General features: G+C 36.4%; 3 protein-coding genes and 2 long non-coding RNA genes across 5 annotated transcripts; 3 read left to right on the forward strand and 2 right to left on the reverse strand.

Moving 5' to 3' along the window:
* The first annotated feature begins 14,745 nt into the window (after nt 1–14,745).
* LOC135148452 (uncharacterized) lies at nt 14,746–16,797 on the forward strand. Its single transcript, XM_064083676.1, has 3 exons — nt 14,746–14,883; nt 15,937–16,191; nt 16,408–16,797. Exons 1-3 carry the CDS (start codon nt 14,746–14,748, stop codon nt 16,795–16,797), a joined length of 783 nt encoding a protein of 260 aa, XP_063939746.1.
* A 12,519-nt stretch (nt 16,798–29,316) lies between these two features.
* Nucleotides 29,317–35,682, forward strand: LOC135148288 (uncharacterized). Its single transcript, XR_010286281.1, has 3 exons — nt 29,317–29,370; nt 35,007–35,231; nt 35,628–35,682. It is a non-coding gene; the product is annotated as an uncharacterized LOC135148288 (long non-coding RNA).
* A 98-nt stretch (nt 35,683–35,780) lies between these two features.
* LOC135148381 (uncharacterized) lies at nt 35,781–52,033 on the forward strand. Its single transcript, XR_010286547.1, has 5 exons — nt 35,781–35,987; nt 50,154–50,298; nt 50,539–50,832; nt 50,919–51,124; nt 51,867–52,033. It is a non-coding gene; the product is annotated as an uncharacterized LOC135148381 (long non-coding RNA).
* Nucleotides 52,034–54,335: 2,302 nt separating this feature from the next.
* Nucleotides 54,336–54,953, reverse strand: LOC108198099 (uncharacterized). The gene has a single exon (XM_017365873.1). The coding sequence runs from the start codon at nt 54,951–54,953 to the stop codon at nt 54,336–54,338; it is 618 nt and encodes a 205-aa protein (XP_017221362.1).
* A 3,414-nt stretch (nt 54,954–58,367) lies between these two features.
* Nucleotides 58,368–60,307, reverse strand: LOC108197070 (protein TIFY 10A). Its single transcript, XM_017364558.2, has 3 exons — nt 60,001–60,307; nt 59,447–59,746; nt 58,368–58,782 (listed from the first exon to the last, which is right to left on the reverse strand). The coding sequence occupies exons 1-3, from the start codon at nt 60,158–60,160 to the stop codon at nt 58,616–58,618; spliced, it is 627 nt and encodes a 208-aa protein (XP_017220047.1). The 5' UTR covers nt 60,161–60,307; the 3' UTR covers nt 58,368–58,615.
* Between the last annotated feature and the right edge of the window lie 6,804 nt (nt 60,308–67,111).

The raw sequence follows: 67,111 nt of genomic DNA on the forward strand, positions 1-67,111 counted from the left end.
AAGGAGTTTTAATTTAAATTCTGAATTTAAATTAAATGATTAAGTTCGAAATAAATTATTTAATTGAGCCAGTCTTAATTAAGTAATTAGAATTTCGAATTTAATATTAAAACCAAAATCGGATTAGGTTTGGAGAAGCCCAAATCCGATTAGGGTTTGGCCCATCTATCTCTCTTCCCTTTAAATACATAATGATGTATTGTTTTAGGGTTAAGGAACATAAAATTCGTTTTATTATAAAACCCTAGCAGCTCTACATCAAGAGAGGCTAGAGAGAGAGAGAGAGAGGCTGCATTCGGCTAGTACCGGCTCCGGTGATCTTTGGCGATCAGACGTTCATGTGGACTGCTTAGAGACGCGATCCTTAGACGAGGGCTGCGTGGTGATTGCTTGTTCCGGACCTCCATCTTTCGCTAACGTAAAGCTTCAACAAGGTATTATCTCGTATCTCCATGATCAGCCGTTCTTTATAGATGGATCCTCGGGTTAGGGTTTCGGATTTTTTTTTATTTTACGTCGATTATCCGCTGCGTTTGTTTCCCCGAAACCCAACAGGTATATCAACAGAGCTGGCTCTGATACCACTTGTTAGGCCGAATAAAATCACTATATTAATGTATATAGTGAACACAATCAAGACAAAACACACGAATAAGAGAATGAATTAACTAAACCCTTATTCACACAAAACACAGTAGCTTACAAATACTCTCTTAGTGATTTATAACTTATTACTAAGAGCTGCTGGGTTACAAGAATAATGTACTCGATATTCAACTAATCCAGGGTAAACCCTAAGCTGTGTTTATAAACACAGTTACATGATATCTACTGATTGATTTACTAATAATCTGCTTCCTAAAATAATCCAATCAATAGCTATCCTTCTGCTGTCCTGATCTGCACAATCTTCCTTGATCTTTATCTTCCTTGCTTATCCAGATCTTCTCCTAGAAATCAGCCGCCTGTAAATTCTAATCATAGCTAAACTCTGATCCAACTGGTAGTCGATAAACCCTGATTTCTGGTTAAACTCTGATCTTCATTTCTGCACACTAAACAAGTTAGATACCTGTGACATCATCAAATATGTAACATATGCCCTAGAAAGCTCTATCTCTGTAGTCTGGCGAATTGTCCCTTTCGGGGAGTAGAGAAGCGCTCATGCATTTGGGGTACAAGAGAGTCTTACGGCCCGAGACTAGGTCTCATTGTATTAGGCCCGTTTGAGGAGGAAGACTGCATAAGGGGAAGTCTAATCCAACTAGGTTTCTTAGGCAATAAGAACTACGTAACGGCTTTATCCCCTAGAAATAGGGGTACGTAGGCCCATTGTAGGCATCGACCACTCTTGAGAGCTAGACGCTAGTGAATAAGCCCAAGTTTTCTTTGTAATCACGAACTCTTTGCCTACAATCTCAGCCACATCCAAAAACACATTATCACCACCCCATATTTTGGCGAACAACCGCCGTGACTAGGGCTGAGCATTCGGCCGGTTCGGTTTAAAACCGAACTGAACGGAAAAAACTGAAAACCGAAATGCCATTTTTTTTGAAACGGAACCAAACCGAATTAGCATTTTAAACCGAACAGACCGAACCGAATTTTTCGGTTGGGTTTCGGTTTTGGTTTGGAAAAACCGAATTCTATAAAAAGATCATGTATTATTTGTAAATTACAATTTGAAATCAAAACATCAATCCAAGCACGTAATCACGTAACACTGAACTAATCCAAATTTGGAAAATTATTAGATGAAATCCAAGCTAATTAATCTTAAAGCCAGGCATCCAACTATCTAAAATCAGTAAAGAAATACAAACGTGGATAGTGGAGATTGGAGAGAAGAGTTATTGGAGATTGTAATTCAAGCTAATAAATCTCTTGTTGATGAACTGATTGGATTCGTGGTAGCAGACTAGCAGGGCAGGAGAGGCGTGATGCGCCGCTTCAGTGTTTAGGGTTAGAGTCTAGACACTGTGTTATGTTTAGGCGCGATTTATGTAATAAGTAATAACTGATATATAATAATATATATAAAAAATATATTCTTTTATATATTTAATAAAAGTTCGGTTATTTCGGTTTAAACCGAAATACTATTTCAAAAACCGAACTGAACCAATATAAATTTCGGGTCAAACCGAAAAACCGAATTAACCGAAATTTTGAAAATTTTGAAACCGAACCGAAATTATACGGTTTGGTTAGGTTTTTCGGTTTCGGTTCGATTTTGCTCACCCCTAGCCGCGACAGATTTTGATTCACGCCAAGAAGCTCATCTCTGTCAATAACCAGATTTCTCCGTTAACAAGATCAATCAAGCACAAATATAAGTAGAATGCATTTTCTTACGTTGAAACAAATACCAAAATATTATCTTAGGGAAATGGGTATCAAGTTTAAAATGATTATCAAAATTATATTCAAATATAATAGATATATTGTAAAATTAATGGAATTAATGTAGTTTGCTGGAAACAAGCAATGGTGCGTCATACGGAACAAACTAACAACAGTTCGTTCAAATTGTTTTCTGGTTGATATTAAATAGATCTAGTTATAATAGTGATGACATACCAAAAATAAAAAATATAGTCAATCTCTTCAAAAAATCACCATCCAACCATACCCACCTCTTGTGTATAATTATAGTCAACCCCTTCTAGATGGCTATATATGTCGATCTACTACAGGCCTGTAAGAAATCTGTAGTAAGGTTACACGTCACTTATTACCATATTAAAGTGATATATTCTATTTATAATAATTTAAAATATTAATAATATGCTATTTGTAAATTATAGTCAACAAATATAGTCAATACCATCGAAACAAAATTTCTTACAGGTTCAGCAAATTTTACATAACGTGGTTCAATTTAGCCAACCATTATAGTCAACCACATTCGAGATTCTCTAAGAGGAGATGAATTTTAATGTCCCAACTTCAACCATTATACCATGATATAAGTTTGGTTTATATATTTATAACTAATATTTTTATAATCAACAGAATTAACAATATTTGTCACTAGAAAATATTTTGTGCAACATATGACTCGTTTGAATTATACTATAATTTAATTTTATTATTAGTTAATTTTTAGCTTAAAGATGAATATATGTTCTAAAAATTACGTACATAATAACATATATATAGTATATCGTATAATGTCTGGTATATAAAACAATATATAAGTATATTATATATAATTTAATATAATATGTAATATATAAAATTATATATAAATTTTTTAAAATTCATATATTTATAATATTACATATATATATACTATATTATATATTCGGATTTTTTTCGGGTTTCGGGTTTGAATCGGGCTTCCGATTTCAGATGGGGTCTCAGATCGGTATACCTAATATCCAAATTCAAATCAAAAAATATTCGGGTTTAAAAAATTAAATCCATATCCAAAAAAATCGGGTTCGGTAAATCCAAAATTTCGGGTATCCATCGGATCATTTTGCCATAACCACGGCTCTAACCGCTACTTTTTCACTTTCCGAATTTTCATGCCCTCATCAATTAAGTCCTTTCGCTCTCCCATCCTCTCTTTTATTTACCAGTTTTTCAATAAAATTCAAATCTAATATTTTTTGGATTAGATTTTGTTGAGTACTCTCTTATCAGATTTTTAGTTGTGCTCAGCCTTTTGCAATGTTATTATGTTATATTTTGATATTTTGTATGTCTTGATGAGGGTTTCAATAGTTTTACTGAGAAAGATTGATACGATATTTGGAAAGATCTATAAGACTTGTATAGATTCTGAGATGGTTGTGGATATTACTTGATATAACTGATAATTCTGAATATTGGACTATATATGGTGTTTATATGGATGTCAATTGTAATGCTACTAGTCTCATGGCTGATGTAGGTTGAATTGCTCGAAATGTCAATGTAATACTTTATATATTAAAAAATATGGATATTCAATGTGTTAAGCGATATGAAAACAAAACGAATATTTATTTAGCTTGTTCTTCGATCAGGTTGTAGTTGACAATCCGGAGTTTGTCCTAGCTGTATTCCACTGCTTGTTTTGTTGAGTATTATGTCATAATAAAATCATTTATTTGTCAAAGACGTCAAATTTGGTATCAAAAAAATATATCTAAATGATGTAATGTTGATGATATATGAATTTAAAATATTATTTTCTATAATATAATTATAACTATATTAATATATTAAAAATATATATTTCATTAAAATTATTATAAATTTAAATTCTTACCACAACATAATATTATTTTTAAATATATTATTATTATAACAAAATATTTTACTTATATATTATTAATCCGCTTATTGACCCGTTTAAAATTCCGCTTAAGCGCCCGCTTTACCGCTTAAGCGCAAGAAGATCCTTCCACCGCTTAAAATCGATTTGCGCTTTTCACAACATTGCTAATTTATATTCCGCTTAGAACCGATTTGCGCTTTTCACAACATTGCTCATTTATATTCAATGCATTTTTTAGATGCATTTTTTAGTCTTCTATTTTAACGATATAAGTTACTCCCTCCGTCCCAATGGGATGTATACGTTCACTGCTTGTATTTATTTTGAGATTCTAATAAAATATACTTTCATAATGTTTTTTAAATTTTTTATTTTTTTAAATAAAATCTTAAACATCAAATTTTTATTCAGAGAAAAAAACTAAAAAATATATTATGAAATTATACTTTTAAAAAAATCTTAAAAAACATACTACAAAATAACGTATACAATTAACTTAAAAAAAATAACGTATACAATTTATTGGGACAGAGGGAATAATACTTAATACCAAACAAAATTTACTAGGCAGAAGCAGTCCTGGCCTAAACAAGACTTTGACAAATTTATCTTTCAAAATTATAAGTTCAATTAAATATCAGCAATGTACCATCTTCTATCTTAGTCCATGTTAATTATTCAGTTTTGACTTTAAATGATTAAAAGTCAAAATTGAAAAATTAAAAAAAAACGAAAAAGAGTATAATTTTAGTTCCCGTTGTTTTACACTTCTATACGATCATAAGCAAACAAGATTACGCAAAAGAATATAGTTAGAGCGATTCCAATCGACCCAACTTTATACAAATCTGTAATAGATTGAACGTCTTCTTCCTTCAACTTTTTATCTCCCCACCACTTTTTCTAATCTACTCTTATATATAAAAAGAGAACCGAGAGCAAAAATTGTCAAGAAATTGGGTGTGAATTTACATGTAAAGCCCTCAGACACCCAAAATTACAAACCTACCATGCTTTAATCTTGAGGTATTCAATTACAAACATGTAAAGTATTTTTTTGCATTCTTGAAATTCGAGGGTATTCGATTGAGATTGTTTGAAATCCATTAAAATCTTGAGGTATTCAATTGGGATTTTAAATTATGCTACAAAATACTCAATTGGGATTTTAAATTATGCTTTAAAATCCGATAGTATTCAATTGGGATTATTTAAAATCCATCAAAATCTGATGGTATTTAAATGCTGATGGATTTTTTTGGATTTCATAAAATGATGGATTTTGTGGCATTCATTAGTGTATTTTAAGTTTTTTAAAATCCCACCAAAATCAAAGGGATTTTGAAGCATTGTGCTTAAATCCTATCAATTTTGCGACATTTGATCAAGAATCCGCACAAAATCAAAATCACATACAATCCATTAAAATGCATAGACTAAAAACAATCTATTAAAATCCCAATCGAATACACCGTCAGTATTTTACTATTTTTAACCCTTATTGCAAATCACAAAACCTGATCAAAATATCACCATCGAGGAGCCATATGCGTGATTAACAGGCAAATAAGTTTGAAAGGCATATGTTCAGCCTATTTGTATTTAAAGAGGTACAACTCAACTCAGATAAGAAAGCTCAGTAAATAGCAAGTCAACGGAATCCGTACGAAGAACGTCAAATGATTTATGGGAATTATATGTCAGATAAATTCCAGGATGCTGCTGCACACCACTGAAAGAAGTTCATTAATATGTTCAAGCCTCAGTGCACAAATAATCTTTTGTGGCACGTCCAGGAGTTCAGAAGATATAAAGTTTCTATACTTTATTTTATCAGAAGATTCCAGTTAATGAAGAAGTACTTACAAGACGAAGACTCGACGAACAAATCAATCTCTTAATGTTTATTTGACAAAGAGTATTTGATTTAACTAGATACAGATGAACCAGACAGTACATCTGTGTATCAGTTATTCAAATTGAATATTTGAAGTCAAGCAGAGTTGGTGATTCGTTCGTTCGACTGATCAAGACGGAGTTATTAATGTTTAAAGAAGACGAGAAGCAATTCTACTGAAGAAGGGGTGATTTAATATTTAATAGATTATTATTTCACTTCTCAAATAATTAAATTAATTATGTAATTTATTTGTTAAATTAATTCACTCTCGAATTAATTTAATTTATGAATTTATATGATTAAATTAATTAAGTGGATAATTTTCTATTTAAATATAATCTACAATTACATTTCAATCACCTACACTTTGGCATCCAGACAATCTGTTTTGTCTTGTTAAAATTCGGCAAGACAATCTCAATAGAATTGTCTTACCGAAATGTTCCTGGATCAACTGCCAAGACAATACAAGTTGTCTTACCGAAGCTAAGCTTACAAGACAATTCTCAATTGTCTGACCGATTGATTATCAGCAAGACAATCTTTGATTGTCTGCCCGAGAATGCTCTGCCAAGACAATAAGATTGTCTGACCGACTGGTTGCTTACAAGACAATCTTAAATTGTCTGGCCGAATGCATTCTGTCAAGACAATCCTTGATTGTCTGACCGAATGAAGTTCAGCAAGACAATCCTTGATTGTCTGACCGAATTGAGATTGTCTGACCGAGCTCTCAATTGTCTTGCTAGGCTTAAAATTGTCTTTCTGCTATGTCTTGTGCTTGCAAGGCAATCTGAAATTGTCTTGCCCTTGCTACTTTGTCTTTGCTACTTACAATTGTCTTGTCTTTCAATTGTCTTACAAGTACAAATGCTTTGCCTATAAATATGGCATTGCATCCTTCATTTTCTAGTGTTCATTCACTTTGTAAATCAAAGCATTTGTAAAGCTTTCAAGTTGTTCGTAACTTGCTTGATCGTTATATCCACAGTTTTCTGTGCTTTGATAACCCGGTTGTTTTAATCACTAAATCTAGAATATACCCTGTCAAATTTATTCTACGAACTTTAGTGGACATTAAAACTGAACCATTTTAATTATATAACGACGTCAAACATTGTTATATTAATTAATTATAATCTGATTAACAAATCATATTCAATCAGATTCACTTCCGCGACGATTTGGTACTGATTGTATTCAACCCCCCCCTTCTACAATCATATCTGGACCTAACAATTGGCATCAGAGCGGTTGATACCATTTTTCCGTATCAGATCCTATACACACTCTGTAACGTCCAAATATTTTTTATTCGAATTAATTTTATTCCAAAAATTAATTTTGATTAAAAATATTTTTCTTTCAAAAATCTAAATCTCTCCAAACACTATTCATTTCAAATCCTTAAACATGAGTACACAAAAGATCAGTAGCATCAAAATCCCACCGTTCAGCCAGGAACACTTTGGCCTATGGAAGAGGCACATGTTCCTATTCCTCCGCACTGCGAACAGAAAATACATCGGGATTTTGGACAAAGGTGTTACTACTCCGATGAAGGTCATATTAGCACACGAAGAGGATGGTGTGTTGATACCTCATCAGGTCATTCCGAAAGAACTTTCTGAGTACACAGACGAAGAGAGTGATCAGATGAACTTAGATGATGCTCTTCAACTAATCTTGGTTGAATCTCTAAATCCAGTGATGTACAATGCTGTTGTAAATTGTACGAACGCCAAGCAAATCTGGGATACATTAGAGATTATCAATGAAGGCTCAGAGGAAGTTAGGGAAAACAAGAAAGAGATACTGATGGCTCAGTATGAACAGTTTGGTTCCCATCCTGGTGAAGGGATTTCAGAAGTATTTATCAGACTTAATAATTTGATAAATAATTTAAATCTGAATGGGAAATTCTACGACAAGAAAGAGGTCAACATGAAGTTTCTCTTAACCCTTCCTGAACATCTGGAACACAGAATCACTGCCATCAGGGAAAGCAGAGACCTGAATGAGATTTCTCTGGAAAGACTCTACGGAGTTTTGAAAACTTATGAACTGGAGCAAGTTCAAAGTAAACAGAGATATGGCTGGGGAAAAACACAGAACCAGTCAAGAGCTCTAGTTGTTGAGTCACCTGTACTGGAAGAAAAGAAGAAGGATGTTGTTGTTCCTTCTAAGACTACTCAGGAATTTGTTGTACCTGAGATGGGTCAGACTGCTTCTACCAGTGGTGACGAAGAGTTCTATACAATGGAAGAGCTTGAACAGTTAGAAGATCAATCTCTATCACTGTTTGCCAAGAAGTTTGGAAACATGAGATTCCGGAAGAACCCTTCCTATAAATACAAACCTACTGTTAGTAAGTTTCAGAAGGGAGGCTATTCATCTTCTACAAGCAAAGGAGGATACAAGACTGGGATGGTGGACAGAAGCAAGTTCAAATGCTTCAATTGTGGTGAACCTGGACACTTTGCAACTGAATGCAAACAGCCCAAGGTTCAAGGAAAAAGAAAAGATTCGTATGATGAGCTGAAGCAGAAGTATGATGCACTGGTTAGAAAGCATCATGGTACTTCTGGAAGTCAAAGTTTCAAAAGCAAGTCTTATCTGGCAGAAGGCAAAAGCTGGGATGATACAGATAGTGATGAAGAGGAGCAGCTAGGGAATGTTGCTTTCATGGCTACTACTGGATCATCTTCACCTCCTCCTGCTGGAAGCTTTCAGGTAGATCCTACATGCCCTAAACTGTTTATGCAATTAGGACTTGAAAGAGATGATGCTATTAAAAGGATGAAAGCTGCTAATCTTAAAATTGATACTTTAGTCTTAGAAATTCATGCTTTTAAAATGAATGAGATGAAAGTATTAAAACCTAAAATAGAACAATTGACTATGGACTTAGGATTACAATGTGCTAAAGTCAAAGTTCTAGAGAAAGGTGAGATTGCCTTAAGACTTCAGCTAGACGAAGAGAAAGTGAAATGTAAAGCCTTTAAGGATGCCTCCTTGATAGTCAAAGAACTTAATGATGAACAAGAGATCAAGAGAACTGTTGGAATAGGCTTTGACTATAACAAATCTGTAGGTAAGGCTAGTAACATTACTCCTTTTAAGAAGAGTGCTGAAGAGAGAGGGATTCCTTTTGTTTTGAAAGATTCCCTTAAACCTTTGTTTAAAACCTCAGAAGCTGAACCTCTTTTAGAGACTCCTGTTGTCATTAGATATGAACTAAAACAGGAAGACCTTAAAATGAAAGAGAGTAATGAGATGAGAGATGAGATTCTGACAAACCTGAAACCAATTAAAGTGAAAGGCAATGTTAGGTTGCCTAAAGCTGGTTTGGGTGTCAACTCTGAGAGAACTAAATTCAACAAGCCCAATAATTTTGTTAATAGTAAGAACAAGAACAATAGGTGTCATTCTACTGAGAACTTTAAATCTGATAACAAGGTTAGAGTAGAATCTATTGATGTTCCTACTACTATGACTGATACTTCTGATGTTCCTGCTTTTGATGCATGTCATAAATCTTGTAGTGTTGATAATTGTATGACTTGTGCTTTCAATTTGATGTCTGCTTATTTTAAAAATTTGCATGCCAAAAATGAAAACACATCACCTAGACAACACACAAACAACAAGCATGCTAGATCAAAGACTGCTAGTCCTACTCATGTTAGGAAGGAGACTTATGTTCCAAAGTCTAAAACTAAGGTTTATAAGGCTGTTGTTAAGGAAGTAAGTTCAGTCAAGTCTGAACCAAGTATCAGTCCAAGAGGCTCTGTTGTATTACCTAATAGAAATCAGTTCTTTAAGACTGCCGGACCCAATCAAGTGTGGGTCCCAAAGACTGTCTAATCAAGTTGTCTTTTGCAGGGTGCCAGTGGAGTTGTTCGTGTTACCTGGGTGCTTGACAGTGGAGCGTCAATGCACATGACTGACAATAAATCCCTGCTAGAGGACATAAGAGAAGGAGCTGGCCCTACAGTCAGTTTTGCTGATAATAGCAAAGGTCGTACTGTGGGATATGGCAAGTACAAAATTGGAAGGATCATCATAGAAGATATTGCAATAGTTGAAGGACTTCAACATAATCTCCTGAGTGTCAGTCAATTCTGTGACAAAGGTTATTATGTTCATTTTGAAAAAGAGATATGTATCATTAAACATATCAAGGATAAGCGTCCTTCACTATGTGGCATAAGGAAAGGCAATATATTCGTAGCTGATTTGTCTTCAGGACCAGGAAACGAAGTTCACTGTTTCTACGCCAAAGCGTCTGCTGAAGATAGTTGGTTATGGCATAAGAAGCTCTCACACCTCAACTTCAAAACCATGAACTCTCTAGTCAAGAGAGATCTAGTGAGAGGTTTGCCTTCCCTGGAATTCTCATCTGATGATCTTTGTGAAGCTTGTCAGAAAGGAAAAGCGAAGAGAGCATCTCACAAAGGCAAAACCATCAATACCATTACAGATCCACTTCATTTGTTGCATATGGATTTGTTTGGCCCTGTGAATGTTGCATCCATTGATGGAGGAAGATATGCCTTGGTTATTGTGGATGACTTCTCAAAATTTACTTGGGTTTACTTCCTGGCTTCTAAGGATGAAACTCCCCTGACAGTAATTGATCATATCAAGTTGGTTGAGTTGGAAAAAGGTGTTCCTGTAAAAGCTGTAAGATCAGACAATGGAACTGAGTTTAAAAATCAAACTCTAATCAACTTTTACTCTGAAAAGGGAATTAGAAGGCAGTATTCAGCACCAAGAACTCCTCAGCAGAATGGAGTCGTCGAAAGAAAGAATCGTACACTGATCGAAGCTGCAAGGACTATGATTGCTGAAGCAAAGCTTCCTCTGTACTTTTGGGCTGAAGCTGTGTCTACTGCCTGCTATACCCAGAATAGAACTTTGATCAACAAGGATCATATGAAAACTCCATTTCATCTGTATAACAACAAGAAACCTTATGTCAAACATCTTCATGTCTTTGGAGCCAAGTGTTATGTTCTCAAGGATGGTGAAGAGAACTTGAACAAGTTTGAGCCAAAGGCTTCTGAAGCAATTTTTGTTGGTTATACAAATAATGCTTATAGAGTTTTTATAATTGATACTCTGTCAGTAAAAGTTAGTGTCAATGTTACATTTGATGACACTAAACTTCCAAGTATACAATCTGCTGATCCATCTGAGTCTCTGAAGTTTGACAACTATCCAGACTCTGATTCAGATGATGATGTTCCACCTGAGGTTGCGACAGGAGATGACAACAATGATGATGATCCAGGCAATGGTGGAGGAAATGGCAATAATGCTGGAGATTCCACTAATGCCAGTGGTGGATCATCAAGTCAACCTGGCAACAACTCAGGGGGAGCTGATGGATCAACTAGTCACACATTTCAGCTTAATGATAATACTGCTGAATCATCAAGGACACAACTTCCAAGGGAAAGGATTTGGAGCAGAGATCATCCCTTTGATCTGATTATTGGTGATCCTGATGTTGGTGTAAGGACTAGAAGTGCTACGACAAATGAATGTCTATTTTCTGGTTTTCTTTCACAAATAGAACCAAAGAAAATAGATGAAGCACTTGCTGATCCTGATTGGGTTCTTGCCATGCAAGAAGAACTCAATCAATTTAAGAGACAAGAAGTCTGGGCCCTGGTTCCAAGACCAAAAGGAAAATCTACCATTGGATCTAGATGGGTCTTCCGTAACAAGTTAGATGGTGATGGCATTGTTGTAAGAAACAAAGCCAGACTGGTTGCAAAAGGTTATTCTCAAGAAGAAGGAATTGACTACGATGAAACCTATGCTCCAGTTGCTCGTCTTGAAGCCATCAGAATATTTCTTGCATTTGCTGCACACTCCAACTTCAAGGTATATCAAATGGATGTGAAAAGTGCATTTCTGAATGGAAAGCTAGAAGAAGAAGTATATCTGGAACAGCCCCCTGGCTTTGAAAATCCAGAGTTTGCTGATTTTGTTTACTTCCTATTCAAAGCTGTCTATGGACTCAAGCAGTCACCAAGGACATGGTATGACACTCTCTCTGAGTTTTTAATAGAAAACAACTTTACCAGAGGTGTCATAGACAAAACTCTCTTTTACAAATTGCATGATAAGGATATGATATTTGTACAAATTTATGTTGATGATATTATATTTGGTTCTACTAACGATAACTTGTGCAAAAGATTTGCTAAGTTAATGCAGAGTAATTATGAGATGAGTATGATGGGAGAGCTGTCCTACTTCCTTGGTCTTCAAGTAAGCCAAAAGGAAGATGGAATATTCATTTGCCAATCCAAGTATGTCAGAGATCTCCTTCGAAAGTTCAATCTAGAAGACTCTTCACCGGCAAAGACACCCATGGCCACTGCCACAAAGCTTGACCAGGATAAATCTGGTAAGAAAGTTGATATCACAAGCTATCGAGGTATGATTGGCTCTCTACTTTATCTTACTGCAAGTAGACCAGATATCATGTTTGCAACATGTTTGTGTGCTAGGTTCCAAGCTGATCCTAAGGAATCACATCTTATAGCCGTCAAAAGAATCTTTAGATATCTTAAGGGTACACCTGGTTTAGGTATTTGGTACCCTAAGAATACTGGTTTTGACTTAACCGGCTATACAGATTCTGATTATGCAGGATGCAGGATTGATAGGAAGAGTACGTCTGGAAGCTGTCAATTTCTAGGACGTCGGTTGGTTTCCTGGTATAGCAAGAAGCAGCACTCCGTGTCTACTTCTACTGCTGAAGCTGAGTATATAGCTGCTGGTAGCTGCTGTGCTCAGATCTTGTGGATCAAGAACCAACTGAATGATTATGGTGTTGTAGTAAACAAAATTCCCATATTTTGTGATAATACAAGTGCCATAGCCATTTCCAACAATCCGGTTCAACATTCAAGAACCAAGCACATTGATATCAGGTATCATTTCATACGAGAACATGTCATGAATGGTACAGTGGTGTTACATTTTGTACCCACGACTGAGCAAATTGCTGACATCTTCACTAAACCACTGGATGAATCCACTTTCTCTAAGCTGGTTTGTGAGTTAGGGATGTTAAATATGACATAGTTCTCTGGTATATAATTTTCATATGCATTATATGTTTTTATATATTTTTGTGAATTTTCTGTATAATTATATCTATTTTATTAGATTTTATATGATTTTCTGTATGTTATCTGATAATATTCTTAATAATTATGCATGTTTGTATATTAGTCTGTAATTTTCTAAGTGCTCATACACTCCCCTGTAATATTCCCCAAGCATTTAGATAATTATTTGTAATTATTTTGTATTTTTCAAAATTAATTAAGCATAAATGTTTGATTTTAAGTTAATTCATTTTATTGAATTAAAGTTAAAGTCATAAGTATTTATATTTAATTAAAGTTGAAATTTACAAAATATATGTGTAATATATAGTATTATTTTTATTATAAATTTTTGATTTTAATTGCAAAATGTTTTATCTTTTAAATTAATCAAAAATCATATTATTTTGATTATTATTTGTTTTTCTGTTACACAATTGCATTGTCTACTGATTGGCTCGGCAAGACAATTAGATTGTCTTGCTGAACCGGGCTTTTCAGTGAGTTTCAAACAACTCGGCAAGACAATTTGATTGTCTTACCGAGCACGTTTTATAACAGCCGTTTGTATCAATAAGACAATTATGATTGTCTTACTGACACTCGTCTTGCCTGCGTCGATTAAAATCTCGGCAAGACAATCTTAAATTGTCTTACCAAGACTTAAACCAGCGTTTGTCTTGCTGCTTGTATATAATTGTCTCAAGACAATTCGAGCAAGACAATCTCGTTTTGTCTTGCCTCCACTTCATCTTCTCCATCACGCATATACACACACTGTTACACACACGATCGTTCTCGGTTTTCAAGTTTCACCACGAAAACTTGCTGATATACGGTTATTCAAGCTCTTGCTTGCTGGTTTCGATTAAATCTCTGTATTTAAGTCGAAACTCTGCCGATTTTTCAAGAAAAATTAACCTGTTTTTAGTAGTGATTAGCTTGTGTTTTTGGCTATTATCGAAGCTTGAACTGGATTAGAGTCTCTGCGTGTGCCCTCTGTACTGAAGTATTTGCAGATTTGAAGTTGATTTGGAGATTAGGGCTCCTAATTTGAAATTGGGGCTTTTGGATTTAAGGGCGCGTTTGGCTTTGTTGGGTTATTTGAGATTAAGGACTTGTTTGTTTGGCTAGCTTGTGGATTAATTGATTAAGTGCCATTTAAATTAATTAACTTTTAATTCGATATTATTTTAATATTTCGAATTATTAATTAATTAATTAAGCTTTAATTAATAGTTGAAATTTGCGAGATATTTGACAATTCACATTTAAATTGAAAAATTCTCGCTTAATTCAATTTTTAATTATTAAAAATGGCCGGAGAATTCGTGATTGCTGAGACTAATTACTGTGCCAGCCTCAACCCTGATGATTGCTCTGATAGATTCCGGACATGGGTCAGATTTCTTTCGAGGCAGAGTTTAGTCAGTACAGCAATGACAGCAGATATTCCGATTAAGCTGCAACCTCTTTTTGACTTCTACTCAAATGCTGTCAATTCTACAACCCTGGAAAACTACAAGATAATAGGGGATCTACCTAACCGGAAGAGGATTGTAATCACTGTAGATGATGTAAACCGGATCTTAGGACTTCCAAGGGACAATTTTGAGCCAGATCCCTCTGAGGATGAATTGAGACAGTTCTTTCAGGATATTCACTATCAAGGTCAGATCTTTCTCCCGAAGATGTCAAAGGGAAATCTGAAAGCTGAATGGGATGTGTTCTTTGACACCCTTGCCAAGGTGTTTGCTCCCACAAATAGAAAGAATTTTGGAAATATATCTTCAATGCTGCAGATCTTTGGATTCAGCATAGCTTACAACCGTCGAATCAATTTTGGGAAGATATTGCTGAGGGAGATTATCAGGAAGATGGGGTCTGTTGCACAGAGATCAATTCAAAAGAATGACAAAGTTGAATGCTTCTATCCCAGATTCCTGATGTTGTTTATGAATGATAAGATGAATGCTGATGATAGGCACATGTACGTCGATTCTCCTGTTGTTCCTATTCAGAGGACTTGTGCCAAGATTCAAACTAGGCTGGTCAACAAGAAAAAGCATGACAATGTACCACTGGTGGTGACTCCATTCATGCTCGAACAATTCAGTGTTCCTTTTCAGCCTGTACAAGTTCCAGAACCACTACAACAGCAACAATATCAACAACAACAACAACAACCAGCTAATCCTGATCAACAACAATCACCTCCACGTATCAATCAACCACTTCAACTCCTCCAAGACTACCAATCATCCAGCCAATCCTCACATTACTCTCCCTACAACCCTCCTTACAATTCACCACAACAATCACCTCACCAATCAGCTTACAATTCTCCTCACCAATCTCAACATCAATCCCCTCCACAATACAACTTCTTCCCAGACCAACAAGCCTCCATTCTTCCCTCTCAATCTGAACCAACACCTTCACCTACACATACACATACCATTCCTCATCCACAATCCACCTCTCAGCCTCTGCCTGCTGATTCTGCTATCAATCCAGAGCTACAGGACTTCAGAACAGATTTACAGGTAGCTCAGGTACTTTCTAATCTCACTGATACCTTTAATATTGATATTGCAGATTTTGATTGTGATATTGGATTTGATTTCCAGACTCCCAGCATTGAACCTGTCAACACCCAGGTTCATATCCAAGCTGATGTTTCCACTTCAACTACTGATTCTTCTTCAAACACTTCACACAACACTACTTCTACACCAGTTGTTCGAAAGGTAGCCCGGAAACGGAGTGGGAGTGCAATTCTGAGAGAACCCGCAGCTCTGTCTCATAAGAAGCAAAGGGTGGCAGAACCGGAGACAACTGCAGCCACATCCATTTCCTCCCAAAAGGATTTGGACACTGACATGGTAAATATACAGTCTCTAGATTCATTCTCTCCACAGAATGCATTTATTGAAATTGGCCGTCCGACCGCGGTATCCTGTAAAGAGTCAAGCACACAACTAGCACTCACGCTAGTAAACACTGAACCTGTGTCTTTTGATTCTTCACTTAGAGAGAGCACAGAATTTCAAAATATGTTATATGAAAATCTTTCTGATCACTCTTTCTTTTTGGATCAGGATCTACTTGGCAACCTGCAAGTACATCCGCCTTCACAGGCATTCGGAGGACAATTTGTTTCTTCACCTCCTACAGTTCCATCTCAGGGAACTATGGTTGTATATACAGGTACTGGTGACGGTGTGACAAACACGAGTGAAATCAGGCAAACACCGAGCGAAACACATGCACGAGAGGATAGTGACAAATCTTTGAGTGTTCGTGAGGTGAGTGCACACACCAACACAGATCTGCTACAGGAACAAATGGCTGCTCTGAGAGCTGAGATTGCAAGGTTAAATGCTGAGAATGCCAGATTCAAAAGTGGAGAGTTGGTGACTCTAAAAGAAAAGGCTGGTGATCCTTCTTTCTCTTCCCTCAAACAGGAATTAGATGCTGATGTGCTATAAATAATACCTTTAAATCGCAAGCGCACGATCTCGTTTTAATATATTTAGATTCGAACCACAAGGACTAAAATTATTTTCGCGAAAACCTTAATTTCTAACTTAGGCGAATTAGACCAATTTGATTTTGAGATATTTTATTAATCTAACTTGATAACTAAAATCTGAAATCTAAATATCAACTAATATTAAAGTCTAACTGCAATAATTCATTTTTTTAAAATAACAAAAAGAAAATAAAAGAAAAACAAAAGAAAACGAAAAAGAAAACAAAAGAAAAAGAAGAACTAAGCAGCAGTGGAGTGAAGTAACAGGAAAGAAGACGGTCGGCGTAAAAATTTGATTCCAGTATGAACGCAGATAGAAATGGAAAAGAAAAAGAAAAAGAAAATAATAACAACAAGAAAAGAAGTTGAGAAAAAAGGGTGTACAGGCGTGCGTGTGACTAAAAACTAAACAGAACTCGTACGCGTAATATTAAAAAGTATCATCCCCGTAGCGCAGCTCATCGGAAACAATGGAGATCTCCGGAATGTTCTAAATCTCGCCGGAAAATTAATTTAACCGGAAAATCTAGCCATTCCAAATTTATATAATCAAACCCCACTAAACTCTAAACCAAATTTAACAATAAATTCTACACTAAATAGTCTCTAAACTCCCCATTTTTTTAACAAAACAAGACCCAAATCAAACCAAATCAACTCTAAACTACACCAAATTTCAAATCTAGCCTAAACATAATATTTTCAACATAAACCCACTAACCTCAAATCAAAATCATAAACTAAAATTTACACCCAAAAGCCCCAAAATCAAGAACAAAGAGAACACCAAATCTTACCAAACTAACTCCAAATCACACAAAACTTCTAAACTAGCTTATCTACCAAGTCTCTAACAAAACCCCATCAAACTACAAGCTAAAATCAAAATCTAGAATACTAAATCATTGAACCCACTAATAATATTGAGAATTAAAAGGGGCTCAATCTAAATACTAAAAAATGCAAGCTTAAAACATATAATTAGGCTCCTTTCAATCCACAAGTAATTTTGAGTCTCATGTGGTTAGAGAAAGATTTCATAGCCTAGAAGTAAAAGTAAAGAGCAAGATTTAAGAACAAAAATGAATACTTGTATTGATATAATAAAAGTGTTTACAAATTTAGAGTGCTACTACTAGATCTACTAAATAAAAGAGAGGCTACTAAAAATATGAAATCCTAGGTTGCTAGGTTGGTGATTACAAGTAAAGAGAAGGGGGTATTTATAACTAAAGAATTAGGGTTTAGGGGTAGGGTGGCTCAATCTTGACCATCCATGTGCCTTGTGTGTTGGGCAGATTGTGGCCCTCCATGTGTCCCTTAGTTGCCAACTCTCTTTTTTTTCTTCTTTTATTTTCCCTTTTCTTCTTTTTCTTGCATTTTCTCTTCTTTCTTTATTTATCTACAATTTCCTGAAATAAAATAAATAAGCGATTAATACTACGAAAATAAACAAAAAATAGGCACTTAAATATGCAAAAATATGGACTAATCAAACTTCCCCATACCTATCTTTTGCTCGTCCTCGAGTAAAAATCAAAAGAAAAGAAAATAACTAAGAAAACTAAATGCAATTCCTAGGCTCCTTTTCGTAGGCGTGACGGGTGATTTTAGGTTCACCAACCCGTTAAACTCGTAGACGATCTCTACAAGAGGAGTTTTGTCTCCTAAGGGTTTACAGAAGATATACCCATAAAATCTTCGAGACATTCTAGCAAGTGTCTACTCGACTCTACTCTAATTTCGTTGGTGTTAACAAAAAGCGTTTTTAAGGAAAATACGACTCAAAGACTCATCTACTAATAATCAAGATACAATTGCCTCTAATCCACTTGAATCGACACAAAAATTTACTAGAAATCCAAGGAGTGTAATGAATTTAAGGTCTTTGATGGATCCTAATCGTCTAGGAACATTTTCTCTTTTTCAACCAATATCGAACTGACCCAATCTCTATCGAAACAAATATCTAGCCAAACTTCACAAACTCTTATTCTTCTCTCTTTTTCTTTCTCTTTTTTTTTTCCTTTTTTTTTGCATTGACTTTATTTTGTCCGTTTTCTTAGGCAAACAATGTTACCCATGTAGCGAGCTTTAGGTCAGTGACTCCCAAACCAAACGGTCTTAGGGCACTAGGTTTTGAAATCCCCCTACGGACTTAATTGCTCGAGTAATAAAGGCCACAAAACGAGACTAGCCAATCTACTTTTGCCCATTTATCTAAAGATTTTATCTATGAAGAACAATGGGTATTGAAGTAGTTATTCCTTTTTCTCTTTTTTTTTTTCTATCTCTCTTTTTTTTTCTATTCGCAAAGGTTCGATTCGACATTGTTTCAACATGTGGGTTCTCTCTCAGGTATCGAATAATATCACTAAACAATCTCTCCATCAAAGGTCTCGTGCAAAGTGTGTGCCATCTTGGAATTTAGAGTACAAATCGGTCGATACAAGCTTCAAAAAGACAACCTTACTCAACTACGTTCAAATTATCTAAAAGACACTACATATATATAGGGATGGCAACGGGTCGGATCGGTTCGGATATCTGTGATATCCAAACCCGAACCCGAAAATTTTAACCAAACCCGAACCCGATCCGAACCCGTTTGGATTTGAAAAACAAAAACCCGAACCCGATCCAACGGATTTGGATCGGTTTCGGGTTTTATCCAAACCCGAACTTTTGCAAACTCCTCAATCTCATGACGCCGACGGTGCCTCGATCCGGCTAACTCCAACCAGCTCTAACACCTATGTAATTCAACTACCCACTAACACCTCTGTGATTCAACCCTCACCAAACCCTCAATTATGCATTCATTCACTTTTCTTTGCCGACTACATCACCAACACTATGGCCAGCGGACAGCGGACTTGGTGACGGAACGGCGGGGACGGATAGCGAAGATGCAGCGGCGACTTGAACTGAGCGGTGCAGTCGTGGAGATGAAAATGGATTAGGGATTTTGATTTTGTGTGAGACAGTGAGAGACTGAGAGGCTCGGCGGCTAGCTAATAGTTTGAGAGTACTGGCCCAATGACCTTGTGAATACCTAAACGTGCACGTTATGAATTTTTGAGATTTGAGTCAGTACATAGCAATTTGATAATTGGTATAGTATATAATATATAATATTAAATAATAATTGAAAATTGAAATATATGTATAATATATATATATATATTATGGTCCAAAAATTATTAATAATATATGTAACATATATAATATATTATATATATTATTCGGATATTCTTTCGGGTTTCGGGTTTGGATCGGGTTCGGATCGGATTTGGATTTCGGGTCGGGTTTCGATACGGAATACCTAATATCCAAATCCAAATCCAAACTCGTTCGGGTCTAAAAATCAAATCCAAATCCAAATCCAAATCCAAAATATCGGGTTCGGTAAAATCCATTCGGGTCGAAACGGTCGGATATCCAATCGGATCGGATTTTTCTGCCATCCCTACATATATATACTTTTCGAAAACATGTAAAACACCAACTACTCCTAAAGTTCGAGTGAGGGAAAGACAACTTAGCTAAAAGAATCTCTATTTTTGGATTTTCTAATTTTTCATTTTTTAGGGATTTTCATTTTTTAAGAATTACACTAAAGCCCTCCCCATACCTAAATCATGCATTGTCCTCAATGTATGCAAAAGATAGAATTGAAATGAGAGAGTAAAGAGAAAAATACCTGAAATGGATATGAAGGGGATTTTTATTAACAAACGAAACACTAACACGACCTACGCACGCACACATTGCCTTCCCCATACCTGAACTTCATGAGGGAAGGTACGAAGACAGAAGCAAATCAGCCAATTCCAGAGGGAAAAATGGGAGGAAGCTTCGAGAAAGAGTCAAAATGTGTGCGAAAATTTTTAGGCACGAAGACTTTCTCAAGCACGTGACTATCGTTTACCCCTATAGGACAAGTATCACTAATGTTCTCCCTAAACCAACTTAATGCTTCTTTATTATCAAGCAAATTAGAGACAATGCAATTTTGGTCATGGGATAAATCACTAGGAATAATGCAAGAAACGGTGTCATCTTTTCCTAAGGCGCTATATGAATGATGGAACAATGAGTCAAATGTCGGTGATTCACCTACATGACTCTCTAAATCGGGCCTAGGGTCAACACGAACAATCTCGGGCGGAGTTTCCCATTTTGAACAAATGTCGTTCAATTCTCCTAACAACTCCTCCGAGGTCAACTCTTTCAACGACTCATGATATTCCCTATTGTTCTCGTTGTTGACTTTGAAATCCTCGTTGAGAAGAGACTCAATCTCACTATCCTCAAAGCTAGACCATGTGACAAACTTGTTGACCACATTGACCCCTGTAGGTTGCTCATAAAGCTCATTGGGTTCTTTTCCTACGTTGAAAATGTTTAAATCAATGGTCATGTTTCCAAATGTGAGCTTCATAGAACCATTCCTACAATTGATTAAGGCATTGGATGTAGCAAGAAAAGGTCGTCCTAAAATGATAGGAATTTGGTTCTTAGGATTCGAGACGGGTTGAGTCTCGAGCACAACAAAGTCTACGGGAAAGATAAAGTCACCGATTTTGATCAACACATCCTCAATAATCCCCTTTGGCATTTTAATAGATCGATCCGCAAGTTGAAGGGTCATATTGGTGGTCTTGAGATCCCCTAAACCTAGGGCTTGGTAGACCGAGAACGGAAGAAGATTCACACTCGCTCCTAAATCAAGTAAAGCCTTATCCACATAAGTATCGCCTATGACACAAGAAATTGTAGGACAACCGGGGTCCTTATATTTCACGGGAATTTGATTTGAAAGAATCGAGCTAACTTGTGAGGTCAAAAAGGCTTTCTTTGGAACGTGAGTGGTTCTGTTATGGGTACATAAATCTTTTAGACACTTGGCATAAGAAGGAACTTGTTGAATGGCATCTAAAAGAGGAATGTTTATCTTGACTTGTTTAAAAACCTCTAGAATTTGTTCCATTTGGGCCGATTGTTTAGGGCGAATGAGTCTTTGTGGGTAAGGAACCTTTGGCTTATAAACTTCTTCGTTGGGCTTTTGAGAAATGGGCCCAGGACTAGGTTCACTCATAGACTCACGTGCTTTTGAACATTCGGGCTTATCATGATTAGTGCTAGACAAAGAAGGATTTGTTCTAGGAATCGACTCCTCATTTTCATTAACGTTCTCACCAACTTTGTTATCCACTTGATTTCCCGACCTTAGAGAAATAATTGCATTAACATTCTCGGGAGGTCTTTGAATGAGAGGAAACTTAGGATTGACCTCGGGTTGACTTGGGAATTTGTTTTTCTCTCGCTCACACAACGCGCTAGCTAATTGACTTAATTGGGCCTCTAACTTAGACACGGCTTGCACGTTAGAATGCAAAATTTGCCTATCTTGGGTTAGGGTTGTCATGAAGGTTTGTTGTGATTGAGTCAAATTAGTTTGCGATTTAACTAAGGCTTCCAAACTCTTTTCTAAGGAATTGAGGCGTTTATCCGAATCATTGAAACCGGGAGGATTCAAAGGAGTTTGAATTGGGTTATGACATGAATTTGGACCTTGATTTGGGTAAGAGTTTGGGTTGGGCCTTTGTTGAAAATTTTGTTGGGGAGTTGAAAAAGAATTTGGCCCTTGATTCATTTGAAAATTGGGTTGAGGAACTTGACAATTTTGACCTTGGGTCCATGAGAAATTTGGGTGATTTCTCCACCCGGGATTATAAGTGGGTGCAAACGCATCATTCCTAGGATTTTGAAACATCGCATTTACTTGTTCAAGTTCGTGCGAAGGTTGGGTGCCGGGATTTTGAAAATTGTAATTAGGGAGCATCAACATTTGTGGGGGAGATTTACTAGTTTCTAAAGCTTCAAGTCTCCTGGTTAGAGTGGCTAGTTTGGCATCGGTTGCCACATTATTTCCTATCGAATGCAAGCCCCTAGCGCTAGATGACTGAATTGACTTTTTGGGCTCCCTAGTTGACTCCCACATCATAGTCTTTTCCGCTAAATCCTCGAAAAATTCCCACCCTTGATCCTCATCTTTTTCCATGAATTTACCTTGGCACATAGACTCTAATAACGCAGTGGTTTGACTATCTAAGGCCTCGTAAACTATCTTGCAAAGTCTCCATTTTTCTATTCCGTGGTGAGGGCATTGTGAAAGAAGATTTTTGAAGCGGTCAAAGAAAATCCAAAAAGACTCATTTTCCTTTTGATGAAATTGATTTATTTCATTTGTAATTCGAGTAGTCTTATGATTTGGAAAATACTTTTTTAGAAACACCACAACGAACCCCTCCCACGTGGAGATAGAATTAACGGGAAGACTATATAGCCATTTTTTAGCATTCTCCTTAAGCGCAAAGTTAATGAGCCTAAGTCTAATTGAATCTTCCGTTAATTGGTGGAGCTTTTGGAGGGAACAAACTTCCTCGAACTCTTGGATAAAAAGATAAGGATCCTCACCCTCACTCCCTAAAAACTTAGGCAACATACTAATGTGATGTGCCTTAATTTCGAAATTATTCCCATTAACGGGAGGAAGGGTGATGCACGAAGGTTGAGCGAAACGGGACGGGTAACAACGGTCTTTAAGAGACAAAGCCATGCTAACTATCGGTTCTGGAACTTCTAGGGTTTCGGAATCGGAAGAGGATGAAGACGGAATCTCGATTATCGGTCTTACTAATCTAGATGCTTCGTTCCTAACCCAAGTAGTTCGCATAAACGATAAACATGTAGCAAATAAGTGCGAAAAATTAAAACAAACAAAATAAAGGGTGTAAAAGAGAAAGAAAAACTTAAGTCTAGGGTTCCCTAATAAAATGAACTAGACCTTGCTCCTAACTTTAAGGACCACCAAAAACTCGATAAATCAGAAATTATTCGGACCGGTCTGGCCAGTTTGGAGCAGGCATTGCCAAGAGGCCAATCTCCGCGCTTAGACACCAAACCTTAATCGGCCAGGTAAGCTTTCGCTTGCCTTAGACACCGAAAAGTCGGAATAATTAAAGATTACCTTGTCTTTTAGGTACCTTCCTAGTTGAGCGCGAAATCCTAGGGGCTAACGTCTAATTCAATTTTATTAAAAGGCTAGGGAAATGCAAATGAAGAAATTAAGTTGTTGTGGGCCAAGGAAAGAGTGATGAAATCCCTCCCCTTATCTTGTGATTGGGTTTTGCCCTTAAGATTTATTTAAAATGATGCTCCACACAACGATATAATTAAAAACTATAAACAACTATGGATGCTCTACACTACGTGTTTTAATCTAAAGAAAAGAAATTAACGTACCTTTGGGTCCTCCAGCGATCACCACAAATATAGGTACGAAAATTTAAAAACAAAAAATTAAAATCTAAATGATGTGCCCCTAAGTGTTAAAATGCATGATGCAACAATTATGTAACTCTAACTAATATTTTTGGATTTTAAAATTTTTAATTTGTTTGTGTTTTTCAATTTTCAAATTTGTTTGTGATTTTCTAAATAAAACGAAAAATAAGAGTGGAGAGATACGGGATACCAAAGCAAGCTTCCAAATCCGAGCAAAATTTGTTCACTTTACTCCATGATTCCCGAAATTTCCTCCTCGAAATAAAAACAAAAATAGTGAGAAACAAACTAATCCGAAAGATTAAAAATAAAGGTGCGAAAAATTAATTTTAGTCCCCGGCAGCGGCGCCAAAAACTTGATGTGCTATAAATAATACCTTTAAATCGCAAGCGCACGATCTCGTTTTAATATATTTAGATTCGAACCACAAGGACTAAAATTATTTTCGCGAAAACCTTAATTTCTAACTTAGGCGAATTAGACCAGTTTGATTTTGAGATATTTTATTAATCTAACTTGATAACTAAAATCTGAAATCTAAATATCAACTAATATTAAAGTCTAACTGCAATAATTCATTTTTTTAAAATAACAAAAAGAAAATAAAAGAAAAACAAAAGAAAACGAAAAAGAAAACAAAAGAAAAAGAAGAACTAAGCAGCAGTGGAGTGAAGTAACAGGAAAGAAGACGGTCGGCGTAAAAATTTGATTCCAGTATGAACGCAGATAGAAATGGAAAAGAAAAAGAAAAAGAAAATAATAACAACAAGAAAAGAAGTTGAGAAAAAAGGGTGTACAGGCGTGCGTGTGACTAAAAACTAAACAGAACTCGTACGCGTAATATTAAAAAGTATCATCCCCGTAGCGCAGCTCATCGGAAACAATGGAGATCTCCGGAATGTTCTAAATCTCGCCGGAAAATTAATTTAACCGGAAAATCTAGCCATTCCAAATTTATATAATCAAACCCCACTAAACTCTAAACCAAATTTAACAATAAATTCTACACTAAATAGTCTCTAAACTCCCCATTTTTTTAACAAAACAAGACCCAAATCAAACCAAATCAACTCTAAACTACACCAAATTTCAAATCTAGCCTAAACATAATATTTTCAACATAAACCCACTAACCTCAAATCAAAATCATAAACTAAAATTTACACCCAAAAGCCCCAAAATCAAGAACAAAGAGAACACCAAATCTTACCAAACTAACTCCAAATCACACAAAACTTCTAAACTAGCTTATCTACCAAGTCTCTAACAAAACCCCATCAAACTACAAGCTAAAATCAAAATCTAGAATACTAAATCATTGAACCCACTAATAATATTGAGAATTAAAAGGGGCTCAATCTAAATACTAAAAAATGCAAGCTTAAAACATATAATTAGGCTCCTTTCAATCCACAAGTAATTTTGAGTCTCATGTGGTTAGAGAAAGATTTCATAGCCTAGAAGTAAAAGTAAAGAGCAAGATTTAAGAACAAAAATGAATACTTGTATTGATATAATAAAAGTGTTTACAAATTTAGAGTGCTACTACTAGATCTACTAAATAAAAGAGAGGCTACTAAAAATATGAAATCCTAGGTTGCTAGGTTGGTGATTACAAGTAAAGAGAAGGGGGTATTTATAACTAAAGAATTAGGGTTTAGGGGTAGGGTGGCTCAATCTTGACCATCCATGTGCCTTGTGTGTTGGGCAGATTGTGGCCCTCCATGTGTCCCTTAGTTGCCAACTCTCTTTTTTTTCTTCTTTTATTTTCCCTTTTCTTCTTTTTCTTGCATTTTCTCTTCTTTCTTTATTTATCTACAATTTCCTGAAATAAAATAAATAAGCGATTAATACTACGAAAATAAACAAAAAATAGGCACTTAAATATGCAAAAATATGGACTAATCAGATGCTCATGTCAAGGGTATTCACTCTAGGATGGACAAATTTGATACAACTCAGGAGCTCTGTTTGACGAAGCTTGACAACTTGGAGCAAACTTTGGCTCAAGTTGTTCAACACTTAAAGATCAATCCGTCAACATCTCAGTCTACTCTAGAGGATCCCTCAACTAAGGGGGAGAAGGATAAGGATGACAAAGATAAGGATGACAGCAATGCTGGTGGTGGTGGCAATGGTGGTGACAAGGGTGGTGATACTGATAGGGGTGATAAGGGTGGAGTAGGAGCAAGTGAAAAGGACTCTTCTGCAGCTAGCAAGTCTAAAGGCAAAATGCCTGAAACTGAGAACATCTTCACTAATCAGGATTATGACAACATTCCTGAGGATGTTGATGATGATGATGCATTTGACTCTGCTTATTTTGAAGCTGAGGAAGAAGGTCGTTTCGAGGAAGGCTTTCTTTTCAATGAAGATCAGTCTGTAGATCCTGAGCACATGGAAAAGGTCAAGATGTTCAAAGCTCAACATGAAGCTAGCAAAGCAAAGCTTCAGGAACTACAGAAACTGGTAGATGAAAAGAGGACAACTGATGAGTTGGTCAAGCTGGAGAAACAGAAATTGTGGGATGCTAAGTGCAAGGAAAAGAGAGAGGATATCTCCAGAAAAGTTGGTGAAAGCTGGGATATTGCAAGGCAAATCCTCTCTGGACCTCAAAGGGAACCTTTCAATGATGGTAAATTCAAATCCTTCATTTATGACCTGAGAGAGGCTAACCCTAATGAAGATATGTTTATGCGTGCTCTTGCTCTCGAGTTAGAATATATAACTATTGGTGTCAAGAATCTTCTCAATGAATGGGAGATCATTATTTCTACTCAGAGAAACGGAACATTCAGGGTTTCAATTGATTTATTCAAGTTTCTATCTCTAACTGAAATCTGGGTGATTCGTAACAAGATCAGACGCAGTTCAAATCTGAATGAACTCCTTCGTGACAAACTTATGGATTGTGCTATTCATAACAGTCCACAAGTTGTCAGAAAGCCTTACTGTGTCAAGTTCATTCACGAGAGAAAATTTGGAACCTTCTACCTGGACCACCAACATCTTCTTAAGTATGATGTGAGTCAGTTGGTTCTTGTTTCTACAATTCTACGTACCAAGGGCTTCGCTACTAAGGCCAAAGCTGATGCTGATACTGAGATTGTGAACTACTGCACAAGGAGAAATATTCAGCAATACTTCAGGAAGATGAAGTATATCAACCAATCTCAGCCAGCAGATTTCATCGAAGACCCTGTGGATATTGAGGTTCAATATTATCTCTCATTGGCTCGTGAAAGAAAGAAGCGTGGAGAATCCACTGCAGCTGAAGAGCCTACTCAGAATGAGCCTTCTACTCCAATTATTCACTGTTCAGATGCTGAAGAAGGAGAAGTCACTCGTTCTGAGTGAATAGATTGATTAGGATATTTTGTTAGATATGTTCAAGGAACATCCTTTTGTAATCTATTATGAATATGGTTTAATGTTCAATGCAAGCCATAAACCTTTGCTATTTACATTCCATTGTTTAAATCTTTGTCTTATCTGTTAGTTGAGTTATCCTCTAGGAAATTTGCATGTTATGTTAACAAACAAATAGGGGGAGATTGAAAGGCATATGTTCAGCCTATTTGTATTTAAAGAGGTACAACTCAACTCAGATAAGAAAGCTCAGTAAATAGCAAGTCAACGGAATCCGTACGAAGAACGTCAAATGATTTATGGGAATTATATGTCAGATAAATTCCAGGATGCTGCTGCACACCACTGAAAGAAGTTCATTAATATGTTCAAGCCTCAGTGCACAAATAATCTTTTGTGGCACGTCCAGGAGTTCAGAAGATATAAAGTTTCTATACTTTATTTTATCAGAAGATTCCAGTTAATGAAGAAGTACTTACAAGACGAAGACTCGACGAACAAATCAATCTCTTAATGTTTATTTGACAAAGAGTATTTGATTTAACTAGATACAGATGAACCAGACAGTACATCTGTGTATCAGTTATTCAAATTGAATATTTGAAGTCAAGCAGAGTTGGTGATTCGTTCGTTCGACTGATCAAGACGGAGTTATTAATGTTTAAAGAAGACGAGAAGCAATTCTACTGAAGAAGGGGTGATTTAATATTTAATAGATTATTATTTCACTTCTCAAATAATTAAATTAATTATGTAATTTATTTGTTAAATTAATTCACTCTCGAATTAATTTAATTTATGAATTTATATGATTAAATTAATTAAGTGGATAATTTTCTATTTAAATATAATCTACAATTACATTTCAATCACCTACACTTTGGCATCCAGACAATCTGTTTTGTCTTGTTAAAATTCGGCAAGACAATCTCAATAGAATTGTCTTACCGAAATGTTCCTGGATCAACTGCCAAGACAATACAAGTTGTCTTACCGAAGCTAAGCTTACAAGACAATTCTCAATTGTCTGACCGATTGATTATCAGCAAGACAATCTTTGATTGTCTGCCCGAGAATGCTCTGCCAAGACAATAAGATTGTCTGACCGACTGGTTGCTTACAAGACAATCTTAAATTGTCTGGCCGAATGCATTCTGTCAAGACAATCCTTGATTGTCTGACCGAATGAAGTTCAGCAAGACAATCCTTGATTGTCTGACCGAATTGAGATTGTCTGACCGAGCTCTCAATTGTCTTGCTAGGCTTAAAATTGTCTTTCTGCTATGTCTTGTGCTTGCAAGGCAATCTGAAATTGTCTTGCCCTTGCTACTTTGTCTTTGCTACTTACAATTGTCTTGTCTTTCAATTGTCTTACAAGTACAAATGCTTTGCCTATAAATATGGCATTGCATCCTTCATTTTCTAGTGTTCATTCACTTTGTAAATCAAAGCATTTGTAAAGCTTTCAAGTTGTTCGTAACTTGCTTGATCGTTATATCCACAGTTTTCTGTGCTTTGATAACCCGGTTGTTTTAATCACTAAATCTAGAATATACCCTGTCAAATTTATTCTACGAACTTTAGTGGACATTAAAACTGAACCATTTTAATTATATAACGACGTCAAACATTGTTATATTAATTAATTATAATCTGATTAACAAATCATATTCAATCAGATTCACTTCCGCGACGATTTGGTACTGATTGTATTCAACCCCCCCCCTTCTACAATCATATCTGGACCTAACAAAGTTCAATTCAGCTTTCAGCCGTGTTTAGCGCTGCGTGAGTAGTGGAGAGAATGTAATGATGTGGTTATGAAACGCTGTCGTATGGAGATAATAGTAACAATATGTATTTTTGTTTTAACTGCTTTATTAGTGATAGCACAGACGATGTCGTTTAGGTTGGCAGGGGTATCAATATTGGATCATGTGCCAATCCAGGGTTCAGGCTATAGCGGGGTGACACGTGTCCAGTATACTTTTGGTGGTTAAGTAGAGGTGGAGAGGCCATTTGTTGGCAGAGAAGTTTTATCTATTTTGCTGTGTTTTCTTCCTTTTCAAGTTATCAATGGAGATTACTGTTTTCGTTTAGAATTTGTCTTCCAAATCATTCTGTTTAAACACTGTAGAGCATTACAATTGGTATCAGAGCTGCGTTCCTCGGCTCTGCGTCATTTCATGGCGGAAGGTACATGAATTAGAGGATTAGATGAACGGCTGGGTGCTCAGGAAGCCAAGGTTAACGAAGTCATACAGGAGGTGACTAAGTCCAGGAGTGAGGCACTCCAACAGTCCAAAGCTATGAATGGGCGAATGGAGTTTATGGAGTGTAGAATTGGGGGTATGGATGACTCTCTCCAGGAGATTAAGGATATGTTGGCGAAATTGCAGATCCAAGGGAAGAATGACTCCCCATCTTAACCCAAGGACAAATCACCAGCAGGTGGGAGCCAATTGCGTTTTGGGAGTACCATGGATATTGGGGGGGTATATAGCCCTTCCAGCTTGGTTCATACACCTTCAGGTACAAATCCACTCTCCAGAACTTCGTCTAATGTTCATTCATCTGCTAATCTGCACATGCCTTTCTCTACCACTCCTACACCTTCCTGTTATAGTCTCACATCACCGAGTGCACCACCATTTTATAGCACTAGTACTGTGTTTCAACCATTTTCAGCAGGGCCATCTTCTGCTCATGTTGCTACTGCCCACATGACCACGCCCTTATCTCAGACTTCTATGCCACTGACCCAGGTGCTAATGCCATACAATCCTTACATGATACCACCCATTCAGGGAGGCTCTCCATTCCCGACTTTCACTCCACTGTACCCACCAGTCTCTAATCCACTTCCATCTTCTCCCCAGCAAGGCATCTCGTTTAGTCCACACCCGAAAATCGAATTTCCAAAATTCAATGGTACTGATCCCAAGGGTTGGGTACTAAGGGCGGAACAATACTTTGATTTCATACAAATTGATGATAGTAAGAAGGTAAAACTGGTCGTAATGCATTTCGAGGGGAAAGCAAATACATGGTACAGGTACTATCAAACCAGTAAACTGAATGTTCACTGGAGAACTTTCCAGGCTGATGTGATACTCCGATTTGAGAACCCAGAGCAGTTGGATGTGCAGGACCAATTTAATAAACTCAAACAAACCTCAACAGTGGCAGAGTACGAGGATAGGTTCGAGGAACTTCGTGCAATGGTAGTGCACAAGAATAAGGGTTTCAATGAAGACTACTTTCTCTCTAGTTTTATCAGTGGCCTTAAAGACTCCATCAAGTTATCTGTCCGAATGTTCAGGCCCTCATCGTTGGCCGATGCTGTTTTATTGGCCAAACAAGAGGAGGCCAGGGTCACCAAGTCATCTGCTATCAGCAGTAAACCAACCTCTGTCAAGTATACCACTCCCCAAAGTGGTATCTATAAGCAGCCACAACCAACCTCAGTGTTGGCACCAACAAACTCTCAGCAGAAATCCAATCTTGGATCCCGATCAACCTTGAGTAGTCAAGAAATTATGGCACGAAGAGCAAGGGGACAGTGCTTCCACTGTGATGAGCCCTTCCATCCAGGCCAAGAGTGCAAATCTAAGTTGTATAAGTTGTTTGGCGAAGAATTCGATGAGGACGATTTTCTAGAAAATTCAGCAAAACCACATGAGATTGCTCAGTCATCTGATGGGCCTGGTAAAATCTCGTTAAATGATGTGGCAGGAAGCAAGTCTCCAAGCACACTCAGGTTGCAGGGCACTATTAAAGGTCGTCAGGTGCACATCTTGATAGACAGCGGGTCTACTCACAGCTTTGTGGATGTAAATGTGGTTAAGCAGCTCAAACTCACAACCGAAGTAGTTTCACCTCTCTTAGTCACAGTCGCTAATGGGAACAGCACCATGGTTGATACCTTGTGCAGAGGCCTGCACTATGAGATACAGGGCCATAAGTTTATCGGGGATCTTAGGCCTTTTCTGTTAGGCGGATCGGATGTCATACTCGGAGTTGATTGGTTGAAAAACCACAACCCCATCACATTGGATTACAATACTATGAGCATCTCTATAGTTAAAGAGGCCAAGACAGTAACTCTGCAAGGGGCAAATCAGCAAGCTAAGCTGCAAACAATCACTGGCAAAAGTTTATCCAGGTTGCTACACTCGAAACAGGGTGTCACTTTTGGCTGTATTTGCATGATAGAAACCACTCCATCAAATCCAATTTCAAATGAATCCACCCCACCCATCATTACGAATCTGCTCCAGGAATATAAGGATATTTTTAGCGAGCCCACAGGCCTGCCTCCCATAAGGGACCATGATCATAAAATTCCGTTACTGGAAGGGAGTCAACCAGTAAATCAGCGTGGGTATAAGGTCCCTTACATTCAGAAAACAGAGATTGAACGACAAATTGAGGAGATGCTACACTCTGGGATTATTCAAAAGAGCACCAGCCCGTTCGCATCGCCAATCATCCTTGTCAAGAAAAAGGATGGAACGTGGCGGATGTGTATTGATTATAGAAGATTGAATGACATTACAGTCAAGAACAAGTACCCCATCCCCTTAATCGACGAACTATTGGATGAGCTTCAAGGGTCGAAGTGGTTCACTAAGTTGGACCTACGAGCGGGGTACCACCAAATTCGCGTTTCTCCTTCGGATGTGTTCAAAACAGCATTTCGAACGCATCAAGGCCTCTATGAGTTTAAGGTTATGCCTTTCAGCCTAACCAATGCACCAGCCACGTTTCAGGCCTTAATGAACGATGTGTTTTAGCAAGAATTAAGGAAGGCCGTGCTAGTTTTCTTTGATGATATTCTGGTTTATAGCCGTTCCCTTGAAGATCATGTCCTGCATTTGGATACTGTCTTAAAGAAATTAAGGGAGCATAGACTGTATGCTAAGGCTAGCAAATGCCTCTTTGATCAGAATAAAGTAGATTACCTGGGCCACATTATCACGGAACAGGGCGTTACAACTGATCCTTCAAAAGTGCAGGCAATGAAAGATTGGCCAAAGCCTGATACACTAAAACAGCTGAGAGGGTTCCTTGGGATCACAGGGTACTACAGGCGCTTCATTCGGCATTATGGCATCATTAGCAAGCCTTTAACTGACCTATTGAAGCATAATTCATTCTGTTGGAATGCCACTGCACAAGCTGCCCTCCAAACCTTGAAGAATGCCATGATTACGGCACCAGTTCTTGCCTTGCCTGACTATAAGTTGCCGTTTATACTAGAGACTGATGCATGTGGTAGTGGGGTTGGAGCTGTGCTTATGCAAGGTGGATGGCCCATAGCTTACTTTAGCAAGAGTTTGGCACCAAAGCACCAGGGCTTGTCCACTTACGAGAAGGAGCTGATGGCAATCGTCATGGCCTCACAAAAGTGGTTCACTTATCTGCAAGGTAATCATTTCATCATAAAAACTGATCACCAAAGTCTCAAGTACTTGTTGGAGCAACGATTGTCCACCTTATTTCAGCAGAAATGGCTTGCTAAGCTCATGGGCTTGGACTATGAAAAGGGAAGGAAAATGTGGCTGCAGATGCGCTGTCACGACTGTATGAAAAAGATAGAACAGCCTCTTTGCAAGAGTTAACAGCGGTACAGGATTGCTGGGTAACAGATATCACTAACAGCTACAATGGGGATCCTCAAGCCCAGGACGTCATCTCTGGTATCGCTTTGCAACAACCTCAGTACACTGATTACACGTACACCAGAGGGCTCCTCTAGTATAAAGGAAGGATTTATGTGGGTGCGAATGGAGCTCTCAAGCAGAATATTCTATGGGAGTTACATGACAGTGCTATAGGTGGTCATTCTGGGCAGGATGCTACTTATAAACGAATTGCACAATTTTTCTTTTGGCCCTCACTCAAACAGGATGTTGTTTCTTATGTGCAAGCTTGTGACACTTGCCAACGAATTAAGACAGGCCATACGTTTCCGGGTGGTCTTCTACAGCCACTGCCCGTACCATCTCAAATACGGGAGGACATCTCCATGGATTTTATCGATGGACTCCCTAAATCTGAGAAATACGATTTCATCTTGGTGGTCATCGATCACTTCACTAAAATGGGTCACTTTCTTCCCTTGTCGCACCCGTATACAGCTACTACAGTCGCTCAGCTCTTCCTGGACAATGTTTACAAGTTACATGGGATGCCGAAGACGATCGTTTCTGATAGAGACAAAGTGTTTACAAGTAAATTCTGGAAAGAACTTTTCACTTCTGCTGGTACTCGCACTAACCTCAGCACATCGTACCATCCACAAATGGATGGCCAAACAGAGAGGCTTAACCGTTGTTTGGAACAGTACTTGCGAGCAATGACCAGTTCGAGACCGAAACATTGGAGCAGATGGCTCTCATTGGCTGAATGGTGGTACAACTCCACTTATAACAGCTCTATTCAAATGAGCCCCTTCGAAGCGCTTTATGGAACTAAGCCCAGACAGTTATGTATACCATCAGAACATCGTTCAAGTGTAGATTGTGTACTGGAATTTCAGATCAATCGAGAAGCCATGAACCAGATTCTCAAAGATGCTATACACACTGCCCAGAACAGGTTTAAACAGTTTGCTGATCGTAAAAGACACGAGGTTTCCTTTGCTGTCGGGGACTATGTCTACCTCAAGTTACAACCGTATAGGCAACTGTCTGTAGCAGTGAGACGCCACCTCAAGCTAGCACATAAGTACTATGGTCCTTACAAAATCCTGGAGAGGGTTGGTGCAGTTGCATACAAACTACAGCTTCCTGCAGATAGCCAAATTCATCCTGTCTTTCATGCTAGTTTGCTGAAAAAGAAGGTGGGATCAGACTATAGGGTCACTACTTTTCTTCCCAGACTTGGCCCAGAAGGGCAATTCCTTGTGTACCCTGTCAAGTTGCTAAATAAGAGGATGATTAAGCGGAACAATGCAGCTGTCACCCAGTGGTTGTTACAATGGTCTCACTCGGTGCCTGAAGATGCTAGTTGGGAAGATGCCAATGTTATTCAGGAGCAGTTTCCTGATTTCAATCCTTGAGGACAAGGATTGTTTTAAGCAGGAGGGATTGTAATGATGTGGTTATGAAACGCTGTCATATGGAGATAATAGTAACAATATGTATTTTTGTTTTAACTGCTTTATTAGTGATAGCACAGACGATGTCGTTTAGGTTGGCAGGGGTATCAATATTGGATCATGTGCCAACCCAGGGTTCAGCCTATAGCGGGGTGACACGTGTCCAGTATACTTTTGGTGGTTAAGTAGAGGTGGAGAGGCCATTTGTTGGCAGAGAAGTTTTATCTATTTTGCTGTGTTTTCTTCCTTTTCAAGTTATCAATGGAGATTACTGTTTTCGTTTAGAATTTGTCTTCCAAACCATTCTGTTTAAACACTGTAGAGCATTATAGAGAAGTGCTTCTTGCATCCCTTTTATTTATAAATTCTTTTAATTTTGTTTCAAGGGCATTGATAAATTGCCAAATTGTAAAAGATTTTATGTATTCTTTCTGTTTCAACTTTCGCCCGTGGATGGTGGTCTTTGATTCGAAGTTTGTTTATGGAAGAGGAAAAAGAAGTATATGGGGAGAAATAAAGTTGTGGCAGACGTGTATTTGACGAGTGAAGGATAGGTGTTAAGGTGATCTTATCTATTCTTTTCGATTGTATTTGTGAAAACGGAGGATCGATTTAATTGGCCACATTACATAATTTTTGTTGTGTGATTACCAATTGTGAAATGTTATTGTAAGAAATTTATAAATTTTGAACTTCATAATATCCATCTGTGTATTAGGCAAGACATATACAACAACCAGCATGTATTGTTATATTAATCATCTTAAATGGCCTAAGTATAGGCTATTAGTTATTGAAGGTTGCAGTCCAAAAGTTGTGAGTGTTCTGAAATTACCAAGAACCCTATACCTTGCTACAGAACATGATGCATTTTGTTCAGCATCACCCCTTTGTGCCGTGTGTTCGTTTTTTAATTCTCTACTGCTTGATGTCATCTGATAATTTTTCCTTGCATCAGGACGAGGCAAAGGATTTTTCTGAAGAAATTTCAAAAGCACAACAGATTATGCGGTAGGCTTCTTTCTTCAAATAACAAGATTTAGAGTTAGTTGAAGTGTTTTAAAATTTATGTTCAATTTATTTATGGAACATATGCCTATGTGCAGGTCGCCAAATAAAACAATATCTAATATGGAAATGATATTAGCTGTAGCAAGGGCTGTGCAAGATTTTATACTCACCGATATACCTGTATCTGATGACTTGAGTGTAATTGAATCAACAAAGAGAAGAAAGTATTTAACGGTGATCGCCATTAACACTGCTTTTAGCAGTCGATAGAGGAGAGACTCTGTTCGTGCGACATGGATGCAACAAGGTTAACTAAGTTCTTTACATCTTTTCGTGTGTGTTAGGAATCAATAATTTTTGATGATAACATAAACATTTTGTAACATGTCTTACTTAGAATCTTTATCAAATTTCAGTTGTAATTGTTACATTTCTTGTCTTTGGGAATTATCAACGGATGGGTAGAATAGGATGGCTAATTGTAAATATCCAATGCCATGTAATTTTATCTAAGTGAAGGATATTCAACTGATGAGATGTAACTGTTCAACTGATGAAGACTGGATGATGTTCAACTGATGAAAATCAAGCATTCAACTGAAGACAAAGTGTTCGACGGATGATGCTGAGGAATTCAACTGATGAGACTGGAACAGCATTCAACTGATGGAGTTGGTAATTCATTCAACTGATGAGCCAGGCATTCAACTGATAAAGTCAAGAGCAGTTGAAAGCAACCAGAACTTTCAACTGATGAAGCAAAGAGCAGTTGAAAGTGACTAGAGCTTAAGTCTGACTAATCACATGGATCGAATTACACTAAAATAGACATGGAAGCCTAATTAGGAAAATAAAGAAGAAGCAGAAACATACTTATCTCATGCAGTGCAATCTGGATCAAATCGAGGTGATGGTCAAAGATGAAGACATCTCAGAAAGCATGCATAAGACAAAGTTGTGCAGCATTGTTTTTAGATTAGAGTGCATTTTGTAATCTAGCTAAATGCTTTGTAAAACTTGGAGTATATAACCAAGTTAGTAGCATCAGTTGAACTTGTTCAAATTACTTGAGAGAAAAATCTGAGAGTTAGAACTTGTTTGAGTGATGAACCAACAGCTGTGCGAATTGTAAACAATCCACAGATTCTTCTATATAAAATCTCACGGGTGGATCATTCAATCCACCCGTATTTTTAATACTTGGTGTTTTTCTGTTTACTGTGTTCTTAGTGTATTATTCTTGAATCTTTTAAATTTGTAAAAGATTGTATTCAACCCCCCCCCTTCTACAATCTTTCTCATAGTTGGTGTAAAATAACAATTGGTATCAGAGCCAGGTTCCCAACAAACAGGGAAAAAGATCAACACTGCTAGAGAAAGATGGGAAAGAAGGATGCTGGAGTGAAGATTCCTGTTCTTGACAAAGACAACTATTTTCACTGGAAAGTGAGAATGCATCTGCATCTGTTGTCCATTGATGAAAGCTATGTGAATTGTATTGAAAAAGGACCTCATGTCCCCATGAAGGTCTGCACAAGTATTGGAGCTGATGGTGAAGACATGGTAGGTAAGATGATTCCAAAACCTATCCATGAATATTCTCAAGAAGATACTGAAGAAGTGCACAAGGACAAGAAAACCATGAATCTTCTGTTCAATGGTTTGGATCAAGAAATGATTGATAGTGTTATCAGCTGCACAAGTGCCAAAGAAGTTTGGGACACCATCAGGACCATCTGTGAAGGGAATGAGCAAGTGAGAGAGAACAAGATGCAGCTTCTGATTCAACAATATGAGTCATTCCATTTCAAGGCTGGTGAAAGTTTGAGTGATACATTTAACAGATTTCAAAAACTGTTAAATGGTCTAAAGCTCTTTGGAAGAGTATATCAAGTTAAAGATTCAAACTTGAAATTCTTAAGAGCTCTTCCTAAAGAATGGAAGCCCATGACAGTCTCTCTCAGAAATACACAAGAGTTTAAAGACTATACTCTAGAGAGACTGTATGGAACCTTAAAAACTTATGAGCTTGAAATGGAGCAAGATGAAGAAATTGAGAAAAGCCAAAAGAAAGGGCATTCATCTGTGGCTCTAGTTGCATCTCTGGAGGATACTGTCAAGGACAAGGGAAAGTCTCAAGTTGAAGAAACTGAGAAGTTGGTCAAAGAGGAGAGCTCAGAGTCAAGCAAAGGAAGAAGAAAGGAGAAAGAAGTAGCTGATTCTGGTGAAGAAAGTGATGGAATTGATGAACATCTAGCCTTCCTGTCAAGAAGATTCTCCAAACTAAAATTCAAGAAGAATTTTAATTCTGCAAAATCTTTTAAAGGCAATCCCAAGTCTGATAGGAGCATGGTAGACAGATCAAAATTCAAGTGCTTCAACTGTGGGAATGCAGGTCACTTTGCAAATGAGTGTAGAAAGCCTAAAGTTGAGAAAAAGTCAAGTGAAAACATTGACTACAAAAAGAAATATTATGAACTTCTCAAACAAAAGGAAAGAGCATTCATCACAAAGGATGATTGGGCAGCTGGAGATGATTCTGATGAAGAGGAGGAGTTTGTCAATCTAGCTCTAATGGCCAACTCCACAGATCAAGAAGAAAACACTGGAAGCAGTAGTCAGGTATTCACTACAAACCTAGTTGAGTTAACTAAAGATGAATGCAATGCTACTATTAATGAAATGTCTACAGAATTATATCATTTGCATGTTTCTTTAAAATCTCTTACTAAGGAAAATAGTAGAATTAAGGAAGCTAACACCTTTCTAAGTGATAGAAACAGTGCCTTAGAAGCTCAATTTATTGAGTTTGAGAAGCTGAAAATTGAGTGTCAGACAGCCAAGGATGATCTCTTGGTTGTCCTGAAAAGAGAAGAGATCATAAGAAAGCAGCTTGATAAGGAACAAGAGATTATTGCCAAATGGAAATCTGGTAGGGATGTTTCCACCAATATCATCAACATGCAAGGTAGAGAGACCTTTGTAGAGAATGAGTGGAAGAGGAGTAAGAAAGTGCTTGAGATATCTGAGAACAGTTCAGGTGATGAGAATACTGATGATGATCATCAGTTGAAAGGCAAAGTCTCAACTGATGAGAGTCATCAGTTGAACAAAAACTCATCAGTTGACAAGAGTGTTCTCAAGAAGCTTAACAAGAAATATGGTCCTGTTAAAAAGAATTTTGTTAAAGGTGAGAATAGTTCTTCTGAGACCAGTGATAGTATTAATAACACTCTTAATTCCAGTAACAAGAACAAGAAGAAGTTGGATACTAGTGAGCATAAATCTGAGGAGACTAAAAAGAAGAAAGGAAATAGAAATGGCAAAATAGGAGTTAACAAGCACACCAATTACACTCCCAATGCTAGTGCTCTTAGGAAAACCTGCAGTAAGTGTGGTAGTGTAAATCATTTATCTGCTAATTGTAAAACTGTGGTTGCTCCTAATTTATCCTTGCCTATTCCTATGACATCTGTTCCTCACATGAATTTATCTGCTATGAATATGATGCCTGGTTTATTGCCTCACAATCCTTATTCTCAGCCTAACATGCCATATATGTTCAATCCTTATTTCAATGCCTTTAACATGCCTCAATTTCATTCAAACTTGCATGGAATGAACAATTTATGCATGTCTCAAAGGCCTGTGTTTGAAAACAGAGTTGATATTCCAGTTTCTCAACCAAAACCAAAGATTGAACCTATTCAATCCAAGGAAAAGGTTGAGAAAGTGGAAAAGGCTGCTAAGACTAACAAATCTGGACCCAAAGCAATTTGGGTACCAAAATCAACTTGATCTGTTTGTGAAATGTGTGCAGGGAAACCACAAGAAGAATTTGTGGTACTTGGATAGTGGATGCTCCAGGCACATGACTGGTGATTCCTCCCTGCTCACAAAGTTTGTGGAGAAAGCTGGCCCTAGCATTACCTTTGGAGATGACAGCAAAGGATATACTATGGGATATGGCTTGATTGCAAAAGAGAATGTCATCATTGATGAAGTTGCATTGGTGTCTGGTCTTAAGCACAACTTGCTTAGCATCAGTCAGCTCTGTGACAAAGGTTACAAAGTTAATTTCACTCCTGCAGCCTGTGTTGTCACCAAAGGAGATGACAACAATGTGGTTCTGATTGGACAAAGAAAAGGAAATGTGTATGTAGCTGACTTCAATTCTGTCAAGTCTGAATCTATTACTTGCCTTCTCAGCAAAGCAAGCTCAGATGACAGTTGGCTATGGCATAAGAGATTGTCTCATCTAAATTTCAAAACCTTGAATGAGTTAGTAAAGAAGGACTTGGTAAGAGGTCTACCAAAGCTGGAATTCTCAAAAGATGGACTTTGTGGAGCCTGTCAGCTAGGAAAGCAAAAGAGAAGCTCTTTCAAAAGCAAGACTCTTTCATCAATTGTGAAGCCCCTTCAGCTCTTGCATATGGATTTGTTTGGACCAGTCAACATCATGTCTATTTCAAAGAAGAAATATTGCCTAGTGATTGTTGATGATTTTTCAAAATTCACTTGGACTTTCTTCCTGCATTCTAAGGATGAAGCTGGGAAAATCATCATCAATCATATCAAGGCATTAAACAACAATCCAGATGTCAAAATTGGAAGGATAAGAAGTGACAATGGGACAGAATTCAAGAACTCTGTGATGAAAGAATTTTGTGAAGAAGAGGGAATTATTCATGAGTTCTCTGCACCAAGAACTCCACAACAAAATGGTGTTGTTGAAAGGAAGAATAGAACTCTTATTGAAGCTGCAAGAACCATGATTAATGAAGCTCAACTTCCAACCTATTTTTGGGCTGAAGCTGTAAACACTGCTTGTTTCACTCAAAACATTTCACTAATTACCAAACCTCACAATCTAACTCCCTTTCAACTCTTCAAAGGAAAGAAGCCAACAATTAGCTTTCTTCATGTGTTTGGATGCAAGTGTTATGTTCTAAGAAATCAAGGTGAAAATCTTGGAAAATTTGAGGCCAAGGCAGATGAAGCTATTTTTGTTAGATACTCTGATGGAAAATCATTTAGAGTATATAATCTGAGAACCAACATTGTTATGGAATCAATCCATGTGGTTTTTGATGATAAGAAGATTCAAGGATTCTCAGATGAAGGATTTCATGATAATCTCAGATTTGAGAATGAAGGTGAAAGTGATCTGTATGAGAGTGATGATGATGATGACATTATTCAAAATGTTGGAATTAATCCTGGAATTAATATTCCAACTGATGACTCTCTGGTGCAAGAAACAACTGCAATTGGAAATTCAACTGAAGCATCAGTTGAAACTACATTGGAGGGATCAGTTGAAACACCTCAAGGATCATCAGTTGAAAGAATGTCTCAAAGTTTCAATCAGTTTAGAAATAATGAGATGTCAAATTTAGGGGGAGCTTTCCAACATGGAAACCTGAACTTCAATAATGAAGCCACATCATCAAGACAATCACTTCCACCACAAAGAAAGTGGACAAGGGATCATCCTTATGAGCTAATTATTGGAGATGCAAATGCATCTGTACAAACAAGAAGAGCAACTCAAGATGAGTGTTTGTACAGTGCATTCCTTTCACAGGATGAACCTAAAGTCATAGAAGATGCTCTCAAAGATGCTGATTGGGTTCTTGCTATGCAAGAAGAATTAAATCAATTTGAGAGAAACAAAGTATGGAAGCTGGTACCCAAACCTAAAAACAGAACTATTGTAGGAACAAGGTGGGTATTCAGAAACAAGGTGGATGAGAATGGAGTTGTCACCAGAAACAAGGCAAGGCTTGTTGCTAAAGGATATTCTCAATCTGAAGGAATTGATTTTGATGAGACCTTTGCACCAGTTGCAAGACTAGAAGCAATAAGAATCTTCCTGGCCTATGCTGCTCATGCAAACTTTAAAGTTTATCAAATGGATGTCAAGAGTGCTTTTCTAAATGGTGAACTGGAAGAGGAGGTATATGTCAGTCAGCCTCCTGGTTTTGAAGATCCAGAATTTCCAGAGTATGTTTACTTTTTATTAAAAGCACTCTATGGACTAAAGCAAGCACCAAGGGCATGGTATGACACTCTGTCTCAATTCTTGTTAGATAATCATTTTTCCAGAGGAACTGTGGATAAAACACTATTTTACAGAAATGTAAATGGTGCCTTTATTCTGGTTCAAATTTATGTAGATGATATAATCTTTGGTTCTACAGATGAGAAACTTTGCAAGAAGTTTGCTAATCTAATGAAAAGTCAGTATGAAATGAGCATGATGGGAGAGCTCACCTACTTTCTTGGTTTACAAGTTAAACAAGTAAAGGAAGGTATATTCATAAATCAAACTAAGTACATTTATGATCTACTTAAAAAGTTTGATTTATTGGATTGCAAAGAAGCTAAGACTCCCATGCCAACAGCCACCAAATTAGAGTTAAGTCCTAATGAGAAATCTGTGGACATCTCTAATTATAGAGGCATGGTTGGTTCTCTTTTATATTTGACAGCTAGTAGACCAGATATTATGTTTTCTACATGCCTCTGTGCTAGATTTCAATCTGATCCTAAAGAATCACATCTTATTGCTATAAAAAGAATATTCAGATATCTTAAGGGAACACCAAATCTTGGTATTTGGTACCCTAAAGACTCTGGATTTGATCTAATTGGATATTCAGATGCTGATTTTGCAGGATGCAAAATTGATAGAAAAAGTACAACAGGCACCTGTCAATTTCTTGGTGACAGATTGATTTCTTGGTTTAGCAAAAAGCAAAATTCTGTATCAACCTCTACAGCTGAGGCTGAGTACATTGCAGCTGGAAGCTGTTGTGCACAATTATTGTGGATGAGAAATCAATTACTTGATTATGGATTAAATCTCTCAAAAATCCCAATATTTTGTGACAACACCAGTGCTATTGCTATAACTGAAAATCCAGTACAACACTCAAGAACCAAGCACATTGACATCAAATATCACTTCATAAGAGAACATGTGATGGCTGGTACTGTTGAAATGCATTTTGTTCCAAGTGAAGAACAGATTGCAGACATTTTCACAAAGCCTCTTGATGAATCCACATTCACAAGGTTGGTAAGTAAATTAGGTATGTTAAATTTCTCCTAATTTAGAGTGAATTTTTCTGTAATTTGGCAGCCAGAATTTGATTAATTTTGATTTATCAAAATTGAATTAATTATAATTTTGGATAAAGTCTATAATATTTCAACTGATGAACCAGTGAAATTGTTTCAACTGATGCTTGAAACAATGTCCTCTCGCGTTGTTTTTCATTCAACTGATGACACCAGTTGAGGATGCCTTCAACTGATCTTCATCAGTTGAATAGGAAGTTTAAAGAGGCGCTTATTTCATCCGTTGAAAGTATTATCAGATCTGAGCCGTTGAAATTTCTTTTGTCTCTCACCTACTTTATACACACGATCGTGTGTGTAATTTTTGTAGAGATAAATAAGAGTAATTTCTTCTCAACGGTAATTTCTCAGCCAATCACAGCAATTTTCTGAGAAAGTATTTAAGTGTTTTAATTCATTTTCATTTCTTTTCATCTCACTCTTTCGAATTCTCAAAGCTCTCTTCTCTCTCTGTGCAAAAACAAGTTCTAATTTCTCTTCAAGCTTTCTCTGTAACTGCAATGGCACCAATGAAGAAGTATACTGCACCAAGTGGGTTTATTTATGAGAAGAACAACTTTGCGTCATTTGTGGATACCAAGGCTGTGGAGGAGAAGGAGTATCACAGGATGATGGAGTTCATCAAGTCAAGCCAGCTCTCCTATGCTATGACTGAAGCTCCCATCATCTACCATGAAATAGTGGAGGAGATGTGGACCTCTGCAGAGTTTAATAGTGAGAATGAAACTCTAACTTTCTCTATTAAAAATGAAACTCATTCTGTTAATGCTGATATTATGAAAGCATGCTTTAAGATTCCTGAAGATACTGTTTTATCTTTGCCTAGTGATGTTCAGTTGGTTAATTTACTTTATGCCATGAATTATGTTTTACCAACTGATGCCTTAGGTAAAATAGAGAGGAGGGGTCTTAGGAGAGAATGGAGTTATTTATGTGATGCTTTTATTAAGGCATTTTCTGGTAAAATTAGTAATTTTAATGCTCTTACTTCCCAGATTTTACAAATGCTTTACATGTACCTGACTAATGAGTATTTCAACTTTGGTGGTTTGATGATCCAAGAAATTGGGGAGAAACTAGGTGATAAAACTGATAGACCTAGGAATATTTATTATGTCAGATTTCTTATGATGCTGGCTAATCATCTCAATGATAAGCTAGTTATTACTAACAAGGAAGCCAAGCTTCCCAGTTTTGTGCAGGAAAAGAGAGTCTTTAAAGACCTCTTTAGGATGAATTTATACCCCTCCTTGGAGGTGGTGTACCTGCCAACAATGGAGGCTGGAAAGCACAAAGAGGTACATGGCTTTCCTACTACTCTTTCTCAACCCTCACCTTCTTTGCTTTCTGCCATCAGGGCTGTTGAAGAGGCCCATCAACAGTCCACACAAGTGGCAAAACCTTCTAAAAACAAGTCTTCTAAACCAACCTCGGATGCCTCCCAAAAGACATCTGTTGTAAAATCCAAGAAACACAAACCTGAGGGGAGTGTGATTGGAGGTTGTGAGGGGGAGGGAAAGGGTGAACATAAAAGAAGCCCTAAGAATAAGGATGGAGAGATGTGTGTTAACCAGCCAAGCCACTCTGCAGTCTCCCAAAAGACTGTAGATGTTAATATGGAATTAAACTCATCCCTAGCAGCATCCTCCCAAAATGATGTTGCTATTGAAAATAGTCCTCAACCAGGGACACAGTCAAAAAGGGGGAGGGACACCACTTCTTCACCAGTAAAAGCCTATGGGAGAAAGAAGCTAAGAAGTGAAAAACTGAAGCACTCTGCACACACACAGGCATCCATTCTGGATTTTATGCCTTTAACTTCTCAAAGTCAGATTGATGTGACTCCAATAAATGTGGAGTCACAGCCCCCTTCTTCATCTCAACAAATCACCCATATTTGTGATCTTACCATTTCTACTCCTCAAACACAATCCCCAACCTCTTCTGTGGATGTGGAATTAATTCACACCACACTTGTAAATTCTCCATCTTTGGATTTCATGGAGAAGCCCCCATCTGAGATTGATCATCATCATTTTGATGATTTGTTGGATCTTTCTCTTCCATTTCCCTCTTCTGTGACAGTGTGTTCTGTGGATTTTCCTTTAAAATCAATCACCACAGACTCAACTATCACAGCTTCTAAACCTATTTCTTCATTTTCTTCAACTGATCTCCCTCATCAGTTGACAAGTGTTTGTCCTTCAACTGATCTGCTTAACAGCGCTCATCAGTTGAATGCCTCTTCTACTCATGTTTCAACTGATGTCTCTCATCAGTTGACAACTGCTGCTACTTCAATTAACTTACCTCTTTCTACAGCAGTTGATCACATGGTAGCACAAACACTTTTAGGATTGAGTGGAGTGAGCTATGGAGTGGAGAGGCAGCCTAGTGAGCTGGAAAAAGGAGAGGGTGTGGAGAGTCTGGCATTTTCTTCTAGCCAGGAAAAAGGAGAGGATAAGAGAGACCCTTTAGTAAGGGTAAGTGAGGGAGAGGTGAGTGGTGTGGTGAGCCAAGGGGAGCCCTTGATGCAAGAACAGAGAGAAATTGAGAGAAATGCAGGTGTCAATGAAGGGTTTAGTGAACAAGAGTTTCAAGCTGAATACAGATCCATATTGGATGGTGTTTCACTAGACCCTGAGACTTTTACTCATGGGATGTCCTCCATTCAAGACTTTGCCAGATTGGACAATCAAGCAGCTGAGAGGCACCTCAATCTGATTCACACTACATCTTCAATGCTTAGAGCAAAGGAGGCATTAACAGCTCTGCCTGCCAATGCTGGAGATGATTTTCATTATGATGATAGTGATGAAGACCTCAATGATGCTCTTGAGGAATCCCTTGTTGAACAACCTACAACTTCTCTACCTTCATGGCTCTCCATGCAGTCTGCCAAAGCAATTGTTGTTAGCATGGAGCTGGAAAGGCAAGCCTCCACCATTCTTCAATCACAACCTGGAAGCTCATCCTCCTCTCCAGCCATCTCTGCCACCATTGCCAGTCAAGCTCTAGAAAACCTCAAGCTTCACAAGTTTCAATCTCTTCATTTTCAGCATGAGATAGAGCATCTCAATTCTCTTATCGCCTCTGTTAAGACTGATCTGACCAAGCAAATTGATGAAAAGCTTCCAGCTCAGGTCAAATCAGCTCTTTCTGCATCTGAGCAAAAACAACTACAATTGGAGAAGCAAGTGGAAGCTCTGGAAGGAAATGTCTACACCTTAAACTCTAGAATGGATGAGATGTTGCAGCATCAAAGAATTCAGACTGGACTGCTTCAACATCTTCTTCTTGCCTCTGGTGTTTCCCTTCCCAGTCCATCCCCTACACTTGCTGCTAACAAAAAGGGGGAGAAAGAATTACCAACTCCTGCAGAATTGATCAGTCAAATTCCTCCCCCTTTCCACACTGAAAGGGAAAAGCAGAAGATTGCAAGGATGAAAGAATTGGACTCCATTGCAAAGAGAGTGGCTCAACTGGGCAAGAAATCATCTACATCTTCTACAGCCACCACAGCTCAAATCTCTTTTCCAACCACAACCACAATTCTCAGGATAATTACACCTGAGATTGTTATTCCCTTCAAGACAGAAAAGGGTGAGCCATCATTTCTGAATGAGTTCAAGCCAATTCTGTTTCCAAACAATTGTGGTTACTCCAGGCCTGGAAAAGACTCAAGCTCAATCTACTTTCCACTAGCCAGGCCTGACAAAAATGAATACAAACTTTTGGGCCAAGAAATCAAAAGTTATAAAGATTGTGCAGATGTGGCCTTAAAGGCTCATTTTGCCATCATCTACAGAGAAGGCCAGAAGCTGTTTATTGGAACTGGCCATCCTCACTACTCATTTGCAAAAGCTGAAGAGGTGGCCAGAGAATGTGAAAAAGAGGAGTTTGAATCCCAACTCTCTTTGAACCAAATAGAGGTGGATGAAAGGTATGCTATTGAGCTGGAAGAGGAGTTGGCAGCTGAGCTTTTAAATGAGAAAGGATTGCCTCTTGAATCTTCTCCAAAGAAAAAGAGAGTCAAATCTAAGACTAAGATGCCTGAGGCAGCCAAGAGAAGAGAAGAAGTGCCAGAAAAGCCTATCTCAAAGCCTTCTTCTCCAATCAAGGATACCACAGTAGTACATCCAGATGTCAACTTCCATGATGAGCCAATAATGCCAAAGGAGGAGCCAATTGACTTGGAAGATATCCCAATTCCAGCTTTTCTTGTTCAAGAATCTTCCAAGCCAAAGAAGAAAGTCAAGTCTGTGGCTAAGAGGATGGCTAACCCTCCTAAACCTCCAAAAGAACCTGAAAATCCTGATGACTATCTGATCATTGCTAACATTGAAGAAATTTCTGAGTTGGAGCTGGAGCTGGATGATCTTCAAGAAGTAAGAGGAATAGAAGCAACTTCAAAGTTACCTGAAAGATTGGTATTCTCTTACAAAAACAAGGGTGATGTCATCTGGCCTCTTCACAGAGTTCTGAATTCTGAGGGATTCAGTTCTCTAACAAAAATATATGGATCTATGAAGAGGACTGGAGGATTTACACCACCTGCAAAGCAAATGGTACTAAAGAGAATCCTTGAGATCAGGAAGGAATGGAACTCAGATGCTAGTCTACAAAGAAGGCTGAAAATTCCCTACACTGGAAAGAAAATTCATCATGAACCTACTCCAGTCATGGAATTTAGGGACAATCAAGGTGTTAGGAGATTTTTCAGACCTAAAGATCAACTCAAGGTTGCTAGCTTGAATACTCTGAAGACTCTTCAATCCAAGCTCAACAGACAAGATAGTGATGAAGAATGGTTCTACAGGATCTTTCAGAAGCAGATTAATATTCTTGAAGAAAAACTTAAGTCCAGAAGAAGAAGATCTTCTAGGAACAAGTAACTGCTCAGTCTAAAGGAGCATAATCATCTGTAATCTTTTCTAACTCTTGTATTTAAATTCTGCATTTTATTTTATTAATGTTTTGTTATCATCAAGTGTAGAATTTATGTCTGCATCTTCTCCAGTCATAAATTGGGGGAGATTGTTAGGAATCAATAATTTTTGATGATAACATAAACATTTTGTAACATGTCTTACTTAGAATCTTTATCAAATTTCAGTTGTAATTGTTACATTTCTTGTCTTTGGGAATTATCAACGGATGGGTAGAATAGGATGGCTAATTGTAAATATCCAATGCCATGTAATTTTATCTAAGTGAAGGATATTCAACTGATGAGATGTAACTGTTCAACTGATGAAGACTGGATGATGTTCAACTGATGAAAATCAAGCATTCAACTGAAGACAAAGTGTTCGACGGATGATACTGAGGAATTCAACTGATGAGACTGGAACAGCATTCAACTGATGGAGTTGGTAATTCATTCAACTGATGAGCCAGGCATTCAACTGATAAAGTCAAGAGCAGTTGAAAGCAACCAGAACTTTCAACTGATGAAGCAAAGAGCAGTTGAAAGTGACTAGAGCTTAAGTCTGACAAATCACATGGATCGAATTACACTAAAATAGACATGGAAGCCTAATTAGGAAAATAAAGAAGAAGCAGAAACATACTTATCTCATGCAGTGCAATCTGGATCAAATCGAGGTGATGGTCAAAGATGAAGACATCTCAGAAAGCATGCATAAGACAAAGTTGTGCAGCATTGTTTTTAGATTAGAGTGCATTTTGTAATCTAGCTAAATGCTTTGTAAAACTTGGAGTATATAACCAAGTTAGTAGCATCAGTTGAACTTGTTCAAATTACTTGAGAGAAAAATCTGAGAGTTAGAACTTGTTTGAGTGATGAACCAGCAGCTGTGCGAATTGTAAACAATCCACAGATTCTTCTATATAAAATCTCACGGGTGGATCATTCAATCCACCCGTATTTTTAATACTTGGTGTTTTTCTGTTTACTGTGTTCTTAGTGTATTATTCTTGAATCTTTTAAATTTGTAAAAGATTGTATTCAACCCCCCCCTTCTACAATCTTTCTCATAGTTGGTGTAAAATAACAGTGTGCACTTATCTTTAATAACATAAGTTATTTGTTATTTGATTATATTTCTTTACAATTTTATGTTACCAATCGGCCAATTAGACTTCTCACCTCGATGATCTATAATTCGCAATCAATTATTTTGGAAGCATTTAAGCCTTCTCTTCAACTCTATCGTCAAGTTTAGAGATCTTCCAGTGTAGAATTGAAAAGATCAGAATATAAAACACCTTGTCCTGTTGCCTTCTGATTTCAAAACAATTTTCACGTCCAATTGATGTGAAATTTTTTAAGTCTGTGGGCATAGCGTCAAGTCTACTTGTAGGCCACAACTTATATTGTAGAGACTTCACAACTATGATTCTTTGGATCAAAAACGGAATGCAAAATTCAGAAATAAGACATGTAACGATCAATTTTTGCATGATAAGGAGTATAGCAAAAACTATGACATAATTTTATTCCGTTTTATCTCAATTGCTTTAGCATTGCATGTGTTGCAGGCTATGTAATAATAATCATCCAGTAACGTGAAGTGTTACTGCTCAGTATATTATGCTGAAAAACTTAACTGCAATCATAATCAAATCTACACAAAAATTTTATGATTTTTAAACAAAACACTCCAATCGCCAAAAGTCAATTTGAGCACATCACTTCAACATCAAAATGGAATTTTCTAGGTGTCTTTTCCATTTCAAATATATAGTTGTGTACAATTTAAGTTCATAATGTTCTTATCTTTATTTGAAATCCTTGTATCTGCGATGTAGGATGAAAACAATTTTAGACTTCATAATTGACATGTATCTATTAATAATAATCTTATATGTGTGTGTGTCTTCAAATTATAATAAATATAATTATGAAAGTAAGCCGCAGCACCTTCCAGCTTTATACAAATTAAGCAATAAAATATAAATATCTATTTATAAAAAATTATTATACAGAGAAGTAACTGCAGAACTTCTCCTATCCTATAATCAATCTCAGGAGATTGGCAGTTTGCAATTCTTTCATCAGTCCATCTATACAACTCTTTAGCATTAACATTCCCACCAGTCAGCGGGCAAGGAATCGACTCTCTGCAGACACTATTAAAGTAATCACAGACACCTGGTCTGGTGTTTGAAGAGTCAGGCCTTTCACTAACAACTTCCATCAAGTTGAGAACAGATATCGATCCTCCTGAAGGAACCTTCACACATGATAAACAATTACTTAGTATTAATTGTGACCCTGATAATTAAGATATAGAAGTTTAAAGCCAAAACTATCTTGTCCTCCATACGATGAATTTATGAGTGTATTGTTGTTATCTTTCAGGATAATAAGTTTGCCTCCAAAGGCAAAAGAAACTAGAGCATGTGCGGGACATCCATCTGATGATCTCCCCACAGCCGGAGCATAACTCTGATATTGTTGCTGAGAATAGCTTTCCACATTCTGATTACCATAGTAATTACTTGAGGTATTCATACATTCATCTTTCTTAGTTTGTGGCTTATTATATTACTGAGTAAAGTTTTCATCAGTCACAAAGCTTGGTTCCTTAATGTATTTGAAAACTCATTATGACTCTGACTTGCTCTCTCACCATATGGGACTGTTCCTTCATACTGATACGAACTATGCTGACTAATATGGTTGCTTACAGAAGTCTTTTGGTTATACTGATTCTCTAACTGTTGGTATCCTCTATAACTTGAAGTAGCAGAATTCGGTTGCCAGATGTTCAAATCCTGCTGGTTGGCAGCCCGACAAGAGCTCAGGAACAATCAAGAAACAACTTTCACCTGTAGCACCAGTTCTCGAACAACTATGGATACAAAAAGACAAGAGAATTAAAGAATTCTCTAATGTACAGTCTCAAATACAAATAATATATGGTGAAATCGCGGTTACTGCTGAGCACGTAGGTAATCCTGAAACCGATGAGTCTGATTTATTACCGAAGAAATTAGAAGATTCTTATGTTCAGCTTTGACAACTACAAAAAGAAAAGGTAAATTTTTTATGAATGACCTTGTATCAGTATGTGCCCGGTGAGCCAGAAAGAGAATTATTGTCCCTCCTTTTTTTGTTTGGCAGAGTCAGAGGTTGAAAAAAGTCCTAGAGTTTATGAGTGCAATTCATGATCTTTGTGCTGTCCGTGGAATAGACTTTTTAGTATTGTGACTGAAGTCCATCCACGCCTTAAACGATTCCAGTGGCTTGCAATATAAAGGCATTAACAATGACACTTCATCTCGGCTGGCTACGACTGTCTCGGCCCTGCAAGAGGATAAACAACAAAGGTTGCATAAGATAATAATATTTATACACAAATATATTAGCTGCAACCTCTTTTCTATGTAATTTATTACTTCATGAATTAAAATCATTTCAATTAGTGTTCGTGATGTTTTTCTTAATCCTTTCTTTCTTTTCTTTTTTGGCCGGTGTATATTTTTGTTTCATCTCTTGCTACGAGGTCATGAATAAGTTTAGATTTTTTTGTGATACAATGTTGCCAATATAGTTTATGTATTTTATCTTTCGCAGATAATAGAAAGACAATGGAAGAGCTAGCTGTCTATGTTCTTCTGTGAATCACATGAGCTTGCTTAATGATAAGATTAGAATTGTTTCAAGTAAAAATCATGTGCCAGTGATAATGGTGTAGTTAGTTACTTCATGGTTGGGTTAATTATCTTGTTAGTCACTGAAGTGGGCTTTATGTATCAAGTTGGTCACTGAAGTGAAAACGGTATCAAGTTAGTCACCAGCTTTGAGCCGACTGTATGGTCCGTTGACATTTTATAACGTCCGTTAGAATAATCATGGTTAGATAACTACAGTTTAAGTAAACTCTGGTTATTTCAGTGAATTATAATTACAGCGCAAGTGAATTGAGGCAAGTAAACTGGGTAAACTAAAACCCTAAGGTGAATGCATATATTAATCAGTAAGGTAGTGTATACGTGTATGATAAAACGATTATATGTCATATATCGGGTGTAATTTATGTATAATGATCCGTTTTTTTCAATTTTACAGGATGTCAACAAGAGCTAATGTTTATATACATCACCATGGTGATTTGGATATTACAAAACCGAGCTATCATGGTGGGAAGGTGGATACGATCAATCTTGACACAGATGAGTTCTCTTTTCGTGATTTGGAAGATTTTAGTAAGGAATTTGAATATGATCCTATAGCTCTTGTTTTATTTTATTATAAAACAAATGGTCATGATTTTAGTGATGGTATGAAGATTTTGTATGATGATGAGTCTGCTAGAGAGGTTGTTAATGTGTCGATGCCTTACGGTAAGATAGACCTCTATATAGATCACTGTTTTGACTTTGCTTCTCCATTTATCGAAACTGAAATCTTTAATAACGGTGGAAGTGATGGTGATAATGAACCAGAGTATTATAGTGTAACTGAATCAAGTGAAGATGAGTGCTCTGATCATGTTGTTAGTGATGAAGAACTGAATGAATGTAGGCAGTCACAGAAGTTATTTAAGGAGAGATTGGCTAGCTCAAAGTTGGTGACTAATTTGATACCGTTTTCACTTCAGTGACCAACTTGATACATAAAGCCCACTTCAGTGACTAACAAGATAATCAACCCCGTCATGGTTTGTAGAGTATCATGCTTAGTTTCACTTAATTATTTGTATTATGAAATATATTAAAATTTCGTTTAGCTTTTAATCTTTTTAAAATTCTTATTTAATACGGAAAGTTTTAGCCATTTTTGTGACTTTTAATCTGGGCTAAAATAAAGACCCGTGCCTTGCACGGGCTTTTGTGCTAGTTATGTATAATATAACTACATGTTTCCCAATTATATTATAACTGATGATTATAGTTAATGTGATTGAAGATGAAGCCACACCACAAATCCATATAAAAACTAAAATGTAGCTTAGCTCTATGAGCTTAAGTTTACAACAGAAAACTACTAATATATTGGGTTTTTCATCACCTATCATTCCCACCATCAATTTTACCCATTTTTTGAACGTGAAAATTCAATTAATGATATCTACATAATCTCTACAGCCTATTCTGTTAAAACCCCGTGAGTAACACTTTTCAAACTTTCGATTTGTTTTTGGATTTAATGATTTATTTTTAAGAATGATACAATTTCTGAAAACGGTATTTCAAATGAGATCGAAAATTCGAGAGTGTCCGGGATGATATATTAGTGTGAAGTGAGTGCCCAATTTAATAATTAACCCAAAAAAGTGGCCAATACGAAGCTAACTACAATTTGCAGGTCTTGATTCTTCAAAATCTGGATGAAACTTACTGGGCCTTGAGTACTTTTTCACTGGCGAATGACCATCTAGATTCTGCAAAATAAGAATGAAAGAAACAACAAAACCAAACATGCCAAAGGAAAATCACAAGAAGCATATGTTACTTGCTGTCGCAAGAAACAAATTGGCTAAATGGAATAGACTTCTATCAACACCGCTTCTTGTCTCCAAACCAGCTTTTCAAAAGCTAATACATATAAAGTTGAAATTTCCCGATTATGAACAAGAACGAGAAGAAAGTCGAAGTTTCATCATGGGTGCAATCAATCGACCAACTACTTGTATTACTCAGTGTTCTAAAAATCGTCCAGGCGGTGCCTAGGCGCTAGGTGGCACCGAAACGCCCCGATTCAGTTCTAAATGATGAATTAGGCATATTTTTAGAAAAATCAGTAATAGGCGGTCCAGATCCCGCCTAGGCGATCCAGGCGGCCAATAAAAAAAAATTTAATAAATAAAATCTAAAAGTATGATTATATTATAAGAAATTAAGTATTCCCTTGTACTTAACTTAATTAATATAAAAAAGGTAAAATGATTAATTTTATTTAATATTTCTTAGATTATTTATAAGATACAGATTGATATATATTTTTTTAATCAATAATTTTATATTATTTTTTCGATTAATCCCTAATTTCTCGATTAATCGCTAAAAGATATCCCGACCGCCCTGGGACGCCTAGCGATTTCCGGAAGAATGGTATTACTAGCATTAGCATTACGAAACGTAAACTAATCAAGTTCCATATATATTGTTTCACATTATGCACAACATATACCCAAATTAAGTCAAAGTCATATTTTTTGTCAATAGAATGAATTTAATATCATATATTTTAAATACCACACTTATGTGTGTTAATATAATAAAGTGTATAGCATAGATTAAAATAAGTTATCAATCCAATCAAGAAGTATTCAACTATTTGCAACAATACAAAGAGGACAAGACGACCTCAATTTCAGCATAAAAACAAATGGACCAAACTGGAATACAAGACTTTCAATATCGGATGCCAAAATTTTCAAAATTATTAACGTAAAACCAAGTGACATATCCATGAGGGTCCCATCAAATGTCTCAATGTACGAACAGTGTGGGACCTTACATGTTGATAATGAATATACACAACCCGACCCGACTGTTACTCTGTCCATTTCATAGACTCTGACCGCCCACCACCTCAATCATCGACCCGAACCGGCTCTCCCTCCTTCCGGTTCACGAAAGCCGATTTCAAGACCGCCCAGAAACGGGACTTGCCGTTTTTATTTCTTCTAGACCCGACCTTCCCCATGCAAGAAACACGCGGTGAACCGGGTTCAGAGCCATGACCAACCCGGTTTTCTCCCGGGACAGACCGGCTCCTAAACATCAACTTCCCATTGTTGCCAAGTCTCTGATTCCTGCGGCCATCTCCACCGGTCATAGCGTGGTTAGGCAATCCGATGATCGATGTTTTCGGCTTTTGGTTCACTGAAACCGGTCTTTGTGAAGAAGGGTCTAGCTTTCTTGAGAGTATTACCTTTAATGAGCCTTTACGTTGCATGAATGCATTGTGGTTGAACCAATCAACTTCTTCATCCTCTGCCACCCAAAATGAGTCCGGTGGATTCCCTGAATCAGGGTTGGCTTGCTCAACAACTCGGAGACTATCAAGCTTGTGATCATCATCGTTACTGTCATCCTTGTTGGATTCCAAGTCTTGGACCGAAACCTCAACTTGACGGACAGATATACCAGATACGTTTGGTTTGGTTTCGTGAAAACTTGAGCCACAAATCTCGGATTGTTGTGTCATTACAAATGAATGAGAGAGGATGAAGGGGAAAAGGTTTAAAGAAGAACAAGAGCAGAGGAGTTTCGAATATAAGACAAAGCAGGCCCGTGTTATATATTTTTGTTATCATTTAATATAAATCAATTCAATAATAGTAACAGATTAACAAGCACCCAGCATACGGTTTTATATACTGGTCAAAGTATTGACAAAATACTTAATTATCAAGCTGAGCTGCGAATATAAAAAATAAATAACAATGGAATTCATAGCACAAACATATTACAACTGAAACAAGTTGCAGTGACACAATAGAAACAACTACAATGCAGAACAAACAATTTTGAGATCTTTATTTTTGGTGTTTTCACTGTGTTTCTATTTGCCACAGCTTCCACACTTGAACTCCGGTTCAGCTGGGGTGATTTTGAGGCCGTGATGCAGAGTATCGTCTTTAACAATGGCCCCAAACTTGATATTTGACCATCGGCCTTGGTTAAGACTATCGGCATGGAATGAAGTGTCACATTTGTGACAAAGATAAATCCAAATGATTGGATTTATATCCTCAGAGTATCGTTCGCAACTGAAATCATGTGGATGGCCTTTTACAGGAGGAAACATCAAATAAAGCTGATGTTCATCCAAAATGTGCATAATTCTACCCCTTTTTCGTGCACACCCTATATGAATTTGATAAGAAGAGATGCGAGTTGTTCCTAAAAGGACTGCATCCACACACATTCCAGTGATACCAGCACGAATATTCATTAACTTGTTGAAGTTTGTGCTTATGAGCTTCATGTTTGATCTTCCTAGGCAATAGAAGCAGCAGACACCAGATCAATGTAAAATGAACATGGACGAGGAGATGACCGTTGCTGCAGTGGCTGATCTTATCAGCTTTTATGGATTTCTCATCTGTTGAAGCACTGAAATTTTCTGCAACCTTTAAGATCAACTGGTACAGTAAGAATGGTTTATCATCAGATATCGGGAAATGTACCAAATCAGGTCCTCAACATCTCCCACATCCGCATATATATGTTTGAATCTTCAACTTATCTGAATCAAACTTGAAAGTGAAATAGGAACTAAGCAAACAACCAAGACGTGAAAAGGCTCAACATGAGATAAATTAAAAGAACATACTCTGTTGCCCCTAAAGAACATTTGACATGTGCAAAATATCTGCAGTCAGCACAAGAATGAAGCCAAAGGAACTGATGAACCTTCCTAAGACACAAACTGCAGGACACTCCGAATTTTTGGTAGGCCTCAGGGAGTGAATAACCACAAGTAGGAAATGTCTTTGCTACTTTTGGTGCCACAAGCTCCGCAAAAATGTGAAGATTTTAGAGGCAACAAGGTTAATGTGTGATTATGCGATGCATGATTAAGATGAAGCTCTGGCGACAAACATTTGAAGCGGATAATAAAAGAGCAACTAATGCACCATTTCTTACAAACATGACACTGACGATAATCAAATGATCGGAGTGTCAACATGTGTTCTAAGTGAGAATCGTGTTGGACATTTGGAGGTCAGGTCGAACATTTTTTTGCGGAGAAAATAATGAGCATAAGTAGTGCTACAGCGATACACACACATGTTTATTGTAATTGGTTCACCGCAGCCATAGCAGAGTGCATCTGCTAGATAGTTGTGGGAGAGGATTAGGGGATGCTTGTGGCTAAAGTGTTTTGGCTCTTCCATTTCAACCAAGTAAGATGAAACAGATAGTATAAACTCAGAGTGTGAGTGTTTTAACAAGTGACTTGTGGTTGTGTTGTCCATTTGCTTTGCTTGTTGGCAGGGAAGGAATCAGAAAAAAAATTTGGAAGGGAGGAAATTTTTTATGCAAAAAATACATTCATTTTTATGAACAATATTTTATTCTTTTTTCTTTTTCTCACATTCATGTTCTTTTATTTATTCTTCTTCTTTGTCCTGCCTTCTTCTCTACTTACGCTTTTTATTGATAGCAGATTAGTAGTGAACAACAACAAACAAAAGTAGGGGTTTGATTTGAACTGTTGAACTTGATACTTCTTTAGCAAAGTTAAATTTACTTGAAATACTCAAGGATTAAGTTAGAACTCTTGCAGAACAAACCTTTTTTTTCAATACAATTTTTCTTGGTGTTTCCACCGCATTTCTATTTATCACTATTATCACAAGTACAGTGCAGCCTGAAAATTTAGACGAAGACTTGGCAATCTATATTCACTTATGTAAAGACCACAACTTCCTCGCTTCAACTTCAGCCTAGTTAAGGCGATTATAAGGCTGTGTTGATGCAGCTCGTCATCTTTGGAAATGGACCTTGATCAAGGCAATCGACATGAAATCAAGCGATCACATACGCGACAATGCTATCCTCAAGGTGTCATTCGAAATTTAAAACGTATGGATGACCTTTTACTGGAGGATACATGAAACAAAGTTCATCTTCATCCTATCTTTGCATAATTCTATCCGGATTTGCACCCCTCAGATCGGAGGGTTGCATGATTCAGATCACATTCTAAAGAAGAACATCTCAGGCAAATAGTAATACAGCAACTGGTGCACTAATAAACGAACTGTTTACGAAATGGCTTGAACCAAAATTTACAAATCTCATAGCAAGTACGAGGACTTGATTCCAGAGTTAGAATGGGCTCTATGTGAAGATCGTGTTGATGTTGATGGTAAGTTTGAACAAGTTCCGTGGAGAAAACAATGAGCACACGAAGAATCTTGCCTAGTGATGGATCGAGGAATGTTAAGGTGGTATGATTTCACTTGTGAATTGCAAAAACTACTAAAAAAAAAAAAGAAATCCTCTTCATCCAAGGGAAACTACGTTCCATCACGTTACCTTGAACACGTTAATAAATTATCATTCAACTACTTAATATTGTCAACAATCATGCCGATATTTTATTAACAAGTGTACTATTATTTATATTGATTATTTGATTAAATCCATCAAGAAAAACAAACCGGTAGACTTGAAAAAGACAGAGCCAGACCTCATCCTCAGTCTGGAAACCTCAGCCTTCAACCAAATCTTCAAGCTACACAACTCACAAGAGTTAATACAGAACATGTCTGATGATTTTATTGTGCGCACACAAGTACACAACTACCTTCCATGTTAAAACTGTATATACCATCTCCGGCGTTTTTAAACCCTGCATGGGTATTCCCCCTAAACTACAAGTCTACGACCCGACTATAGAGCAATGACAATACCTGAACTCTCAACCTCTCATAGAAGGGGATTAGGGTGACCACTTCTAGTAGAGGAAGAACCCTTTAGTAGATCCATGTCTTGCTGGAATGTTACTTCATTGTGTCTACATAGCAAAAATAATATACAGTTTCGCAATCGATTAATTTAAGAGCAGCAACAATGGAAAGTATCAGAGAAACTAATAAAACATAAGTGTCATAACTCGGATTATGATTTCAGAACCCAGTGGATACAAAGCAGATAATACACACAACAATTTGATTAATGTGGAAAATATAGAATTTTTTCCCAATTAATTACAGAGACAATAGCAACATAGAATATAATTAGATCTACTGGTTGTAGGTTTCTTTTTTCCAGATGCTGAAGCAAAATGACACCCCCAGAGCATAACAGAATAAATCCGAGTTAATTCTTACTATTAAATGCAAATACAAGTAATCATTGTTGTTCGAGTTTCACCGGAGAATCAGCAGCAGCAAGTCCCAGCCATGATTTGCTCTCAGCTGGCTTTGTCTCTGATGAAGCATATGGAGCCCGGGCAGTAATTCTGTCCTTCCTCTTCTCAAGAAAACGTGTAAGCGAAGCTTTTCTAGCAATTGGTAGATCTGAGATTGCGAAATCAGAAAACACCATATAAGTACTTTCTGGTGTTACTTCATTACGATATTCGTAATTCAGTAATATAAAAAGCACAATACTAAGATTTTCGAGTTTAATACAAGTTCAGTACTTTTAATCGGACACCTAGCAAACATAAGATTACAAACTACATAAAATCGAAATCTCAACCAGATTTTAACACTAGATAGAGCTTCATAGTTCTAGATAAGAGCTAACCGGTAAGTAATACTTCTCGTAGCAAGCAGGCCTTAATTAGACAAGAACTAATTGTTCTAGTTATATTTAAAGTTTGAGAGGACTTAAAGCACTACCGGATAAGAGTTAATTTATTTTCCTACTCGTATCACACTAACTTACCAAAAAAGAGCTAATTACTTCTTCTACTCATATTGAAAGCTCAACTAAACTTAAATTCACTAAACTACCAAAACAAAAGACTTGTTATTACTAACTAGACACGAGTTTACAAGCTAAATAATTCTTCATTACCAAACAATAGCTGAACCAAACTTAAGTTCTTACTAACTAGATAACAGTTAATTCTTTTTCACAAATTGAAAGCTCAACCTAACAAAAGATTTAGCTAATTGCTAATAAATTCTTCTTCACAAATTGAAAGCTCAACGAAACAAAAGATCAGTTAATTACCGGAAACAATTGGCTGACGACGCTGAGTCTGCACAAGACTATTAGCAGCAACAACTTTAGGCGAAGCCGGAATTTCAGGCTGCGTAAATGACGAACAAGCCTTGCTCGCTAACATCATAATTTCCTTAGCTTTCTCAGCTGGCAGGTCATTAAACACCACAACTTGACCGCCGTAGAAAATAGTCATCTGTGCCTTTTCCGGCAGCTGTTTCGCCGGAATCCCCGGAACTGGCTTCTCCGTCACCGGAAACAAATTCATCGTCGCGGCGGCCGCCGCCGCCGGTGTCGGTGGAGTTGTTCCTATTAAAAACACAATTAAAGTTCAGATCTATGTTCAATACATACACATACGCCAAATCTTTACTAATTATTTATCGAGATTAAAAATACGCTACATCCGCATATGCAAACAAACAAAATAGTTCGAGATTAAATTACGCTATCTCTATCTCTGTTAATTTCTGTTACGATAACGCATAAATAAAAATATTACTTTATCGAGATAATTTATTTCGAATTCAGATATTTATTTATCGAGATTTAACTGTACGAACCGTTAGATTCGAAGCCGATACCGAGACTGAGATCACCGAGCGAGCCTTTCTCCTTCAAGTACTGGCTCAAGAGGCTACAAGTCTGCGAGAAGCTGGACTTCTCCGGCGTCTTCTGGCCGGAGGACCTGCCGGAATCGACAATCTCCGATGAGCTAGACATGAGGTTAAATCAGTAGGAGAATAATTTAAAATATCAAGTAGAGATAGAAATTAAAGTAGGAGGTGTAGAGATACAGAGAGATATAGATATAGAAGGTAGGGCAGAGAAGGTAAGGTGGGCATTATCTTTTAAATAACCACGTGGTGGAAATGTGTGTTTATTTTATTTGTTTAATTTTAGACGCTTCGTGTCTTGTCTGTGTTGCACTTGCACATAAGTGGGCACCAAGTTTTGAGATTGGAGAATTTGTAATTTTAAGAGTTGAAAATAAATAAACTACATTTATTTGTTACTTAATCTATTTTTGAATGATAGATACTCTATTTGTCTCTTAATACTTTTTTTATTTGGATTTATCACACTTGTCAACACACAATTTTTATCATTAATATCGTTAACTTATTACTAGTATTAAATATAAAAACTTCATTGAATGTACACATAAATACGAATCTAATAAGATCACTCATGACTATATTAAATGTGCTCTTAAAATCACATTTAGATAATATATCAATAAAATGTTACTCCAACACTAACCTAGTAAATCACTAGCACATCCTAAAACATGTAATTTGTAGTCAATACCTATTCAATATTTATAAATAAAACATTCATCTTCCTCATTTTTTTTAACTTCACCCTTCTCTTCCACCTTCTTTCCCTTAAAATTATTATTAAAATAATAACCGAGAAAAAAAATAGGAATTGTTGTTGGAGTTGACACTAAAAATAGATTCTCTAAATTAAAACTCATTAGATTCGTTATTTTATATTATTAATAGGTAATGAGATAGGTAACTTATTGGACTTGATCTTATATTCTAAAACACATCGAAATAATAAGATAGTCTTGACTATATGCACATAATTTCGGTTGTTTTGGTAAGAGCATCTCCAACCATACAAAACTAAAAGGTGAGTTGGCAATTGGCATACCAAATATAAAAAATATAATCAACATGTTGAAAAAGTCGCACTCCAACCACATCAATATGTTGTATATAATTTTAGTCAACCTCCGATGAATGATTATATTTGTCGAACCTTTATAGGTGTGTAAGAAATCTGTAGGAAGATTAGACATCATTTATTACCATATTAAACTGATATATTCTATTTTAACAATCTAAAATATTAATAACATACTATTTTAAATTGTAGCCAACCAATATAGCCAATACCATTGAAGTACAATGTCTTACAGGTTCAGCAAATTTTACATAATATCTTATAAATCCAATTTAGCCAACAATTATAATCAACGCCGTTGGAGATGCTCTAATTCAACAAAAATCAATCTTTTTATTTCTTTTTCTGAATAAAATATTTTCAAGATTTTTTATAAATATACTAATTTTAAATATGTAAACAATAGCTTCTAAAATTATGTAAAAATTATTAAAAAACACTTACATAAAAGACTAGAAACAGTAGATCTTGAATTACATTAAAATCACTGATACTCCATATGTTTTTTATTATTTGATATTTTGACTTTTGACACACATCTTTAGGTGAGTTGACCAGATAGGAAAAATTATTATTTTTGATTGATTTTTTTGTGAATTAAAATTTGATTATATATTATTATTTTAAAAAATAAAAAATATAATATTTTAACTACTCCTCAAAACACTTAAAATTATGGGTCCAAAATCAAGCGTCAAATATAAAAAAAAAGGTTAATTCGAAAATATTAGCACTGAAATCAAGAGAAGAACAGAATCATAATACGGGCCGTTTGAGTGAGTTTAAAATAAGTGTTTCTTGCTTAAAACAAATAAGTGGAGTATTAGTTAGACGCAAAATAAGACTTATAAGTGATTAAAGTGTTTGAAAAATAAGTAGAAATTCTGAAACAAAAGATAACATTCTTAGTTTTTTATAAGTGCTTCTTGACTTATTACACAAACGGTATGAATAAGTGCTTCTAACTTATAATCCAGAAGCTGGACTTATAAGTTTTAAACAAACACCCACGTAAACTCACAGCTGGGAAAAGCATAGTTGGGATATTACGCCGATTGTGGGGCATATAAAAAACAGAAATAAGAAGGGGAAAAAAAAAATGAATAGTCAAAGCACGTGTTATATAACTCCACTAGGGCGGTGGTGGGTGCGTGGGGGCATGCCTGTCTGCTGCTTTAACGTAAACTTTGCCGTTTATCCATCCACTCACCTCTTCTTTCATGTTTTTCTTTTTTTTTTTTCTTTCAAATAATGATCGTTCTTTTATATATTTTATATAAGCGCTATGATATACTCCCTCCGTCCCCCTGAGTTGTATACATTGGGGGACGGGGACGCGGCATGGACTTTAATGCTCCTGTAAAATGTAGTTGTGTAATTTATTTTTGAAATTTTCTTTTTCTGAATTAACGTTTGGATGTTATATTTTTATTCAGAAAAAGAAAATCTCAAAAATAAGTTACGGAACTATATTTTATAAGAGCATTGAAATGTGTGTCGAACAGTTGAAAAGAAACGTATACAATTAAATGGGACAGAGGGAGTATGAATTATGATAGTGGTGTACATGTGTTGCCCAAACCGTTTAAACCGATCCAAATCGGTCTTATTTTCGGCCGAACCAAATCGAAAATTTTAAACCGTTTTTTAATTGGGTTGAATCGGCTCCAACTCGATTTTAATGGGTTGAGCATGGTTTTAGATTTTATTTGGCCAACCCAACCCAACCCGAGGGTATTTTAATAAAAATACATTATATATATAATATATGTATGTCTAACAAAATTGTATATATATAAAATATAGCTACCCAATTGAAATTATAACATTAGTGTGATAAAATTGAATTATAACATTGGTATCTTTCCTCGAGTTTCCTTTAAAATATCTTCCCTGCACATTTGTCATTCGTCTACTTGCCTTTGAGAGTTCGATAGTGAAACTACTATTCTTTAAAAGTCCGAGCTTGTTTTAATGCTCTGTAATTTATAGGTTGTGTAGCAATTTTAAAACTACAATTTAGTACTTAGTAACCCGTCAAACCGACCCAAACCAACCCAACCCGAAGTATGACAAATTGGGTTGGATTATAAATTAATTTTAATAGGTTGGGTTTGAAAATTAGCAAACCGAATTTAATGGGTTGGGTCAATAAAAAGTTTAAACTGGATCAACCCGGCTCGCGTACACATGGAGTACCTTTGTTGACCCATCACCTAAATATAGTTTAGGAGGCTGGAGTTTATTTAGGTAACATGTTAGATTTGCTTAATGCTTTTACCAGGGCCGGCTCATAATGAAGGCGAGTTAGGCAATCGCCCCCAATCTTGAGAAAGCCTCAAAATTATTATTTTTTGCTAAGCAAAGGCCCCAAAATTTTTATTGGTATGTATTTATGTAGGTATATATGTACAAAAATAAATAAACTAGCTTCATGATTTAAAAGAATCAAAAAAAATACGAATTATCTTACAATAGGCTCAAAATAAAATTCGTATGTATACATTAAGGTATATTTATATATGCAAAAAGAAATTAGTTTCATGATATTAAAAGAAAAATTAAAAAAAACTAGAATTAATATCTAAATCTGGTAAAAAAATTGAAAAATATTGTGTGATATATTTTTTTAACAAGAATAATAATTAAAATATTAATAATGATAGTTTTAGTCATGTTTTTTTTTTTTGCTAACTTAATAAATACTTGATTTGAATCTCTAACTAATAATAAATATGTAAATAATTTTTTTATTGGGATGTAAATTGGTTCTTGTGAACATAAATTTTAGTTGTCAAAAATAAAAAAATGTTAGAGATATTATTATAATTTTTTCAGTCTCTCTTCAGTTTAATTACTTTTTAAATTTTAATTTTAATAACACAAATACTTTTATTATAATATTAAATAATATAAAACTATCAATGTATATAAGTTATTTATGTTATGCACAAGTCACGTTACACTGATGAATATTAATTTATAATGTTAATGTCATTTTTCATCTCCGAGTCTTCTAGAGTTTAAACAATTTACTTAATTGTCTAAACATCATCTTTACTCTATATCTTCTCTGTCCAGTTTTTGCAAAAAAAAAAAAAAATTACTTTTGAGTTTTATATTATAATATTTGCATATTAAAAAAATATTTATATTAGTAATATAATATTTAAATTTTTGATTAGGCCTCATTTTGAGGTTTCGCCCAAGGCCACAAAATTTCTTGAGCCGCCCTGGCTTTTACTTTTCTAATTTTGCTGAAAAATCGATTTGAGCGGAGTCGAGTAAATTGAACATAATTAATTTAAAAAATCTAACTTAAAATTCAGGTCAGCATAATTTCAATTATGCTGAAGAAACAAAATGACAATAAATAAATCTCGACTTGATTACTATATTTCATGAAATATATCATAATTTTTTCCAGTTTCATAAACAAATTGATTTGAGTAAATTGGTCATGATTAATTTAACAAATTTCAACCCGAAATTCAGTTCAGCAAAATTTTAATTATAGTATACCGGAAAACTGAAATCACAATAATTTAAATCTCAAATCCACATTTCATGAAATATAATTTTAATCCAAATTATATTTTAAAATTTCGGCTAATTTTGTTGTGATAAAATACATGAGTAATTTGATGTTGATTTGGACCTAAGAACAACTTTAACAATAAAAGACCTTTAGTTAAAAGAACTGAGTTATCATATCAAAAATATAGTCAATGATTTGAAAATATCACGCTTCAATCATCCCAAAATTCTTATCTACAATTTTAATAAAGCTTCTATAGATAACTATATTTGTCAAACCATATATATAATAAATCAGTCAGAAGATAAAATATCATTTATTATCACATTCTAGTGATAAAATCTATTTATTATAATATAAATTATTAACAAGATTATAACAAATGAATATAGTCGATATCATCGAAATTCAGTCTAGCGAACATGATTGAAAATGCTAGGGGTGTTCGCGGTGTGGGCGGTGCGGTTTTTTTCTAAAATCGCGAACCAACCCGCGCATGCGGTTTGAGAAAATTCGTAAACCGCAACCACACCGCGTAATATAAAAACTGCGTAAGCCACACCACAAAATTGCGGTGTGATGTGGTGCGGTTCATGCGGTTTGTGTGGTTTACACATTCAAAAAATTTAGGGGAATTATCCTGTGTACTGTTTTTTCAATCTTATTTTCAAAAATACTACCTTCTCCAATCTTATTTTCAAAAGTACCACCTTCTCTAAAATATTTTCAAAAATACTATTTTTTTGAAAATATTTTCCAAAAATACGGTGGTTGCATATGCAACCATATATGCAACTGAATTCCTGATTTCAAGTTCCAGTTTTCAAATGCCATTTTCGACCTCATCTTTGGAGTCGATATATATTCAGTTGCATATATGGTTGCATATGGTTGTATTCAGTTGCATATGGTTGCATTCAGTTGCATATGGTTGCATTCAGTTGATTTTATTGTAATCTAATGGCCCCGCCAGGGGCACACCATACATCCGTTGTAACTTACAGTTTTTAGTTACATATGAGGTTGCATTTAGTTGCATATGAAGTTGCATTCAGTTGATTCTATTGCAATCTAATGGCCCCGCCAGGGGCACCCATACATCAGTTGTAACTTACAGTTTTCAGTTGTATTTAGTTGCATATAATGTTGCATTTAGTTGCATATGAGGTCGCATTCAGTTGATTCTATTGCAATCTAATGGCTCCGCCAGTGACACTCATATATCAGTTGCAACTTATAGTTTTCAGTTGCATTTAGTTGCATATGAGGTTGCATGCAACCTTATATGCAACCATATATGCAACTGAATTCCTGATTCTAAAGATGAGGTCGAAAATGACATTTGAAAACTGGAACTTGAGATCAGGAATTCAGTTGCATATATGGTTGCATATGCAACTACAGTATTTTTGAAAATATTTTAGAGAAGGTAGTGTTTTTGAAAATAAGATTGGAGAAGGTTGTATTTTTGAAAATAAAATTGACATTTGGAAACTGGAACTTGAAATCAGGAATTCAGTTGCATATATGGTTGCATATGCAACCACAGTATTTTTGAAAATATTTTAGAGAAGGTAGTATTTTTGAAAATGAGATTGGAGAAGGTAGTATTTTTGAAAATAAAATTGAAAACGTGGTTATGAATAAAAAAAGCCCAAAAATTTATACTTTTAAATTAAAATATAAAAATAATTTTAAACTAAATGTATTTAAAAATTTAGAGCTACTCATCAAAAGAAATATAAACTAAAAATAAGTATGATAATGATGAAAAGATTCTAACACTAAGAGCATCTCCAAGAGCCTCCTTATTGGCTCTTAAATATAATATAAAAAATGTGGCTCTTAGCAATTTAGAACAAAGTTAAGAGTGTAAACTCCAACAATACTCTCTACATCTCTTCTCTATTTCATATTTTATTCATATATTGGGCTCCACTACAACAAAAGAGAGTGAAAGATGGAGGTGAATTGGAGGGAAAGATTTTTTTATTGTAAAAAAATAAGTTAGGAGCCATGTGGTGGCTCTTAACTTTGAGGAGAGATGAGAGAGAAACAAGAGGCTCTTAAGATTTAAGAGCCACTTAAGAGTCTCTTGGAGCAACATTTTTCCTCTCCCTCCTCAAATCTCAAGTTAGGAGCCTAAATAAAGAGTCTCTTGGAGATGCTCTAAGTAACTTGAACATATATACACACACGGAGATACCATTGTAATAATTAATTTATATATATAATATAAATATTTGTAATTATATATTATATATTTTTAATATTAGAAAATAGCGGTGCGGTGCGGTTTGAACCGCACACGTATAATTTCAAACCGCAACCCGCACCGCGCGGTTTGTTAAAATTTGAACCCGCAACCGCACCACGAATATGAAAAACTGCATTTTGCGGTGTGGTGCGGAGCTGTGCGAGCTATTTATGCGGTGTGAGCG

Source organism: Daucus carota, chromosome 8 (assembly GCF_001625215.2).
Source record: "Daucus carota subsp. sativus chromosome 8, DH1 v3.0, whole genome shotgun sequence".
NCBI lineage: Eukaryota > Viridiplantae > Streptophyta > Magnoliopsida > Apiales > Apiaceae > Daucus > Daucus carota.

Coding starts and splice junctions, on each gene's coding strand:
- LOC108197070 (XM_017364558.2), bottom strand. CDS start 60,160: ATGTCTAGCTCATCGGAGATTGTCGATTCCGGCAGGTCCTCCGGCCAG. Junction 59,747..60,000: donor TATCGGCTTCGAATCTAACG/GTTCGTACAGTT, acceptor TGTTTTTAATAG/GAACAACTCCACCGACACCG. Junction 58,783..59,446: donor TCGTCAGCCAATTGTTTCCG/GTAATTAACTGA, acceptor TCGCAATCTCAG/ATCTACCAATTGCTAGAAAA.
- LOC108198099 (XM_017365873.1), bottom strand. CDS start 54,953: ATGACACAACAATCCGAGATTTGTGGCTCAAGTTTTCACGAAACCAAA.
- LOC135148452 (XM_064083676.1), top strand. CDS start 14,746: ATGACAGCAGATATTCCGATTAAGCTGCAACCTCTTTTTGACTTCTAC. Junction 14,884..15,936: donor TTGTAATCACTGTAGATGAT/GTAAACCGGATC, acceptor TTTGATTTCCAG/ACTCCCAGCATTGAACCTGT. Junction 16,192..16,407: donor AGGATTTGGACACTGACATG/GTAAATATACAG, acceptor TTTTTGGATCAG/GATCTACTTGGCAACCTGCA.